Source organism: Pleurodeles waltl, chromosome 6, assembly GCF_031143425.1.
Source record: "Pleurodeles waltl isolate 20211129_DDA chromosome 6, aPleWal1.hap1.20221129, whole genome shotgun sequence".
Taxonomy (NCBI): Eukaryota; Metazoa; Chordata; class Amphibia; order Caudata; family Salamandridae; genus Pleurodeles; species Pleurodeles waltl.
Genome location: NC_090445.1, coordinates 599,148,812 through 599,214,554, shown reverse-complemented (window position 1 = coordinate 599,214,554; position 65,743 = coordinate 599,148,812). Strand labels below are relative to the sequence as shown.

General features: G+C 45.5%; 1 protein-coding gene across 1 annotated transcript; it reads right to left on the bottom strand.

Annotated features, from left to right (window-relative positions):
- Positions 1-29,228: 29,228 nt before the first annotated feature.
- On the bottom strand, positions 29,229-41,042 carry LOC138301996 (promotilin-like). Its single transcript, XM_069242423.1, has 4 exons — positions 40,825-41,042; positions 37,837-37,941; positions 33,254-33,362; positions 29,229-29,383 (listed from the first exon to the last, which is right to left on the bottom strand). The coding sequence occupies exons 1-4, from the start codon at positions 40,939-40,941 to the stop codon at positions 29,376-29,378; spliced, it is 339 nt and encodes a 112-aa protein (XP_069098524.1). The 5' UTR covers positions 40,942-41,042; the 3' UTR covers positions 29,229-29,375.
- Between the last annotated feature and the right edge of the window lie 24,701 nt (positions 41,043-65,743).

Here is a 65,743-nt window from a genome sequence, read left to right as displayed (position 1 = left end):
CAAAAATAAGAAAAATCCTCCTGGTCGACCAATTGCGAGTATGAACTCCTCCCTCCTAGAGAACACCTCGCGTTATTTGGATATCTTTTTGTATCCTTACGTAACTGAACTGCCCTCTTACTTGCGGGATACAAATGACTTTTTATCCAAAATACACAATATTCCCTGGCAATCCAGTTTTTTATTGGTTACCATGGATGTAACTTCTCTCTATACCTCCATCATGCATGAGTGTGGCATTCAAGCCTGTAGACATTTCTTAGGTGCCCGTAAGATTGAATTTTTTCAACATACTAATATGCTTCTGACCATGTTGAGATTCTGCCTCACCCACAACGTCTTCCTGTTTGATAATGAATATTATCTTCAGAAACAGGGGACAGCTATGGGAGCATCTTTTGATCCCACGTATGCTAACTTGTACATGGCTTGGTCAGATTCTAATAAGGATCAATTGGAACGAGTTGTTCTGTGGGTCAGATACATTGATGACCTCTTTCTCATTTGGGATGGTGATGAATATTCCTTGACACAATATGTTAATATACTTAACAATAATGAGTTCAATATTCAGTTGGATTTAAAATACAGTACCCATACCATTGAATTCTTGGATGTTCAGGTAACTGTCCACAATGAGATTTTTGCAGACAACTATATTTCGTAAACCAACTGCATGCAATTCTATTCTGCATGGAAATAGTGGTCATCCCAAAGCTCTGAAATGGAGCATTCCCTATAGTCAATTCTTACGGGTTCGTAGAATTTTTTCTGATAATGAATGCTTCAACACTGAAATTGCCATCATGATCCAACATTTTTTAAATAGAGGATACCCTTTGAAGATTCTAAATGATGCCCATCTCAGAGTAATGAACATGTCTAGAGAAAAATTACTCTTTAAATCGGGAGATACAGAGGGAGTTTCCCAAGGAAATAGATCTCCTCCGAGGCTGTTTTTTTAATTTAATCTACAACATTCTGAACTGAATAACACTATACGTAAAAACTGGCATGTTTTGCGACGTGATCCATGTGTCAAAGAGATTGTGGGTGCACATCCTCAGATGACATATCGCAAAACCCGGTCATTAGGAGATATACTTACTAGGAGTCTATTCTGCATTAAGGTTAATCGATCATGGCTATCCAAGAAACGTTTGGGTTTTTGGAAATGTGGTTGCTGCAAATCTTGCAAATATGCTCATAATAAACATTCAGATGTTACATTTGAAGGCAGGGTTTGCGAAATAACAGACTGCATAACCTGTGATACTGAGTATGTTGTATATGTCATAGAATGTGGCTGCCACAAAAAATATGTGGGCAGCACCATTCACAAATTGAAAGTGAGGTTTTTACAACATCTCAGAGCAATCAAGAATCAGGATAGATAGTATCCGTTAGCCAAACATTTCTGGGAAGTCCATGATGGAGACTGTAGCTCTGTGATTTTTTATGGGATAAAAACCATTGCTGTCAATACCAGAGGTGGGAATAGAACAGCAGAGTTAAGACAAATGGAATCTAAGATGATTTTATTATTGGGCTCTGGAAATCCGTGAGGACACAATTTAGATGCTGAACTTTATGTTCATTTGTGAGATTTTCAATTAAATTTGTCTTGGATTTATGTGTAATGGATTCTCTTTCGAGATTGTTTGGCATAGACACTGCACATGAAATTCTAGATATAGACCGGGAGCACTAGAACCTGTTTTTTGCACATAGTTTGTTTTTTAATTGTTTTTTAATTGCTTCTTTGCACATTTATATTAGCACTTTGTACTTCATTAGCATCGTACTTTAATCAGCACTTTATGGCGATTGGCGGTCAGTTTGTGTTTGCTTACAGATTTTCATAAAATTAGTTTTTATTCCATATACAGGAACCTCTTGATGGATCAACATGATTAATACCAGCATCTGATGTTCTTTATTGTTATAAGATGATCATTTAGTATGGATACAGTTTTATCTGGAAATAACTGACTCTTAATGATTATATATTTATATATGAATTGGAGATTATTGTGGAGATGAATTTCTGAGAATTGGTACATTTTATTCATGTATTATTTATGAGGATATTAATATTTATTAATCTTTATATAAATATTCCATATGAATGTGTTGAAAATATTTATAGTATTTATTTGAGAATATATTTTTCCTATTTATGAGAAGCATTTATGTTGAAATCGATGATCTCTATAGTAGGGGGGATATACTGTACCATGGTAGACATATATGATCACTTAAATATGATCCTGACTTGGTTACATGGATGTTATTTAGCATTTGGGACCGATGACAATAATGTTACAATATGGCCGCCATGTTTTCCAACAGTGTATTGATGTTGATGAAATCAAAGAAGGACTATATGATTCAAATAGCCTTGTGCAAAAATGTCAGCCAATGTCCAGTTGAAGGCGTTTGCCGAAACGCGTTGACATTTGGCCGAGACAGCGTGTTCTGGAACTACTACTATTACTATTTTTGATTTTTGATCTTTGTATACTCACATATGTTTTTCTAATATATTTTTCAATAAAAGAGTCGACGAATTTCATATAGATCATTTTGGATTTTTTTTACGTTATCTACTACATACAATCTCTGGGATATTGTGCAGCCATTTGGTGATGGAAAAACGTCTCAATATATGTAAGTTGTTTAAAAACCAAAAAGAAAACCTTACCTTAAAATTAGTTGTTCAGGCAATTGTTATTCAGGCACAATTGTAGTTTAGACAGTAGTTCTTCAGTACTTAGTTGTAGAGACTTTTTAGTTGTTTAGCAGTAGTGGTTTAGGCTATAGTTATTTAGGACCTATTTGTTCTGTCACATATTCGTATTTAAGGCATACTGCAGGCTCTTCTTCAGGGCTCAATTCATTTATGACCAGAAATCAAACAAAACCGTGCAGTAGAAATTCACCTAATCCTGACTCAATTAGTTAGTTGTAAAAGTAACATAATTCTTTCAGGGCCTTTGAGGGGTGCACAATTACAGAATCTGAAACCAGATAACCTGGATTCAGTACTGCTGTTTCTGCTTGTCTAAATTGTGTGATCATAGGCAAACATTTTACTACACACAGCCTCCTTTTTCTTTATTATCACGTAGGTGCGCACTTACAAATACTTGAGTTCAGGATATGCATTGTAAAAGCAACTCTGACGTTTGATTGAATGGATAAAATGAGCTGTATCTATAGTAAAAGTCTAGGCCACATTTAGCATTTACATGACTAATGACTTGCCTCTCAGTTCGCTAATGGCATTGTTGCTGGGGGACATGTCATTAATATTTCTAAGTTCATGTTTAAAAACTATCACTTTTCATTCACTTCTGTCTATGCAGTGATATTATCTGAGGCTAATCATAGTATTGGAGCACTCGTAGACGTATTGTAGCATATAGTGTTTTGGCTAATGTATTATCTTTGCCAGTAGTCAAATTCAATAGTCCATATTTTCTCCTCTTCAAATAAGTAATCAGGAACACAAAAGAAGTGGTGAAGTTCCTTTTATTGTTTTCACGCAGTCATATAAAATACTGATGGTTCAGCCAGCACATGTTTCATCTGCCAATGGACTTTGTCTGATTGCCCTGTTAATTTGCTGGTATATCCACCTTTATTTGTGATTTGGGTTGAGTACACAGGGCCATCATTCACTTGATAAAATGATTTGTAAAAGGTGAGGACTGGAAACATGAAGTCATGCGTACCAGCACTGATTTGACAATCCTACCATCAAGTCTTCTTTTAGCAGAGATGAAGAAAATTGAGTGCAGTGAAAACACATTTAAAGTAAGTAATATGAGGACAGGGGCTCCAGGGCGTTGTGTTGTACATGACCGTAGTTGAGTTTCCAGGGAGAACTACCAGGCCCAGGTGGGCCTGGGTGAATCGTACCTTCAAGAGGGCATGTTTGGGATGTAAAATCCCAAAATACATTCTTGCTTTGGTAGATGGCTCCCCTGAATCAGGTCTGCTACCTCTGTGTCAATTTTTCTCATTGTTCACAATTCATTAAGAGCTTTTAACATTCATTTGTTTGGAGCGGAAACTTTAGAATTTATTAGTGACTGGATTGCCAACAAAGTAGTAAATCGGCAATCATAGAAGTACTTCTTGAAACTGTGCAAATTTACTACTTCTTGGAATTCACAAACATTGCAGTAGTATGCTTGGAAAGCTGCACCAGTCCAGGGTTTCAAGGGATGCTGTTGGCAATCACTCAAACGGTGTTGGAATGTATTCTTGCAAAAAGTCTAACCAGTGACAATCACTCGGGCAGCATTCTAACTCATCATTTTTTGCCCACTGTGTCACTATAGAGAGAGGCCAACCTATTGCAGATCAGTACTGATAGTGGTCTTCATGAAAACAGCCCATCCTGAACCTTGGCCATCTCAATTCTCCACCCTGCAGCCCACTGCGTTTTTAGTTAGGATAGTTGATATTCATCCTCTACCCCTGAATTTCACTGAGTAAGCTGTGTTCCTGAATTTTTTAAAGAGAAATGCTGTCTGTGGAAAAATAGTGCACATAGCAGCTAAAAACGAAACCGCCATGCTCTGAAGAATTCCCATGGATTATCAAACAACAGATAGTACATGTTAGGTATTAGAAATGGGGTCTTTGGTTGACAGTCAGGTTACCCCCTGTTCAAGCAAGGACCCTCACTCTAGTCAGGGTAAAGAGAATCACCCTCAGCTAACCCCTGCTCACCCCCTTGGTAGCTTGGCAGAGCAGTAGGCTTAACTTCAGAGTGCTAGGTGTAAAGTAGTTGTACCAACACATACAGTAACTTAATGAAAACACTGCAAAATGACACAACACAGGTTTAGAAAAATAGGAAATATTTATCTAAAGAAAACAAGACCAAAACGACAAAAATCCACAATGCACAAATCAAATTATCAATAAAAATGCAAAAGAGTCTTTAAGTAGTTTCAAACACACACTAACGCTGTTAGTGTGAAAAAGTACCTTGGGTGTGTCAAAAATAACCCCGCACGGGCGAGTGCGCATCAAAAAGGGCTTGCGATGCGTTGATTCCACTCACGAGTGGGACCTTGCGTCGTTTCTCCTTTCACCGGGTCGGGCGCGTCGTTTCTTCTCTCCGCAGGAGAGCGATGCGTCGAACCGGTCAGCACTCTCGGGTCCAGGCAGGCCTTGCGTTGTTTTTCCATGCCCAGCAGTACTTGAGTTGGAAAACCAGCCACACAATGATCCGAAAACCCCGCAGCGCGGGTTGTGATCTCCCAGCCTCCGTCAGCAATGCTGCGCGTCGTTTCTCCTGCTCCGTGAGTGGATTTTTTGGTCGCATTTCCTGTGAGCGTCGATTCTCAGCTGCGGAGCCGGCGGCACGTCGCTTCTTCCGTCGCAGATTGGAGTTGTGTGCGTGGATTTCCTTGTCTTTAGGCTGCCAGATTCTCCTATCAGGGTCCCAGGAACTGGATGGGCACCACAGGGCAGAGTAGGTGTCTCTCCAGAGACTCCAGGTGCTGGCAGAGAGAAGTCTTTGCTGTCCCTGTGACTTCAAACAACAGGAGGCAATCTCTAAATCAAGCCCTTGGAGATTTCTTCTCAAGATGGAAGGCACACAAAGTCCAGTCTTTGCCCTCTTACTCTGGAAGAAGCAGCAACTGCAGGATAGCTCCACAAAGCACAGTCACAGGCAGGGCAGCTCTTCTTCCTCAGCTCTTCAGCTCTTCTCCAGGCAGAGGTTACTCTTGTTTCCAGAAGGGTTTCTAAAGTCTGTGGTTTTGGGTGCCCTTGTTATACCCAATTTCTCCTTTGAAGTAGGCCTACTTCAAAGTAAAGTCTCTTTTGAATGTGAAATCCTGCCTTGCCCAGGCCAGGCCCCAGACACTCACCAGGGGGTTGGAGACTGCATTGTGTGAGGGCAGGCACAGCCCTTTCAGGTGTGAGTGACCACCCCTACCCTCCCTCCCTGCACAGATGGCTCATCAGGAAATGCAGACTACACCCCAGCTCCCTTTGTCTCACTGTCTAGTGTGAGGTGCAACCAGCCCAACTGTCAAACTGACACAGACAGGGAATCCACAAACAGGCAGAGTCACAGAAATGGTATAAGCAAGAAAATGCTCACTTTCTAAAAGGGGCATTTTCAAACACATAGGTGGTCATTACAACCCTGGCGGACGGTGTTAAAGCGACGGTAAAAAAATTTGAATTACGACCGTGGTGGAAACCGCCAACAAAGACAGCCACTTTAACACTCCGACCACCACGGCGGTACAGACAAACAGCTTAGCGGTCACCGCCAACAGACAGGCGGAAGTCAGCGTACCGCCCACAGTATCACAACCTACCAATGCGCCACCTTTTCCGGGGCGGATTCAACTTGAACAAAAACACGGCGGAAACAGGACTTCGAAGGAAAAACGCTCACCTCTACACACCACATGAGGAATCAGGACGCCATGGAACCAGAGCTGCACATTTTTCCAGCCCTCATCTTCTTGCTCCTCTACCAGGAGCACGAACGCCGGCGGCGAAGACAACGGTGAGTAGTGCACCTACGACACAGGGGAGGGGGGAGGCAAAAAACAGGGACACACACAAGCAACACCCCCACCCTCACCCACTACAACGCACATATATTTATACATTATAGTTACACCCCCAAGCCCACCCGGAAGAATGCAAAGACAAAAGGAAATGAGTGTAACCATTGTAATATATTAAAATCAAGTATGCAAAAATATATATATACACCATAAACAAAATATACACCAAGCTTAGTAGTCCAGGTAGTGCTCCAATGAAGTCCGTGGAACACTGGGCCCACACGGTTTGGGCGAGGCCCACACAAGATCCCCGACCATGACGGAGAGAACACTGCAGGGGCATCAGAGAGCAAGAAAACAGGCACCTCAGGGGGAGGGAAAGGGGGGGCACCTCAGCCAGTTGAGTGCACAATGCCAAATCCACGAGAGGGCCACATGCCCACTGTTCAATCCTGGGGAGTGCAAAGCCACAGTCTCTCAAGTCTCTACAGTGGGTGGCTTGCCCACTGCTGCATCCTGGGGAGTGCAAGCCACAGTCTCTCAAGTCTCTACAGTGGGTGGGTTGCACACTGTTCCATCCTGGGGAGTGCAAAGCCACAGTCTCTCAAGTCTCTTCAGTGGGTGGGTTGCCCACTGTTCCATCCTGGGGAGTGCAAAGCCACAGTCTCTCAAGTCTCTACAGTGGGTGGGTTGCCCACTGTTCCATCCTGGGGAGTGCAAAGCCACAGTCTCTCAAGTCTCTACAGTGGGTGGGTTGCCCACTGTTCCATCCTGGGGAGTGCAAAGCCACAGTCTCTCAAGTCTCTTCAGTGGGTGGGTTGCCCACTGTTCCATCCTGGGGAGTGCAAAGCCATAGTCTCTCAAGTCTCTACAGTGGGTGGGTTGCCCACTGCTGCATCCTGGGGAGTGCAAAGCCACAGTCTCTCAAGTGGATAACAGTCTCCACTGGTTCTGGAGGGGGACTGGTGCCCAGAGTGCTTCATCCTGCTAAGGATAGAGGTAGTGGATGTGATACCCCACTGGTTCTGGAGGGGGCCTGGTGCCCAGAGTGCTTCATCCTGCTAAGGATAGAGGTAGTGGATGTGATACCCCACTGGTTCTGGATGGGGCCTGGTGCCCAGAGTGCTTCATCCTGGTAAGGACAGAGGTAGTGGATGTGATACTCCACTGGTTCTGGAGGGGGCCTGGTGCCCAGAGTGCTTGAGGTAGTGGATGTGATACTCCACTGGTTCTGGAGGGGGCCTGGTGCCCAGAGTGCTTCATCCTGCTTGTGACTGACTCAGTAGCGTCAGTGCCCTTGGCGCTCATGGGCCAGCGGTGCTTGTGGTGGCGGTGCCCTGTTCAGCGGTGCTTGAGGCAGCGGTGCCCTGTTCAGCGGTGCTTGGAGCGGCGGTGCACTGTTCAGCGGTGCTTGAGGCGGCAGTGCCCTGTTCAGCGGTACTTGAGGCGGCGACGCCCTGTTCAGCGGTGCTTGGAGCGGCGGTGCCCTGTTCAGCGGTGCTTGAGGCGGCGGTGCTCTGTTCAGCGGTGATTGAGGCAGCGGTGCCCTGTTCAGCGGTATTTGGAGCGGCGGTGCCCTGTTCAGCGGTGCTGGGAGCGGCGATACCCTGTTCAGCGGTTCTTGGAGCGGCGGTGCCCTGTTCAGCGGTGCTTGAGCCGGCGGTGCCCTGTCCAGCGGTGCTTGGAGCGGCGATGCCCTGTTCAGCGGTGCTTGAGGCGGCGGGCTCCTTTGCAGCTACTCAGCTGCTGGCGGTCCTCTCTGTCCCAGCGGGGCTTGTGCTGGTGGTCCTCTCTGTCCCAGCGGGGCTTGTGCTGGCGGTCCTCTCTGTCCCAGCAGGGCTTGTGCTGGCGGTCCTCTCTGTCCCAGCAGGGCTTGTGCTGGTGGTCCTCTCTAGCCCAGCAGGGCTTGTACTGGTGGTCCTCTCTGGCCCAGCGGGGCTTGTGCTGGCAGTCCTCTCTAGCCCAGCGGGGCTTGTGCTGGCGGTCCTCTCTGGCCCAGCGGGGATGATGGCGGTGGCCTCCTGGGCAGTGGGGATGATGGTGGTGACCTCCTGGGCAGCAGGGATGATGGCGGTGACCTCCTGGGCAGCGGGGATGATGGCGGTCTCCTCCGCCGCGCTGCTCTTCCCAGACTTGCTGGGTTTCTTGTGGCCCTTCCCCACCTTTGAAGGTGTCGCAGCTGACTCCACACTCCCACCGGGACCCCTGGGAGAGGCTTTGGTGGCTGGAGTCTTCCCCCTCTCCCGCCGGGCACTGGCCAACTTCTGATGCTTGACAGGTGGGGGACTGTCCGTGCTGTGGCTCCATGCCACACTTGCTGCCCTGGTGGCGGTGCACTCCAGATTCCGGTGACTACAGGCACCACTGGTCCCGGAGATGTTGTGGCTGAGGTGCTAGGTTGGGACCTGGAGAGTCGGGACCTAGGAGACGGACGTGGTGGGGGAGGTGTGAGAAAGAGGTCAAGGTTGGACAGGAAAAGTTTTTGGGAGACACTGGGACGGGTAGCTGGAGGGGATTTGGGAGTGGAGGAAGAGGTTGTGGTTGTAGGAGGTGTTTGTTTGGTGACTTTGGGTGAAGGTGCATGTGCTGGAGGCTGTTGTGAGGTGGATGGCTGTTGGGTGGGTGTGTGCCTGCATTTGTATATTTTGGGAGGTGGCTTCACAGACACACTGGGAGCGGACACAGGGGACGTGTGGATGGTAGTGGGGGTGGTGACTGCACGTGAGAGGGGTGTGGTGGTGTGTGTGCTAGTGATGGCAGTAGTGGCTGTAGATGTAGTGCATGCAGGTGTGAGTGTAGACAAGACTGGGAGGGAGGAGGGAGATGAGGAGGAGGGGGACACAGTGGAGGCAGTGGATGTTGGTGTGTCTGCATGTGTGTGATGCTTGCGTGAGTGCCTGTGGGATGTGTGGTGCTTATGTCTGCCTGAGCTTCCCTTGGGTGTTGAGGTGTGTGCATGCTGGTCTGAAGGTGTGCTTGGGATAGGCTGGGGTACAGGGGATTGGGTCTGGGTGGAGGAAGTTGGAGGGGGGAGGCTAGAGACGGGGACAATGGCTGCCATCAGTGCTGAGGCCAGAGTCTGAAAAGCTCGCTGAAGGGCCGCCTGACCAGAATGAATGCCCTCCAGGAATGCATTTGTTTGTTGCAACTGCCTTTCTACACCCTGGATGGCATTCAAAATGGTAGACTGCCCAACAGTGAGGGACCTGAGGAGGTCAATGGCCTCCTCACTGAGGGCAGCAGGGTTGACTGGGGCAGGGCCTGAGGTGCCTGGGGGGAAGGTGATGCCCACCCTCCTGGGTGAGCGGGCACGGGGCAAAGGCTGAGGGGCGGCTGGGAGGGCAGTGCTGGTAGGGGGGGGTGGCGGCTGTACCTGTAGATGCAGGGGGCACAGATGTTGCCGCCACCACAAGGGAGCTCCCATCAGAGGACGAGACTGTGTCGCTGGTGTAAGCTCCTGTCCCTGCCGTGGAGCTCCCCTCACCCTCTGTCCCACTGGTGAACTCCGAATCCGTAGTTTCGCCTTCCATGGACATGTGGGATGCAGCTCCCTCGTGCTCCGGTGCCACTACTCCTCCGCCTAATGATGCTAATGCACACAAGAACAGGGAGATCACAAAAGGAGAACGAAAGAAGAAAGACATGTTGAGTGCATGCATTACCGCTACCGTTTGCGGACACAACAGACACTGAAGCCCCCTGCACTACGCCACGCTCTCGGCTCCACTGTGCAATCCCTGGGACATGGCCTAATAGGCTATGTACGACATCTGCACACATGGATGACACAGGGGCATGACTAGGTTTACTTGGTACTCTACAGAGGTGGGGTGGGGTGCCACATGGCCTGCCTTAAGGAGGGACCTTGCCTACTAAACTCGCCCTGGCCTAGGGAAACCCACAGCCCACCTCCCCCACCCAGACACCTCCACTGCACGCTAAATCAGCAGGATGAGAGTGTAGTCACCCCCTTGTGGCTGCTGTGATGCCCTCAAGCGCCCTTCCAACTCCGGGTACGCCACCGCCAGGATCCGGAACATCAGAGGGGTCATGGTGCGATGGGCACCCCTCCCACGTTGGGAGGCCATCCCCAGCTGAGCCTCCGCCGCGTTCTTGCTCCAGCGGCGAATGTCCTCCCATCTTTTCCGGCAGCGGGTGCTCTGTCTGTGGTAGACCCCCAGGGTCCGGACGTCCTTGGCGATGGCAAGCCAAATATCTTTTTTCTGGTGAGCGCTGACCTACATGATTTGTACAGGGGGAAGAGAAACTTATTACCAACTTCACAGTCATTGGCCCCCATCCCTACCCTTGGCATGTGGCACAGGCACTCACCGTCATTTCATGCACGCCGCACTCTCTCCACTTCCTTCTTACATCCACCCCTCTCCACACAGGCATAGCCCATAGAGCATGCTCCCAGTGTACTTACCTGTTTGTCTGGAGGACCGTAGAGTAGTGTGTATGGGGGGAGGACCCCATCCACGAGTTTCTCCAACTCCTCTGATGTGAAGGCAGGGGCCCTTTCCCCAGACATTCGAGCCATTGTCTCTTCCAGACCGAGGTCACAGCAGCACTTGCAGTGTAGGTCCTCTCCTGTCGAAGATCAGGTATTGAGTGATTGAACAGATAGAAAATGGCGGTCACGTCCGCGGCGGTGCGTACCGTCACCGCCGGCGTACATCGTCATTGGCTCCTCGGACCCATAGGGTCCAATGTTAACCAATGCAGCATTGCGCCGCTGTCTTCGACCGCCTACCGCAACGGTGTACAATGCCAGCGCAGTTACCTCACATCCCATTGTCCCTCTTTAGAGGTCAGGCAGCCGCCATTTCAGGGGCCCACATGGCTTTATTTGTAACTGCGTCACACATACCTAGGCCTAGACTCTACACACATACAGGCAGCTTTTCGGATTATGATTCATGTTCTGTGTAAGCTGTGGGTACGTACCTCTGAGGTGGTTGACTCTGTGCTCGCTGTTGTCCTTCATAGGCACCGTCCGCTGGGACATGTGAGGAGATGGCGGCATCCTCCAGTGTACAGACCGCTGGTGGACCTATCGACAATGGAGGAAAGACATGTGATCATCACATACAGGCTTGACCGTGCCACAATCCATGAACTGTGTACCCAGCTGGAGCCAGACCTGATGTCAGCTATCCGCCATCCCACAGAAATCCCCTTTCAAGTGCAGGTGCTGTCAGTGCTCCATTTCCTTGCAAGTGGGTCATTTCAAACAACAGTGGCCATAGCATCAGGGATGTCCCAGCTTATGTTTTCCAACGTGTTGTCCAGAGTGTTGTCTGCCCTGCTGAAACACATGCGGAGCTACATCGTTTTCCCTCAGGTGGAGGATTTGCCTACAGTGAAAGGTGATTTCTATGCCCTGGGACATATCCCCAACATCATAGGTGCCATTGATGGGATACATGTGGCTTTGGTCCCCCCGCAGGAGTAAACAGGTGTACAGAAACCGGGAGAGTTATCATTCCATAAATGTGCAGATGGTATGTTTGGCTGAACAGTACATCTCCCATGTTAATGCCAAGTTCCCTGGCTCAGTGCATGACGCCTACATCCTGCGGAATAGCAGCATCGCTTATGTGATGGGTCAACTCTAGAGGCACCGTGTGTGGCTATTAGGTGAGCACCTGGAAGCAAGTCAGTGGGAATGGTTGTCTGGGTCTGGGGATATCCCTACAGGTTAGTGTGTGTCTAACAGTTGTCCCTCGCCTTTTGCAGGTGACTCTGGTTACCCCAACCTGTCATGGCTACTGACCCCAGTGAGGAATCCCAGGACATGGGCAGAGGAACGCTACAATGAGGCCCATGGGCGAACACAGCGGATAATCGAGCGGACCTTCGGCCTCCTGAAGGCCAGGTTCCGGTGCCTCCATATGACAGGTGGATCCCTATTCTATTCACCAAAGAAGGTGTGCCAGATCATCGTGGCCTGGTGTATGCTTGACAACTTAGCTTTGCGACGACAGGCGCCTTTTCTGCAGGGGGATGGTCCAGATGGCGGTGTTGTTGCAGCTGTGGAGCCTGTGGACAGTGAAGACGAGGAAGCAGAAGAAGAGGACATCGACAACAGGGACTCGGTGATCCTGCAATTTTTCCAGTGAGACACAGGTAAGAATACAAACCTGCCTACTACATGTACTTTAACATTACTACCTCTCTACTGTCTGTCGTTTTCACCCAGTGTATGGTCACTGAGTTGTCACTTTCCCTTACGATTTCACAGATGTGGGTCCCACTGTGTGAAATTTGCTTTGATTCCTCATGGACTAGAGCTGTGCGACATAGGTATGTTCACATTACAAATGTAAGAGCTTTTTGCCACAGTAATTGATAATACACTAATTCGAAATCACAGACTGACTCCAGATTGTTTTGTGCTTTAAGGGTGTTTATTTAAGTGCTCAATATTGGAGGGGGTTGCAAAATGGGGAGGGGTGATGGTGGAGGTATGTCCATGGCAGAGTCCAGTCTATTGGTCTCTCAGGTGCATTGCCCAAATGGGCATAGGAAGTGGAGCTGGGGCAGTTTGAATATGGACAAGGTGACAAAGTGGGACAAAAAGATGACATTCAGGGTGGTCTCATTTATTGGCGGGGGTCTTGGCATTGTTCTCTGTCTTTGTCCTGGATCTCAGGGACCGTTTGCGGGGTGGTTCTCTCTCTGCAGGGGGTGGGGTGCTGGTCTGGTGGTCCTGTCCGGTGCCTCCTGTCCACTAGTGCCGGCGGAGGTGGTGGGCAGTTCATCATCCAGGCTAGTGTCAGGGGCCCCTTGTTGTCCCACAGTGTCCCTCCTGGTGTTGAGTACTTCCTTCAGCACCCCTACGATGGTGCCAAGGGTGGAATTGATGGCTCTGAGTTCCTCCCTGAAGCCCTGATACTGTTCTTCCTGCAGCCGCTGGGTCTCCTGAAACTTGGCCAGTACCGTTGCCATCGTCTCCTGGGAGTGGTAGTAGGCTCCCATGATGTTGGAGAGGGCCTTGTGGAGAGTGGGTTTCCTTGGCCTGTCCTCCCCCTGTCGCACAGCAGCCCTCCCAGTTCCCCTGTGTTCCTGTGCCTCTGTCCCCTGAACGGTGTGCCCACTGCCCCTGCCCCCAGGTCCCTGTTGTTGTTGGGGTGGTGGGTTAGCCTGGGTTCCCTGTAGTGGTGGACACACTGCTGATTGACGTGTCCTGGGGACGGAGGTATGGGCCCGCTGGGTGGGTGCTGTTCTGGTGTTTCCAGAGGGGGGAAGCTCTGTGGTGGCCTGTGACTGTGTGATGGGAACCGACTGTCCCGAGGTCCCCAATGGGCCAGGCTGGTCATCTAGATCCAGGTGGACAGAGCTGCTGTCATCACTGTGGGCCTCTTCTGTTGTTGGTGTGGACATGTCTGGACCCTCCTGTGCGGTGATGTTGGGTAGGGGTCCTGCAGGGGTGTAAAAGCATGATTATTGCATCTGTGTGTGCCATGGTGTGCAATGGGTGGTTGACCGTGTACCCCAGTGCTTGCATTCCTGTGTGGGACGTTGTGTGAGGATGGTTTAGGGGGGTGTATGGGTTTGTGCAGTGGGCATGCTTTGGTGTTGGTTGTCCATGCTTTGTTGTTGCATGCAGGGCTTGGTGTTGGGATGTGTGGTTTGTGATATTGGGACATTTGTGAGGAGTTGGAGTGATGGGGGTGAGGGTGAGGGTGGGTGTATGTGATGGCATGCAGGTTGGGTGGGGGATGAAATAGTGAGAGATTTGACTTAGCAGAGTCCATACCTCCTGCTACTCCTGCGAGGCCCTCAGGATGCAGAATCACCAAGACCTGCTCCTCCCATGTTGTTAGTTTTGGGGGAGAAGGTGGGGGTCCCTCGCCAGTCCGCTGAACCGCAAGGTGGTGTCTTGAGACCAAGGAACGCACCTTCCCCCGTAGGTCGTTCCACCTCTTCCTGATGTCATCCCTATTTCTTGGGTGCTATCCCACTGCGTTGATTCTGTCCACTATTCTTTGGCATAGCTCCATCTTCCTAGCAATGGAGGTGTGCTACACCTGTGATCCGCATAGCTGTGGCTCTACCCGGACGATTTCCTCCACCATGACCCTGAGCTCATCCTCCGAGAACCTGCGGTGTCTTTGCCGTGCCATGGGGTGGTGTGGGTGATGTGTGGGGTGGTGTGTGTGGTGATAAGTGTGCTGATATGTAGTGGCATGTATTGTGAGGTGCGTGGAAGTTATGTGGGTGATGGTGTTGTGTGCCTGTGGATGCAAGTTTGTTGATGGTGGTGTCTCTCTCTGGCCTTCTCTCAGTGATTCTGGTCGTAGGGGTTTGTGGGTGATGTGGGTGTGTGTTTTATATAGTATTGGGTGTGTGGGAGTGGTGTGTGTATGTGATCAGGTGTGTGTATTTCGATTTGTCCAATGTGGTTGTGTTTTGTAAATGTGTGTGTATTTTGAGCGTGGCGGTGTGTACCGCCAATGGAATACGCGGTTGAAAGACCACCGCGTGGATTCGTGGGTCGTGATGGTGTGGGCGTATTTCTGTTGGCGTGACGATGGAGGTTTTGTTTTCGCCAGTTTATCACTGACCTTTGGTGTGGCGGACTTGTGTGGGTGTCTGAATTTTGGCGGATTCCGTGCTGTGGGTCATAATAGCTGTGGTGGATTTCCACGGGTGCGGCGGTGTGTTGGCGGTGTTCTGCACGGCGGTAAGCCGCTTTTACCGCCAATGTTGTAATGACCGCCATAATCTCAAAATCAACTTTACTAAAAGATGTATTTTTAAATTGTGAGCTCAGAGGCCCCAAACTCCACATGTCCATCTGCTCCTAAAGAGAATCTACACTTTAATCAGATTTAAAGGTAGCCCCCATGTTAACCTATGAGAGGGACAGGCCTTGCAACAGTGAAAAAACTAATTTAGCAATATTTCACTGTCAGGACATATAAAACACATTACTATATGTCCTACCTTAACCATACACTGCACCGTGCCCTTGGGGCTACCTAGGGCCTACCTTAGGGGTGTCTGACAAGTAAGAAAAGGGAAGATTTAGGCCTGGCAAGTGGGTACATTTGCCAAGTCGAATTTATATATAAAACTGCACACACAGACACTGCAGTGGCAGGTCTGAGACATGATTACAGAGCTACTTATGTGGGTGGCACAACCAGTGCTGCAGGCCCACTAGTAGCATTTGATTTACAGGCCCTGGTCACCTCTATTGTACTGTACTAGGGACTTACTAATAAATCAAATATGCCAATCATGGATAAGCGAATTACATAAATTTTTTGTAAAGGAACACTTGCACTTTAGCACTGGTTAGCAGTGGTAAAGTGCTCAGAGTAACAAAAACAGCAAAAACAGAGTCCAGCACACATCAACAGCCTGGGGAACAGAGGCAAAAAGTTAAGGGAGACCACACCAAGGATGAAAAGTCGAACATTAGTAAAGCTGAAACACAATCCTACAGAGCAAACAAAACATGAATAATGAAGGGTTCTGTTAAACTCAAGTCATATGTCTGGAAAGTCAGGTTTGACACCTGCTAACATCGGAAATGGTGAAGCAGCATAATGGTCAAAACAACTGTTAAAAAACCTATGTAATGAATATGGTACTAGGAGGGTTTTCATCTATGCAAATCTACAAATTAATTTCTCTTCTGAGTGCACTGCCACTTGATAGGGAGCAGTTTAGTCCCTGCCAGACTTTGGTGCTCCCCGCTGAACCCGTCTCTCCTTTTAAGCTAGGTAGGGAATGTACACCAGGCTAGAATAAGGCATTCCTGGTAAACAACGACAGACCAGGATCTCTGTGTTAAGATTTACTCTGTTAATTTAGGTACAGAAATAAATAAACTGGGCCATCGAGGTTAGGTCAATAAGCATTCAATCTAATAGAAATACAGCAAAACTCAGTAGAGTTCTGGTCAACACCCAGCATAGATTCAACTTCAAAGGATGAGGAAGGGTCTCCTTCTAGCATGATAGAATGACACTCTTTTATAGGGCTTTGGGCAAATGCTTCATACATGTATTACATTAATACATGGTTCACATGCTAATAGCCAATAGAAACTAGGCAAAAGAGCAACAGTCTGCAATGAAATACATTCAAAGAATTTCTCACTTTTCCAAATCATAGAGTTTGAGTGTTCACTACATCTGTTCTCAGTACATGAAATGCTTCATAGTATGTTATTCAGTAAGTGACAGTTGCTCTGTCCTTGGGAAAGTGCAATCTGCCCCAGTGCTTCATTTGTAAAGAACGAAGTGCCAGGGCCCAAATTATTTCTTGGAAGTCCACTGCAGCTGACACCGCCTGAGCTCCCACCACTGTTGCCAAATGCCAATGATAGCAGTAACTATCTGCTTGTTTTAAAAAAAAGATTAAATTACCAATGAGGAATTGTGCTAAAAATAGGCACACAGCACCACCAAGTGGTGAATTAATCTATGCATGTGTTTAGAAAAAGGTGTTAGTGCCGAGCACCAGCAAACACCGAAAGATATTAAGCACTGCTCTTCTGAGGTGGCTATGTGGAATCATTTTTTCAGGTGATGTAGTCAACTGATCTTTATTAAAATGCAGAATAAACAGCAGTTTCAGGTCATATGTTAGACAGCAATGTCATGAAAAAGGGACAACAAGTTCCTAAGTTCTCGTGAGTTAGAGAAAACAGGAATTCTTAACCTCTAAGCATTAAAACATGCATAATGTAAGCAACCCATGTTCACAAGGTCAATAATAGCACACGCATAACAACCCAGACAGATGCATGTGGATTATTCCTTTGTTCAGGAGAGCATTCTATGTGTGAGGGCAAACTTGCTCTTCTTTAAACTTCTATTGTAAGGAGTTGAATGTATTTTATGATAAGTGCATTGTTTGTGGGATGACATCTGTTCTAAACGACCTTTTGCTGCAGAAGAGTATGTATTTTGTTCTGGAAACTACTGTTGGTCGAGAAGATTTATCTATTTGGAATGATCCTTTTGTATGAGGGGTTTTTGTACAATAATTCCACCATTTGAGTAAATCATGTTTTACTTCGAACTATATTATTCATGAAATATGTATTATTCGTTCAAAATAACTCAGTTGACTTGTGGAGAAGCAGAATATCTTATACAAAATGCCGGTTCTGTGTAAGACACACTTTATTTAATAGAGAACACAAAATCACAAAATAAGCAGGTTCTCTGTTACAATGCACTCGGAGAAAGCTGAAATATGCTCAGGAACAATACACAGCATTGATCAGTGATCCTAGAAGTTGACAATGACAGTTGAAATAAAAAGCTTTCGGAACATGAACCTTATCATTATCTTTGGAAATATTCACAATACACCTTCAAATAATGTTTTATGACACTTCTGAAATGTTTATTATTGGTGCATCTGTCTCATTTTTATATTACTGTAGTGTTGATGACTAATGTCTTAGACTCGTTTTGTTGTACAGTATTTTTGCCTTGCTGTAGTAAAATCATTTGACAAACCCGTCATATGAATGATTTCAGTTGTCTTTAGCAGTGCTGCACAGCTTCACTTCCACCTACTTTATGAGTAAGAATAAATCGTCCCTGATTTCTAAAGCTCACCAACACCACTGCCATAAACATTGATACTAGCTTTAAAGTTCTCCTATCGAAAGTTAACACATTTTTCATGTTTTTTCTTCTGTAAAACCTCTAGCAGCAGTGAAGTAATGAAAATGCCATAAACTTTAAAAGCTATGCAATTCAAACAGCTTTCTTGGTACACAAATATACACAATGCAAGTTTTAGATCAGAATCTGGAATATAGTTATTCTTACTCCTCTTTTACCATTCTTTTAATGTATTGTTTGCAAAGAAATATTTAATACAAAGTTATGCCTTGCATACACTTTGGATCACTGGTTCGAAAAAGAGATGTTGTATAATTTAAATCATATTTCTCTTGGAAGCATGTCAACAATTGCATTTTGTTTTGGTAAGACACTTAGGGCCTGAATTATATATTGACAGAGAGGGTTCTCCATCATAATGGCGATAGAATTCTCCAATATAGTGGTCTGCTTGCCAAATTTAATTTTGAGTGAACCTTAAGTCTGGCCATGCAGAAACTACCCTGTCTCCTCTGTGTCCAAACTTCTCTGATGGCCCTGGAGAGTGAGGGCCATTGGAGAAATGGCTACATGTCACCCACCCTGTTTCTAGCCGCCAGGTTGAACCTGGCGGTAAGGAACAGTAAGATCTTTATAATGCTCCCCCTGCCATGTGAGAAGACTCCTGTGGCGAGTGGGGCATTATATTTTTTCTTTTTCTTTTCAGGAAGGAAATATGAAATGCTCTGCTACAGGGCTGTGTCCTGTTGATGCAACTCCATAGCAGAGAGTAACATGCATTGGCAGCAACCACTGTCATAGTGGTTCCTGGTAATGCTTTTATAAATGACTGCCATCCTTGCAGTCATTTATAAATCTAGCAGATGGCTCTTCCACCAGGGCAATGGAGTAATTTACCCCATTGCCCTGGTGGACCCACCGGCCGTCCTTCAGGATTTAAATCAGGCCTTTAACGACTTGTCTGGTCTGTAGTTCTGTGACTCTCCAGTTGTATAAGAGATGGACACATGGTTCAGAGCTCCGCTGAATTATCAACCGATCTTTCAAGACCTCCACCTTCCCATCAGACTGGAAACATGCTGAGATCAACCCGCTGCTTAAGAAACTCACCGCCAACCCAAGCAAGCTGAAAAACTACAGACCCATCTCTCTTCTCCCTTTCCCAGCCAAAGTAACAAAAAAGGCAGTCAACCAACAACTCACCAAGGGCCATATGTATGAACACATTTTCCCATAGACACAGAATGGGTAAAACCCTTTGGTACATCCAGCCCCTAATTCCTTGAGACACACCAAATCCTAGCCCCACCCCAATCCGGATTCAGAAGCAACCACAGCACTGAAACAGCCCTTCTAGCAGCCACTGACGACATCCGCGCCATACTAGACCGTGGAGGCACGGCCACACTCATCCTCCTCAACATCTCTGCTACATTTGACACCGTCTCCCACTCCACCCTCTGCGCCAAACTATACGACTCCGGCATCTGAGATAAAGCACTAGAATGGATCAGGTCCTTCCTCAGTGGAAAAACACAGAGTGTCAGACTACCGCCGTTCACGTCAGAACCCAAAGAAACATTCTGCGGAGTGCCCCAAGTATCATGACTCAGCCCAACGCTTTTCAACATCTACGTGGCCCACTAGTAAAGATCATCAAACAACATGGACAAAACAATATTCCTACACCGACTATACCCAACTGATCCTCTCCCTGTCTGATGATCCTGTGAAGGCCAAGAGAAATTTCAACAACAGGGATGAGAGCAGTCGCCGTCTGGATGGAAGCCAACTACCTAAAACTCAACTTGGACAAGACGGAGATCCTCATTTTTGGCTCCCCCCCTTCTGCCTGGAATGACTCCTGGTGGCCACTGCTCTGGAAAACGCCTCCGCTCCCACAGACCACGCACGTAATCTGGGCATCATCCTGGACTCCTCACTATTCATGACCCACCAAGTCAACGCCGTCTCGTCGGCATGCTTCCACACCCTCTGACTCCTTTGAAAGATTTTCAATTGGATCCCCTCCGACACGAGAAAGACAGTCACCCATGCACTCGTCACTAACACACTGGACTATGGCAGAGTTTCCATATCCTTTTCAAAGTGCTTCAGTTTTTTTTTTACTTACCATGCTCAATTGATGTTCATTGCAGTTACTGGCTTAGCTCTTAACTTAGACCTATTTCGGCCTGTATTTTTTCTCTTTTCTATGATGCATTTCTTGTGGTTAAACAATTTGATTTGGATCTGCTTATTTTGAATTGTGTTCCTAATGTGATATTAGTGATAGACATGGATTGAGTAGAGATCGCCAATATTGTGTCCTGTTTTAATTATCAGCCATATGGAATGACTGACTTGCTTAACAACCTCTGTGCATGCAATACTGTTTTGGTATACTTTGAGCTCATTGCTCTCTCTCTAGTAGCCTGGTTACACTGAGAGGACACTTTGAACCTTCAGCACGTACTTGAACTTGGCTGCCCCTCTGTTTGTCCTGGAATGGACAAGATATGTCTTGATCCTTTGTTGATGGCTGATTAAAGATTGTAACTACTCTAACATGGTTTAACTGCAAAACACCGCCCATCTGGATGACGTGAATTTGGCTCTTGTGTTCTTTGAATTTCAGTTTTATGGCTCCTATTATGCCTTCTTAACTTGCTTTATTTTGAATAGTAGCAGCCAAGAGGGAAAAAGAACTACAAGTCCCAGTAGGCCAAGAGACTATGGCCAATGAGAATAGAACAGTAATTTTACATAACCACCAATCAGGATATACCATAATGTAAAACACTTATCCTGATTGTGAACAGTCCTATTTTCTTTTTTCTTGCAGTCAAGATAAGTAACTATATATTGGGGGTGATTCTCACCTCCGCCGCCCGCCAGAGTTCCCCCCTCCAGAATACCGCACCGCGGTCATTAGACCGCTGCGGGTATTCTGGGTTTTACACCGGGCTGGCGCCAGCCCAGTGTAAAACAACCTTCCCACGAGGACGCCGGCTCCGAATGGAGCCGGCGGAGTGGGAAGGTGCGACGGGTGCAGTGGCACCCGTCGCGAATTTCACTGTCTGCAATGCAGACAGTGAAATTCATTGTGGGGCCCTCTTACGGGGGCCCCTGCAGTGCCCATGCCATTGGCATGGGCACTGCAGGGGCCCCCAGGGGCCCCACGACACCCCATACCGCCATCCTGTTCCTGGCGGGCGAACCGCCAGGAACAGGATGGCGGTATGGGGTGTCTGAATCCCCATGGCGGCGCAGCGAGCTGCGCCGCCATAGAGGATTCAGAAGGGCAGCGGAAAACCGGCGGGAGACCGCCGGTTTTCCACTTCTGACCGCGGCGGTTCAGAATGCCCTGTGGGGCACCGCCAGCCTGTTGGCGGTGCCCCCGTCATTTTAGCCCTGGCGGTCGACGACCGCCAGGGTTAGAATGACCCCCATTGTCTTTTATATATATTTCTTAGCGTGCTTTCTATTGTAATGGTATTGTTGCCTTTCAAAGGCAGCTTCGCTTGCATGTTTAATATCCTTTGACTGGCTGTAGCGAGTTTCATATTCGCGACGTTGGACTCATCTACGCACAAGGTTGGTGTAGTCCAATGATTGCGTTCCTTGAAGTGCATCCTTCTCACTGTTTCCTCACAGTTAGTGTTGAAATTATTATCTTTCCACTGATTTTTGCCCGCAGAGCTTCTCCGTTTAGGCCTACTCATCTCAGAGCATATCAGGATTTCTCTGCTCGTTCCTCAGCTCTCTCGAGTGCCGCCCATGAGGCACGGTCTATCACCTCAGATATTCCTTCCTTAATTCTCCTCAAGTTAGGCCCCTCCTAAGTTGGAAGCATTTACCTGCTTTCATTTTAAAGCAAATTTAATAATTTTCTTGCCAATTATTTTTCCTCATACTTCATAAAGTCATTTTTCCTTACAAATGGAGCAAGAGGAATCAGTTTTTTATTAAGATGAGGGTGATGCATTGCTTTTTCGCAATAATTTGGATGACTTTGTTCAGTCATCAGTACAGCAGGCAGTGGATTTTTAAATTTCAAAAATAAGAAAAAATATTGGAAGCACAGTTATTAATTTAATGTCAAAAAATTTTATGGCCCATTCTGCGGGGGAAAGCAGGAAATGTAAAATTGTTACTACATTAGTGTCTATTGTGCCCAAAGATTCCCTTACCAAAAGGAAAACAAGGTCCAGCATTAAACTCTGTAGCGCCTATGGTTGGTGAGACTTCCTCACATATGATCAAGGACAAAGTTCCGCCAAGGCTTCCGTCTCCAGAGGGTATAAATGATTCCATCCTAGTCAATACCACGACAAAAACTGTAATTTCCAGTATTTAAGAATCAAATGATGATTCCTATTATCTCAATACAGACAATGATAATGACAATGATGAATCAGAGTTTTGACTTGGCCCAAATCTAAGAAAAAGAAGATTTCATCCTCAAAATCTGATCCTCTTGCTTCCACCTACAATTTAGGTTCTCAGGGAAATCCCATGTTCGATCCCACGTTCATACTTCATCCAAACTCCATTAAGTGGTACCCAGCAGAGCATGTGGGGGAATGGATTTCTAGCAGATTGTACCTAATCAAACCAGAGCAAAACTAAATCAGAATTCCCCAGAAATTTTTTACCATTTAACATTACTACTACCTCAGTCATATATCGCAATATGTTAACATTCTTTTCTAAATTTGGATAGAACCCCATGACGAGGGTCGACAAGGCTTGGTCTATATGCCAAGATAAATTACTGGATCTAGTCGATCCGTTATCCCGTATTTTTGATTTAACGGATTCAGCTCAGTTGGACAATTCCTCTAACGATGCCAAAGAGCTGTGCATGTGGATCCAAAGAATGTTCTGTTTCTAAGCAACACAAATTCCTTAATTTATCACACATGAGAGGAGGAAGGGTCTCCTTCTAAAATTGGACCCCAAGTCAGCTAACCTGGCTACATTGTATTCTGGAGTCAAGGCTGATGGTCTCTTGTTTGGGGATTCTTTAAAAAAAGATTTAAGTATATATGTAACCACCTTGGCCGCCATTGATAAAGCCTAACAATCTTTTGCCTATCAGGTTTTTGCCAGGGCCAGCAGAGGAAGGAGCCGCTTTGCTGGCCATGACTCCAGAGGTTAATACTTCAGAGGCTTCTATACCTACAATGTCAAAGACTTCAGACCCCAATTCTATCCCTATCAATCAATCAATCAATCAAAAAATGTGTAGAGCGCGCTACTCACCCGTGAGGGTCTCAAGGTGCTGGGGGGGGGAATAGAAGACAGGGGAGGGCAGGGAGGGACACTGATCGAACAACCATGTCTTGAGGTTCTTTCTGTAGACCAGGAGGTCTTTGGTTTTGCGAAGGTTGGTGGGGAGGAAGTTCCAGGTTTTGGGGGCGAGGTAGAAGAAAGACCTTCCTCCTGTGGTGGTGCGTTGGATGTGGGGGACTGTGGCTAGGGCGAGATCGGCTGATCAGAGGTTGCGTGTGGGAGTGTGGAAGTTGACTCTTTCGTTGAGGTAGGTTGGGCCGGTGTTGTGGAGGGATTTGTGTGCGTGGATGAGGATCTTGAATGTGATTCTCTTGTCTATGGGGAGCCAGTGAAGGGTTTTGAGGTGTGGTGAGATTCGTTCATGGCGGGGGAGGCCGAGGCGTGCGGCTGTGTTCTGGATTCTCTGGAGTTTGCATTTGAGTTTGAGTGTGGTGCCGGCATAGAGGGCATTGCCGAAGTCCAGTCTGCTGCTGATGAGTGCGTGGGTGACTGTCTTTCTGGTTTCTGGGGGAATCCATTTGAAGGATTGTTTTAGAGTGCGGAGTGTGTGGAAGCAGGAGGAGGTTAGAGCATTGACTTGCTGTGTCATGGAGAGGGAGGGGTCAAGGATGATGCTGAGGTTGCGTGCGTGGTTTGCGGGTGTGGGTGCGGGGCCTAGGGTGGTGGGCCACCAGGAGTCATCCCATGTGGTTTTGTTGGGGCCGAAGATGATGATCTCGGTTTTGTTTGAGTTGAGCTTGAGGTGGTTAGTGGTCATCCAGTTTGCGGTGTCGAGGAGAGCAGCGTGTAGGTTGGTTTTGGCAGTGGTAGGGTTGTGGGTGAGGGAGAGGATGAGTGGGTGTCATCTGCATAGGAGAGGATAGTGATTCCGTGTTCTCGGAGGATGTTGGCTAGGGGGATCATGTAGATGTTGAAGAGTGTGGGGCTGAGAGAGGACCCTTGGAGAACTCCGCAGGTGATCTTAGTAGTGTTGGAGTGGAAGGGGGGAAAGCGGACTCTCTGGGTCCGGTCGGTGAGGAAGGAGGTGAGCCAGTCTAAGGCTTTGTGGGGAATTCCTATGTTGTGGAGGCGTGTGCGGAGTGTGTGGTGGCAGACGGTGTCAAAGGGTGTGGAGAGGTCTAGGAGGATGAGTGCGACTGTCTCGCCTTCGTCGACTTTGGTCCTGATGTCGTCAGTGCATGCGATGAGGGCAGTTTCCGTGCTGTGGTTTTTGCGAAACCTGGATTGTGAAGGGTCAAGAGTGTTGTTTGCTTCGAAGAAGAGGGATAGGCGGGCGTTGACTAATTTCTCTGCAACCTTAGCGGGGAAAGAGAGGAGGGAGATGGGCGGTAGTTGGAGAGGATCTCCGGGTCAGCTTGTTTTTTTTTTAGGAGAGCGGTGATTTCTGCGTGCTTCCAGGGATCTGGATAGGTGGCGGAGTTGAAAGAGGAGTTGATTATGTTGTAGAGTATGGGGGCGATGGTTGGGCTAGCTTTGTTGTAGATGCAGTGTGGGCAGAGGGGGATCCCTAGAGGAGTAGGGGTCTCTGAAGCAGAGGCCAAAGGAGCATCCATGCAGCTAATCCTTCAGTTAAGTCCTCCTTCCATGCCTCTTTTAATGGGGGTTGTCTAAAATTATTTTTCCACAGTTGGCAATTCATCACTGCAGATCCCCGGGTGATGAATTCAGTTCAAGGTTCCCCATGCCTTTTCAATCTCAAATCCCGGAACCCCTGCATTTTTCTCAACACATGATAATGTCAGTAACTCAAGAAGTAATTTCCCTCCCTCAGAAGAAGGCTATTCAGGAATCCTGCCTCAATCCACAGGGATTTCTGAGTTCTCTCTTTTTAGTTCAGGAAAAGAACAAAAAGATGAGGCCAGTCATCAACTTCAAGCAATTCAATCAATTTGTAGTCTATCGTTATTTCAAGATGGAGACCATCATCTATCTAAGGGATTCTTTGTTAGAAAGTGATTGGATGGTTCATCTAGATTCACAGGATGCATACCTAACTGTTGGCCAGATGATCTGCCCCTTTCACTAAAAATGCTCTCTGCCAAATTAACTATGTTGTTATGTCTTATTTCCATCAAGCGTATTTCTGATGCCAAGGCTCTAGATATTTCCTCTCGCCACTTTACTCCTACAGGAGTCCTTTTCAATATTCGAAAACGCGCAAAAAGCAGTTTAACTTTTGTGTTTTTATTATGTTTTTCCTGATCATCCCTAATTATGTGTAGGCAATTGTTTGAAAGTGTATGAACAATGAACCAGTAATCTCAGATCATCCTCTGATTCTCAATCCTCAATTCCTTCAAAAAGCCACACTAACCATTCTCTTTTCCTTCCCTGGCTGTGTGGGTTAAATGAGTCATGTCCTTGGCCTCATTAAAAGGCTTTTGGGTGGGTTCTCATCTGGAGGACATTCTGGGGTCTGTTGATTGGTCGAACGATTATACTGTTCAAACCTTTTATTCCAAACCTGTACATACTGCTTCTTCGGTGGTAATAAATGTGCTTTGAACAAGCAAAATAGGAGCCTCCGTGACTTGCCATAAAATCTAGATTTTCCTAGTGTTATGAAGGAAAGTCTTAATTTTATTAAAAACACGAAGATGAATATTATCTCACCACAACATTTTATTGATAATGTTTTTCCCACCCTACACTTACCGGTGCATCAACATCTACAGTCACATGATTTGCCTGCTACATCTTCTGTTTCAATGATTACAGTTGACTCCGCTCTACGTCTTTCCTGGCACCAACTTATCTCTTCAGAGACTCCACCTACTGGACCCCAGTTATTGGATCTTACCCAAGAGATGTTTACCCTGTTGTTGGCTGTCTTATTTATTTTTCTAATTTTACTGTTATTTTATTCCTCCACATGACCCCTCGCATAAGAGGACTGTTCACAGTCAGGATAAGTGTTATAGGTTACCGTGTGTCCTGATTTGTGGTTATGTTAAACTACTGTTCTGTTCCCATTGCCCATTGACTTTTGGCCTACTAGGACTTGTAGTTCTTTCTTCCTCTTGACTGCTGCTACTTAAAATAAAGCAAGTTAAGAAGGCATAATACTCGCCTCCTTGGCTTTAATAAAATAAGGCTTTCCTTCGTAACACTAGGAAAATATGGATTGTATTTTACTATAGATTTTGTCATTTATATGACTTGAAACTAACATCCAGCACTGTTTTTATTGAGATTTGCAGGGTAACATCTTGGACTTTAGCATTCAAAGGTGGCCACTTCTCGAGCTGGTATGGACTGAAAAGAGATTTACCTTAGTCCTTTTTGGATTTTTGGTTTCTGTTTTCACTATCTAGACTGTTTTAAAATAGGGCTGCTTTGGAACGCCAGTACACAAACTTGTGCGAGGTGAGGCAGTTATGCTGCAAATGTTGTCGGAGTATTCTCTGGTGAGTTATTTTGTTTTGGATTCCATGTATTCTTCTTATATTTAGTGGGCAAGCTAGCCTGGATTACCTGACAACAGTTACGGTGGGCCTACATAATAACTTTTAGCAATTTGTTTAGAACTTATTTTGTATTTTATATAAATTATCGACGATGGCAGAAAATGTACCTTAATTTTATGTGAATGATAAATTTGATAGCCCTAATGTGGCACTGAAAGTACCTCTTTATCATAAAACATGTGCATGTACATCTCTGGTCATTTTCGATAGTTGGAAATACTTATTCTGTGCCCATAACATGATAAATCACTGAATGATGACTTATGTCCAAGCTGGTGAATGTGCTTTGGTTTGGCGTTGGTCATGGTTTTCACATTGTGCTCAGCATACAGACATAAAGTATGCTTTGGGTTAATGGTCTTCATGGGCACTCATTTTAATTTTGGTACATGCATAAGTCTCATACAATTATATGTTAGTGAGTGATCCAAGAATAATGGGCATCCCTTTGCTTTACAGCCAACGAGGAGACCAACTTGTTGACTATGATGACTGATTCACGGTACCTTCCAAAACACAATGGTGCTAGCATATACTGAGACAAATTGTGCACTCTTAGAATTTTGGGTTCCTCAGCAATTGTAAATTCCCCCGCTTCTTTCCATGCAGTTTTTCTTGTTTGTTTGTACTGCAATGGATTGCAAATCTGGCAATGGGTTATAATTTACTGACAGCAGAAAGAATGCTTCATCAATAATTATTATATTTAGATTTTATGTATTTACTCTAGCCCTGATGAAGTTGTGAAAACTTGAAATATGACGAAACACATGCTGGCTAGAACTTAAGAAACAGGGATTGACTGGAGTGTGAATAAAGCTCATGAGAAGATGCAATACATTTCCTCTACTCTACGTTGGATTGCTCGGGGATCTCTTGGGAATCTTGGACTTTCTCTAAATGCAAGGTGTTTGTGTGGCTAACGCTCTCTCCTAAAGCACGTGCTGTAATGCTGGGACTTTATGAGATATGTTTTGACTAGACAGTTTTTACTGTGTTTTTTGTGTGTCATCTATCACCCAGCCACCACATATCTCTGCATCATTGCTTACCATTGGTTGGCTTTCCTGTCAAACTGATTGGCCTGCTACATATTCACGGCTCATCTAGTCAATCTTGTGTTTGCCCCTCTCGTGGAGCAAAGCCTCTTTACCATTAGTTTTGATCGGCTGGTTTCCTTGCTTCCACTGTATGCTATTCAAACACCACTTTTTTTCTTTTTGGTTCAGCACTTCACAAGAGTGCATGTGTTTCCAACATGTCTCCCTCATGTGCTTCTCTCCCCCTGCCCTCTGTATTGCTCTCTATCACCTGTGTGCTTCTCCACACATCCCCCATTCTGCACGCACTCTTGTATTCTTTGCCCATTGCTTTCTTGTATATGTGCTTCTTCCCTGTCTGCTCTCCATTGCCCTTACACCCATTGATTTGTCTTCCCACTCCGACCTCTATGTTGCTTCCATACCCCACTGTCCAGATGGCTTCCCCCACCTGCTCCCTCAATCCCTATCACCCATTTCTTCTCCTACCCAGCCCACCCTCCGTGCTACATCTGTCCTGACCACCCTCCGAACTACTTCCCTGGCCAACTTATTCTCTGTTGCCTGTTGCTTCTCTTCCCTAATGCATTGCTCCCTCCAACTGTGTCCTCCATCTGCACACCTCAAATAAATTATTTTTGAAAAAACTGGCTGTGCCAATTTTATTTAGCAATGCTGCACAGCTTCTGGGATATTGTACAGCATGGCTAAAAACATTGACAAAGCCGAAAGGTCTCAATGGTGGTTCCAATTGACTTTGTCAATGCTTGTTTAATAGAGAAAGTACATTTAGCATTATGGTAAGCTGTCAAACCCTTCTGCTTTTTTCCCATTCAAGCACAAGTCAAATTCAATATTTTAAGCCTCTTACACAGGTGCTTGTTCTTAATTGTGGAATGAATGAAGAGTTGCACCACAAACTAACCTGCAGACCTGCCTTCCTAGATGTCAAAGCCCGCGTTTTCAGTGACTGCGCACTGGAATGCCCACGTGCCATTGATCCGACTTTGTAAATATTATTTCAATTTAAGAGACTGTTAAAATTATTTATGTTCTCAAGGCCACCTAATGTTTAAGAATTTGATCTGATTCAAAGTAGAGAGCAAATACATGTAACTTTTGAAAACCCCAAAACAATGAATGAATACATAAGCAATATCTAAAATGTGCAGCAGTAGTTCACGTAGACCTCATTTGACTCATCGTTTCCCTTGCACTAGAGTGAAGAGCACAACTGTAAATCAAGATTACCCTCCACTCTTTTCTGAATTACTTTATTAGATCACATAATATCAACATGTTGCATCAGAAAATGTATTTCCCGGTTTTCTACAGTGTCCTCAAGTTTAGTTATACATCAGGATTGGAAAAGAAGGGGGGAAGCTGCCGGGATGTCTTCTTCTTGGTGTTTGAGCATCAGTCCACTGAAATAAAGAGAAAACAGATGCACATCAATGCTGCTAACTTAACACTTTCACCAGAGCCCTCGGTTGTTTTTCAGGGATCGGAGGAATATTTCATGGGAACTTTTAACCAGAAAGGATCTTGGTTCCCCAAAAGGTTTTGTTCATTTCGTGTCTGTTGACAATCCTCATTTAACAACCTGCTTCAGATTCTTCAATTTGCAGTGTTTGATTACAGCACTGTTGCTTGTTGAAGTTTTCCCTCTCATTTCCTCTCATTCTATACAGGTAAAGCCAAGTGTTTGTAATAGCAGACACGCCCTAACATACCATCCTCTGTATCCACTATTGATCCCTACTGCACTCCAAGATGCAATTCTAAATATTCTACGTTCAGTTTGACCGGTGGAATTGGCAGCCATGTCTGCCCCTGTCCATTTATAGCTCCTATTGAGGGCAGGAAGATAGAACGTCTGACAGATATGGCTGGGCAAGTCTCATCCTGAACTCTATATTATGCATGAAAATCATAGTGATCAATGCCGAATCTAGCCCATGAAACCTAAGCTACCCAAACAAAGAAGTCTACCATTTCACACATTCACAAAAGTTATTTTTGACTTACAATTTTACAGTTTTGACAGTGCCTTGAGATTTCAGTGAAATAGTGGTTTAAAAGAAGAAAAGTAGAAGTCAAATTCTTATTAACAATAATAATATTAAATTGTATTGATACTGTTATTATTATTTCTGATATTGTTATTATTTTTCTTAAGATTATAATGCTATCTCGCAAGACTTTAGCTGCTTACCTATTGTCAGTCAGTTCCATTCTTCCGACTATTTGCTGCTTACCTCTGAATGCTTTTGGCAGTAGTCTCTTTAAACATTTTAATGTAAGATTTTTATATGGCCCAACCAGCCATCATAATATTATTTATATGATCTGGCAAGAAGCCTTTGCTCTATAAGCCTCCATGCATTTTATCAGCTGTTTCACTTCCCCCTGCGGCCCCTAATGCTACCCAGCCCTCTGACTACCACTATTTTTTTCTTGATTGATTACACATTCCCCCCGCTCCACCTATAGCACTAGACATCTGTCTATCACTATATACCTTTCTCCAATGCTAGGGCATGCCAACCCCATGCAGCCTCTACATACCACAGGTCCATGCTCAACCCCTAAAACATCCGTCCTTGCAGAATCTCTAACACTATTCAGTCTTTCACTTGTCACCAGTGCCTTAAAAGCCTACACAGACCCAATATTGCAGGGTCCCCAAAAATACACACCCTCCACCGACATGTATTCACTTCTCAATTTACCACTTCTGCATCCTGCAGTACTCCTAAACTACAAGTGCCTCCACCTATCACCAGTCTATTGTCAAATCGCTACCACTTCCACACTTGCATCACCTGTGAAATTACATTCCACTTACTACTGTTACCTTCTTGGGCTTGCAGCACTACCAGCCTGAATCTCCACTTACACCACTTAATGATGTCCCAACAATCCTTCATCAACCCCCAGGACTTACCCACTGTGTAACACCACAGCACTAAAAACAACTACACCTACAAATGCTTGCCTGACCACTACCAATTCATTTTCACCACTTGTACATATAGATATACCGTTCAATTCTGCAAACACGTTTTAAATGTTGATAAAAATAATGCAATAATGTGCAGAATTAACACTTACGTTTTTTAAAAAAATTGTCCTTTTAAATGCAAAACTTGTAGAAGGCAACCATATTTACACATATTATGCTTGAGCAGCTGAAGCAGCAATTACTGACAAGCTGACCTGGCTTAAGAATGTGAAATGTTATTTTTCCTGACCTTCCCATAGACATATTTTTTATAATGAATAATAGTTGCATAAAATAAAATGTTCTTGTTGAACTCTGTAAATGTTTCTACGTACTCAAAGAACATCATTAACTAATAAATAAGAAACGTGTCTTTTAGTGAGATAAAATAGAAGCTTAATCATGAAGATGCAGTTTTCTAAAGGCAAATGAGTGGTGTGAAAGCTTTTGAGAATAAACTATGTATTTGATACAAATGTTTCAATCAACATTGCGGTGTGTGGACTGTTGTATTCCTGGTGAGAAGACGGAGTGATCCTATTCTCATGAGGGCATCGGAAAGCTGATTGGCTGACTGAAGAAAGAAGAAGCAACATGTTACAATAGCTTAGATTATTATGTTTATAATAGTGAGTGCTTCTAGAGTAGGTTACCTCATTCCATTTACCACTTGCCATATGACCACAGCCATTTCCTTAATCTATGCTGCTCATGCTGAGACACTAATGATTTTCTTGAACCTCTCTTTATGGGAGGTTCTGCTTTGATTACTTATTGAATTTCAGCTGATTTTTAATGCTAAGCTTTATGCTTTTTCATGTCTGTCTAAACAGAACTCCTTATGGGCAACTGAGACTGACACCATTTAACTATCATCATTCTTCTTAGAATAGGGATTCTTTCTTTTATGGAATGTGCTTTATGCAATATATTGATTGCTTGGTTTTGATCACTGACCTAACACTAATGATTGATATTGACGAAATAATAAATGTTTAACCTTACAGCAGCTATCATTATTGACTGAAAATACAACTGACATTGTGATAACAATTTAACTTGATGTGCAGCTACGGTATAATCTCAACTAATGACAAAGATCCATTGGCCCAGAGTAATACAGCGGCAAATTCTCTCCAGATGAATGGTAAAATCCTACTTGTAAACCGATAACTTTATGGAGATCCCCGCTCTAGCAATTCCTACCATTCTATTGTCATTTTAAGTGCTGTGTCACACCCTAACTTAAAGTGTATGTGGCCATATCAGAATAAATCTATTGTACTGTTTTGGATTGTACCGCAGAATTTACAGAAAGCTTCCCACCACTAACTAGTCTTTGAATAGCTCCTATTGTTATTGTGACCACTGAAGGACCCTGATTTACTGTTTCGTAAATAACACAAAATGTAAAAGAGTTTATTAGTAATTGAATTGACCAAGTAGTGAAAGGTGTATAAAAGCAGAAAGAGGGAAGAGTGAAATAAATCAAGAGTGATTCAGATATCGTCATCTACTGCTTGCTTTCATGTGTTTTGTGCCGATTTTGAAAACTGACCACATAAAATCTAGATGTACCATAGAAAACATGTGGTGAAGAAACTGCATTTAGCAAGAGAAAAGTGGTATCTCGAGGCACAAGATAAAAAGTGTGAATAGAACTAAACTGCTTATAGTAAAAAAACACAGAAGGTTTTAAGTGACGATAGATTGCGTGTGAAGTTATATATCGTAGGAAAACAGATAGATGGGGAACCTCCAGTAGCCCGCATCTCTCCCTCCCTCCACATGCCCATCTAGACATGTGAACGAGTTGCCAGAATTATGCAAGGGCAGAAGCATATTGTAGGATATGAGGCTGAAGGCACTGATTTTAATGTGAGCCCTGTCCATCTATCTGCTCCATCTGGTCCGCAGGAGCAACTGTCTGAAATAGATAGTTAGTACCCTCCCCTCCCCCAAATACATTAGGTTTGTGGTTTGACTGAACACTGTGTCCCCAATGAACAAACCATAAACACCTTCATCAACAGTGTGCGACGTAAAACCCATCCTTTTTCTCCAATTTATTAGCAGTATGCCAGCAAGCACCTATCTTTCGTCTCCTGTTGTCAATACGATGCCGCCAAACGAAAAACACACCCCTCAGCACCTTGCCAGCAAATCTATGCCACCAAGAACACATGCCATGACTTTATGTCAAGCTGCAAATGACAAGGAAAGTAGCACTTCTCACTCCTGGTAATGAGTCTGCTGTTGGAAACCCCTGGTCACAAAGTCACATCCGTACCGTTTCGGGGTTCCGGCAGCAGGCCCTGCAGCAGACCTTCCAGAGCCACCCGGTATTTCTCCATCTGCCTGGCACTGAGCCTCATCCCAAATTCCACTGGAGCCTTCAGCTGTGGGAGGTGCAGAAAAAGTAAACAGGGTTCAAGCGGCAGCCTTCAAATAAGAAGGGACTGCATGAAGGACATTGGTAAAGCTTGGGGTGCAGCACAGAAAAACAGAATTACAATATTCACACATAATGGTGCAATCTACCGTTCCTCCGTACATACAGTAGGAAGGTGGCATGAAGGGCACCTTTTATCATTTGGTTGAATCATTATTACTTTGTTCCAATTGATTCATTTTCTTAATTTAGTGTTTTGTTCAGTAATTTCTATGAACAGGTGTCACCGCCAGGGTCTTTCTCTGACTCTATATGTAAGGTTGTAAAAGGAACACAACAGTACTAGAGAAAATGAATTAAAGTGAAAAGCATGGACGATTGCTCCTTGCAAACCCTGGCACTGCCGTTGAGTCCCCTCACTCACATCGGAGGTAGCAAAATAGGTGGGACGGTGACATAACCCTTCAATTCCGTAAATTAAATGAATTCCGCAGTGTAAAATGCACTATTCTGATTAAATAAAATAATGAAATAAAAACTGAAAATTTTAAACAAGGTGTTACCAGTGTTGCTTATTGTGAAAACATGAATAATGACACCTTTGAATGAAATCTTTGCCTCTGTGCTTCGCAGAAGTGATAATGCCTTCTAAATGCACATACATCTAAGGCCCTGATTACAAATTCTGTCGAGGTAAAATGAAATTTATTGCGATTGATAAAATATAACTCCCTTGGGTTGGGACATTTTGGGGTGAAATAAATTGCATCTATTTGATGATTTCGGGTAGTAAAATGAGGATTTTGATTCTTACTGCACAAAAACTTGCACTTTATGGTCAATACTGTACTAATCCCTCCCCTGCTAAATGCCAGCAGATTTGACCTGCTGACATTTGAAGAGATTATTGCACCCAGTAATTAGCACAATTCAGAATTCTGATCCTTGTGCAAACGTGTCTTCACAGGGGTACCTGATCCACTTATAATCCACTTATAATCAGAGCCAAAATGTATTAACAATAAGAAATTATTTAAGCCAGTGCCATTTTCATATTCAGGATATGGTTCATAACAATTACTATAGGTGGAGTTGATTACTATTGCTTTTTAAATCCCTATATTTCTGATGCTCTTTCAAACTCTCATTTCCCATATCTCTAGGATTTATCAATACATTTAATGTTGATGTATGAAATAAGGGAACCACTGTAATTAATTTAGGTTCCCAGTGCTGCTGTGTACTTTGTAGATCTATATCCTCAGCTCAAACAGACTCCTAATTATTTATGTAATACAAAGAGAAATAAATGATGTACCCCTGGTAAATCATGTGACCACCCACATCAATCAAAAAGAGATGGTATATCAAACAAACATTTTTCTGGGTTGTGTTATTATGTTATCATGCAGTTATTGTGGGACTTCACCATTGCAATGTCATCATGGTTTAGGCCATGTGACATAACTCCCTGCAAATGTTCTCAGTCAAAGGTAATTTGATGTAACTTCCTGTGGTGCCATGGAGGTCAAAGGATGTATGATTTTACTTCTCCTACCCCTGACATTTTAATGAATGTACACCCATGTTGAAATGTAAAATCAAGGGGTTCCACTCTCCACAAGGGAGTGTGAAGACTTACCATCTGACAGTAAGAAGACTTTAAATTCCTAACATGGGAATCTGACTGCACAAATAACATTTCTCATCTTCTTATGAATTTCTGCTCTGATTTTAGGTATCTTTAGAAAATACACACAGGGCCCAAACGTATGGCTTTGAAGAACAGTAGTGTGATCTCAAATCAGCTTCCAGTGGTGGATACTCAAATGATAAAGTATTCTGGTCCTAGGTATTGATTGTTCTCATAGGATCCTTAAGTGCTTCATCATGCCGGTCATGAACAAGACAACCAAATCTTGGCCAACATACACGAGTCCTCCTCAAGTTCAACATCAACAGATAACACAGGAAATAATAAGGGTTGAAAATACGAACGTGTACAGGGTCTCCAGCCAGAATCATTAACCTTCCACTTCACCCTCACTGTGCTACACACAAAGCATAGTGCCTGTTCTAAATGTCTGAGGACATTTGACAGACAGTATATTGAACTCATGGAATGCAGCTAGTCTTCTGATTTGTTGAGCAAGTGACAATTTGCTTTCCACAGCGAGATACCAAAGTAATCACAGGTGTATTTGCCATAAAGAATGGCTATATATTTGGATACTGGACAGAAACCTTGTTTGCCAGGGAGTGTCAAAAGCATAGAATGGCCCCATGCTTCCTATCAAGACACTGTATCCCAGCCATGCTCTGACAAGTCTCTGCATTAACAGTGCAGGTTTGGGATTTCTCCAGTTGCACAGCTAGTTTAACCTCTTACCTGGTGAAGTACTAGTCCCTACTTGACATCTTCAGGATCTTGTGTGCACCATTTGCCCTGCCAACTCTCCTCATACTGCACACATTTGCTTGTGAGTTTACTGGGGTCACATTTTTTCCAGTCACAAACATTGGAAATGGAGTATATTGTTGAGTGTGCTAAGCTAAGATTGTGAAATGTATAATATACCAGAGCCCTGATTTTTAAGAAACCCATGTAAATGCCAGTAAGTCACCCTCTGAGGGATCTCAGTGCAACATCTGTGGAAAACAGGCAACATCTGTGGCAAACTGCCATGATGGTCCACACTTTTAACACAGATGCTACTCTTGCACATTTAGAGACACTTTTGGCTATGGAATGAAATGCATAATACTTTGGTGCTGCGCTGTTCTACTGCTGCTGATGATGTGTTGAAGGGAGAAAGAAGTGAGACATGGACCACCGTCATGTTGGTGCAATAGTGAGATCTGAGACCGAGCCTATTATTGTTATTACTGAAGATCGACAACATTTTCTCTTTATAGGAGAAACCCAGGCTGTCAATGCCTTGTCTTGACGCCAGCAGGTTCTTCTAGGAGATGATACATGCTCCACCTGAAGGCTGAGTGGCTACTCTCTGGGTGACTCAATTGCCCATTGACTAATGTATGCACCAAGCAAATATTTCTAGCTATAACATGTGCAGTGACATCTGCATGGAACTAGTCTGATTCTGTTGGTTCCTTTACCCATCATCTCTTCTCACAAATTAGATGCGAGTAAAATTCCACTTTTGAGGTTTTTCTGGAGTTCATATGTTTATACAGTATGTGCAAGAGGCTGACATGAGGCATTTTTCAAAAGAGAATTCACCAACACTGGTGTGTAGCAAGAAGTTCTTTGATGGGGTGTGTTTATACACAGGTGTCTGTGGTACGGTATTAAGCATGGACACTTCTTTCCAATGAGCCCATCTCCCTGTACCCCAGGAAGTTGTCCCTGCAGCAACCTTAAAAACGACTTCACTTCCTTTTGACCTCAGAATAGTTATTCTGTCCAGATGAGGATTGCACAACCATTATTGAGGCTCAACTACATCTATCAGTTTCAGTAGGTGTTTTATTGCAGATGGTATAATTTTCCCATGCTTCTATATAGTTCAACGTCCTAAAAGAAATATAAACCATTTTTAGCTGACTAACGAGAATTTCCAAAAGCCGTAGCACTCCCATGGTGTACAGCCTCCTAGGCATTTGGTGGTGCAGAACAGATGTCCAGCAGCGTTCACAAATATTTTAATTGTATGTGAGTAGCTACATGAGTCTGCTCATTGAAGATCCCAAATGCACCTGTGCTGCTGAAGAAGGATGTCACCCCCAAACACATTAAATGGTTGCACGGTTCAAATTCATATTCAAGTAATGTTTAACACATGTGATAAATTGAACCAATAAGAAGGCAGAGGCTGGGGTAGCTTGAGATCTTGGTGAAATCAGAACTGCTCCCTAAAGTGAGACACAGGAACTGGCACATTGGCTCTGATGTGGCAGTTTCCTGGCGTAGCCCTGTGCCCCCTAACGACACCTTGGTAGCACTGTATTTATAATACAGTGCACCGTGGCACTCGTTAGCCCAACTGTGTCAAAATGTTTGATGCTGTTGTCGCACTTTGCTGGACTAGCGTCAAAAAATTTGAAGCTAGACCAGCAGAGCTCGGGTGGCCCACTGAAAAGAGCCTAGTGTCAGTTCAAAAAATGACGCTAGAATGGCGCAATGAAATCTTTTTGATTTCACTGCACCATTTTTTTCGGCCTCCCAGGGGAGTGATGCCTCCCTTGCATATATTATACCTGGTGCAGGTGTAATGTGGCACAAGGGTTTACAAACTGGTGTAATGGTGACATTGGGCCAGTTTCTAAATACAGCGCGGGGTAGGGGACTCTTTTGGGCTGTTAAAAAAATGACTCTACAGTGCAGCAAGGGGCTTGTAAATGAGCCCCTAAGTGTTATAAACTGACACATGCAGCAATTCATATCATGGTACATGGGGAAGCCTTGGGTTTGGCATGTTTAGAGTGAGTTGGAAGGGTGGCCGGTAGATCTCATTTACCTTGATAATTTCATCTTCCTCCAAATTGTCATAGCTGCTGATATCTGCAAGTTCCCCATCTTCAGATCGCAGTGACTTCTTCATAGCCCTGTTTTTTTCCTTTGCCTGTAAAGATTCATTGTGCAGAGACAGACACAGCTTTGTCAGGACCATCATATGTAAACAAAGAGAATATGCTTAATATGATCATAATACTCAGATGAATATAGTGCCCCTTACTTACACGTTAGACATTCACTTGATCAAAAAAGTTCCCTTTGCTGGTCACATGGGTCCTGATAGAACTGGTATCAGAATCCAACAGACATGACTGCAATACTCCCATACTGGACAAACTCAGTTGGCTTCCAGTCAAAACCAGAAACTTCTTCAAGCTAGGCTCCACAAAGCCATTCAGCATGGAACCCAAATTTACCTGTACCACAAAACCAGGCGAATCATGTCTACTCATAAGCACCAACTCTTTAGGTCTGGAAACCCCTTTATTCAGAAAACCCTGCACAAGATGCCAAACCTTCCCAGGAAGTGCCCCTAAGATATGGAACTCCACCCCACTTGCCATAAGAACAAACTACTCCCACCGCAAACGATTTTCAAGAAAGAAGTCTGCCTTCACCTCGCCAAGCAGTTTATGCTACCTTGATTGAAGAAATCTTTACCTCTTTTCAAGACTATAACCATACTCCGAAAAATCGTCAGGAACACTCAATAGCCCAAACTTTGCCAAATGCCCACTGACAACCAACCAACACCTCAATTGCATTCCCTTGCATGCAACACCTTACTATTGTAAAGCGCTTTAGTGCCCATCCGGGTCTGATTTGTGCTATATGAAACTGAAAATTACCAAATATATAATAATAAGTAAACATGAGCTACGACCATCCCACAGAAAGATAAATTTCCTTTTTGGGGACAAGAGATGTAACTGTCCATAGGGGAAAAGAGAGTGGTCCTTACAGGGCACATACACAACTGATAAGGACCAAACCTTGAGGTAAGTAGCTAGCATTCCTTACTGGGAAGAGGATGGATGAACATTACAATCAGGAGAAGACGGCCTTCCTTGTTCAGCCTGAGAAGTGAAAGTGGGCATCACATCTGAAGAAAAAGAGCCTTTCTTGCTAAGCACATAGGGCAAGTTCACAAAGCTATTTGCACGCCTAGTTCAGTTTGTTATGCAAAAGGCTTGATTTACCTGATTAAATGCACATTTAGTGTTCTCAAAATGTGGATTTGCGCATAAAAAGAGATATAGAGACCCTACTTCATAGGTGAGTAAATGTTCTCAAGAGATGTGGAGAGGACTTTCCAAGGAAGGAAAGCCTTGGAAAGTGAGTACATAAGCAAACAAGATAGCTTGTTGCATGCTTTTCCATAACCCATTCTCACCTAGAATATGGTCACTCCTGTCATGGGCAGGAGTAAATTAAAGTTGAGGATGGGAAGAGAACACCCTCAGAATAGGTGAGGAAATAGGAAAGGTCTTTCTCCATGGAGAAAAGCTGCTTCTGTGGAAAATTCAGAACTATGATTTAAAAGGCAATGGCACTGCTGCTCTGCTGTTATGTGTGCTAAATGTTCAAAATAAATATTTTTACGTGCAAAAATGTTTCGGAATGATTGTACATGGAATTCGCAAAAGAATTGACTGTCACTGGCCTAATCCTGAACTCTTTTGTGAATTACAGACTAATCAGAAATATAGGTCATTAGTTTACAAGCAGGCGGAAAGACAGCATTGCTTGCTAGGTGCAGGAACTAAGATCTTCACAGGCATTTGTTAGCTCTTGTACTGAGTGTGGGGTTGAGAGCATCACACCCAGAGGAGTAGAGAACTCCCTGCTAATCGAGGTATACAAACAGTTGTCGGCCCCAGTGGGTTAATTCTTCTACTGGAGATAGAAGACATGAAGATCCTTTGGAGAACACATTTTATGCTTCTTTTTGGCTGTTGTACACTACGGTGCAAACAGACACCACCTTGAGAAGATGCAGCCCCCTCACAGATGGATGAACAGAAATTTAGAGCCCATGCAGTCTGTCAGCGCCTTGTCTTTAGGGACACCTTAGCTCGAACTTACAAGCCTGATATCACTCATCTTATCCTGCCCCAGTCGTTGTTGAGTTCTGCTACTGACTGCCCTACTACTGGTCCTAATGAAAAGTGGCTGCCATTAATTTACCACCCTGTCTTTGAAGAGAAAAACCCGGATTATTCGCCTTGTCTGATTACCTTCTATGCGAGGTTCACACCGCGGGGTTTGCATGCTGCCCACTTCCACTCCATTTATATTCTGGGGAGGGGGGCTTTAATGGCCCTTCACTGCACCTCCAGATCGCACAGAGTGAAATGTGCGCCCTCTTCGTCATAAGAGGCCAAGTTCACCCCGACACTCTCTCCATTACCTTACCGTGAGTATATGTCAGCTGTTTCGAATAGGATCGTCTCCAGGCCTCATGTGGTACCAGCCGGATCATGGCTCAGAGAGTGGAACTATGATCTGCAGATCACGAGTAGGAATCTAGATAGGCTGATTCGCTCATCCATCCTTCTGAGGCCACTAAACTGACTGCCATAACATTGAGTAATTATAACATCTGTTAACTTATGGCGCCCATAGCTCTAAATAAGTAATTGTTTTATAATAAAATGTAAACCCATTATCGGAACTCTAGCAGAGGCCTCACAGGTACCCTTGCAGAGGCAACTCACCTCCCCTCCTCATTATATTTTCCCCAACCACTCAAACACTCCCTCTATCTCTCTTTATAATGCCGCCCATAGGAGAGTAACTCGTCAACAAGTGGTGTACAATATACAAGATAACTAACAACGCGATACTTGCTACATAAACTCCCGCCCCCCGCTGTTAACACACTCTCTGTGCACAGACCCTAAACCCATTGTTTGCAGACCTGTCCTAGGCGGGTAGCAGGCCGCCCGCTTTTCCTGGTCAGCGCTGGGTCTGGAAGCGCTGTGCTCACCTGCATTCTCCTAGCATCGCTGGGGCTGAAGATTGGGAGGAAGCCCTGGGCCTGCTCGGCCAGCATGACGACCACGTAGGCTGCTAACAGGGCAGCCATCACTTTCTGGGAGACCATGACGACTCTGGAGTGCCGGACAGTAGGACGCTGAGTGTCTGCCCTTCTCTCTTCCCTTCTCCTCTCTCGCTCTGTCTCTATGCCCGTTCTCTGCCAGTGGGTCTCCTCAGCCTTGCTGTGCCTTGCTTCTCTCTCTAGCCCTTTTATACCCGAGGTTCGGTGGGTGATTTATTGCCCCTGTCCTTTGCTAGCTAAGGCCCTCTTCTGCTCCCTCCCTCATAGGTGGCCTGGATACCTGGGGCTCGAGGTAGCTGGGACAGCAGCCCTCGCTTTATTGCATCTAGAGCTCAATCACCACAGAATGTTAAGGGTTATTGGATTCTTCAAAATGGAAATCGTTCATTTAGCAGCATTCAGTGCAGGTGCACGTGCACGCGCTGTTCTTCTCAGTGTGTGCCTGCTATATGCACACACGTAGGCCAGAGGTCGGTCTGTTATGTGCAATGCGAATGCACATGGATTGTACTGTAATATTTATGTAGCGCTTACTGCCCCATGTAATGCGCTGAAGTGCTTGCCTGCATGGGTAGCATGATACATACACCGTGTAGGGTGTTTGGTTGAATGTTTATGGTCTTGGTTTACTCCCACGTAGAACATATTTACATGACGTGTGTGTGAGGACCACCGAGGAGCAGTTATTGGAAACAGTGTTTAGCAGTATTATGGATGAAGTGGTGTGAGAGAGAGGTGCAGTTTTGCAATGTATGTACCTGTGTAATACCCGTGTACATAATTCGTGTCAATATATGTATGTACATGTGCGATCTGCGAATGCTTGCTGTGTGGGAGCAAAAACCCCAGCCCGAAATGTATGCATTTCAAATTTCTTTACTTTCTGCAGTTCTCCTGCACGTCAAGGCAACTCCTCAACATCATTCAGCAAAGTAAACAATCTAAAATGACTCAACAATTGAGATTTTTAGATCAATGGAAAGTTAAAAATAAGTGGTTCATAGTCAATGCTTTGAAAGCTCTCAGATACTGAGTGACGCAGATTATGAAATATCAAAAAATATATTAAGCCTCAAATGAGCAGCAAAGTCAGGCAGCATTGCTAGTAGCATCAATGAAAGCTCAACAGTCTCTGGTTCACTCCCAAAATCAGGGGCTCTCATACATAAATCCTGTAAAGAAAATTAGAGAAACCAGAAAATCATCATGGTGTGAGCAAAGGTATTTTCCTCAGCAAATCAGAACATGACTAAAATACAAGTCATTACCTTAACAGTGAAGCACTATCCCAATTCTGCATGTTATTATTGAATACCCTCTATGCTAATCTCAACTCGAGACGGGCTAACAAATATGAAACATTTGACATGACTTTCAATTGCTGATTGAACCCTTGAGACCACAGCAGAAGGGCTTTGAAAATGTTAAATGTCCTGAAAGCAATGCAATTATAAAGGTAGAAATAAACCATTCCATGTCAGCTTGACTGTGGTCTGCGAAGCCTTTGTGGAGAGGATACGTGCAAGGGTGAACCAGAAGTGAGTGACAGAGGTGGCATCCATCTTGTTTAAGATGCTGTTTCACATTGAAATGTGGCAGAACTAAAACACACTAATAAATCCATTTCTACATTTCGTAGCAAATTTGTTTCAATTGCGAACATATTCATTCAACCAATATATGCAAATTCATAAGTAACAAAACCCAGTAAGTATCATGGTTAATAAACAAAATAGAAAACTCCAAAAACAATCTAACATCTGCAGGCTACAGGCATGGCTCGCAAGTCATGATTTCAAATGTCAACAGGACAAACTAAGCTCCAAGTAAAAATCAGTTCTATATTTAGGTATTTATGCTTAGATATACACAAATATATTACATGTGCAATATTCATGTCTACTTATCAACTTGTAAATTCAAAACCTCTAGGGGCTCTTAAGCACTTATTGTTAATCCTTTATATTTCATGTATTTTGTTGAGATTACTCCAATACTTAAAGTTGTTCTATGTGTGTAGGAGCCCCACTGGTCCTTGGATTCCTTTATTTAATTACTCAAGCACTATCCTAGTACTGGTAAGTGTCTCCCTCTGGATGCACTACTGAAAGTGTACCATTCAGGCGTATTCCATTTCCCACTTGTTCCACACTGTACATTTGATTCCTTCTATAATGTAATGGTGGTTATTCCTGATGTTCATTATTAGTATAATCAAAAAATCTTTATGTGTTCATTGTTTCAAAATGAAGGCTATTGACTTTTAGCATCTTACACAATTCTCCCACTGTATTCTAAAGGGGAAACATCCTGAACAACGAGGTCTAAACGACTACTTGCCTGAACCACTACTGCTAAACAACTAAAAAGTCTCTACAACTATTTACTGAACAACTACTGTCTAAACAACAATTGTGCTTGAATAACAATTACCTGAACAACTAATTTTAAGGTAAGTTTTTCTTTTTCTTTTTTTATGGTTTATTAGTTGCTTAGAATTTTTATATATATATATATACATGTATATATATATATAAATTTAAATATATATACTTTGTTTAGCATATCGCCAACTATCCAACAGGGAGCACAATGAGAAATTACGTGCTAATCCCACTATTGAATATCAGGCCATCTATTGGGATTTGTTGGATACATGGCGTACCAATTGCCTCATTGATCAAGACAAGTATCTTTATTTAAAAGTTGAGTTTCCGAAAATCCCCTGCATTTAGTTTTTACCTAAAATTCACAAAAATAAGAAAAATCCTCCTGGTCGACCAATTGCGAGTATGAACTCCTCCCTCCTTGAGAACACCTCGCGTTATTTGGATATCTTTTTGTATCCTTACGTAACTGAACTGCCCTCTTACTTGCGGGATACAAATGACTTTTTATCCAAAATACACAATATTCCCTGGCAATCCAGTTTTTTATTGGTTACCATGGATGTAACTTCTCTCTATACCTCCATCATGCATGAGTGTGGCATTCAAGCCTGTAGACATTTCTTAGGTGCCCGTAAGATTGAATTTTTTCAACATACTAATATGCTTCTGACCATGTTGAGATTCTGCCTCACCCACAACGTCTTCCTGTTTGATAATGAATATTATCTTCAGAAACAGGGGACAGCTATGGGAGCATCTTTTGATCCCACGTATGCTAACTTGTACATGGCTTGGTCAGATTCTAATAAGGATCAATTGGAACGAGTTGTTCTGTGGGTCAGATACATTGATGACCTCTTTCTCATTTGGGATGGTGATGAATATTCCTTGACACAATATGTTAATATACTTAACAATAATGAGTTCAATATTCAGTTGGATTTAAAATACAGTACCCATACCATTGAATTCTTGGATGTTCAGGTAACTGTCCACAATGAGATTTTTGCAGACAACTATATTTCGTAAACCAACTGCATGCAATTCTATTCTGCATGGAAATAGTGGTCATCCCAAAGCTCTGAAATGGAGCATTCCCTATAGTCAATTCTTACGGGTTCGTAGAATTTTTTCTGATAATGAATGCTTCAACACTGAAATTGCCATCCTGATCCAACATTTTTTAAATAGAGGATACCCTTTGAAGATTCTAAATGATGCCCATCTCAGAGTAATGAACATGTCTAGAGAAAAATTACTCTTTAAATCGGGAGATACAGAGGGAGTTTCCCAAGGAAATAGATCTCCTCCGAGGCTGTTTTTTAAATTTAATCTACAACATTCTGAACTGAATAACACTATACGTAAAAACTGGCATGTTTTGCGACGTGATCCATGTGTCAAAGAGATTGTGGGTGCACATCCTCAGATGACATATCGCAAAACCTGGTCATTAGGAGATATACTTACTAGGAGTCTATTCTGCATTAAGGTTAATCGATCATGGCTATCCAAGAAACGTGTGGGTTTTTGGAAATGTGGTTGCTGCAAATCTTGCAAATATGCTCATAATAAACATTCAGATGTTACATTTGAAGGCAGGGTTTGCGAAATAACAGACTGCATAACCTGTGATACTGAGTATGTTGTATATGTCATAGAATGTGGCTGCCACAAAAAATATGTGGGCAGCACCATTCACAAATTGAAAGTGAGGTTTTTACAACATCTCAGAGCAATCAAGAATCAGGATAGATAGTATCCGTTAGCCAAACATTTCTGGGAAGTCCATGATGGAGACTGTAGCTCTGTGATTTTTTATGGGATAAAAACCATTGCTGTCAATACCAGAGGTGGGAATAGAACAGCAGAGTTAAGACAAATGGAATCTAAGATGATTTTATTATTGGGCTCTGGAAATCCGTGAGGACACAATTTAGATGCTGAACTTTATGTTCATTTGTGAGATTTTCAATTAAATTTGTCTTGGATTTATGTGTAATGGATTCTCTTTCGAGATTGTTTGGCATAGACACTGCACATGAAATTCTAGATATAGACCGGGAGCACTAGAACCTGTTTTTTGCACATAGTTTGTTTTTTAATTGTTTTTTAATTGCTTCTTTGCACATTTATATTAGCACTTTGTACTTCATTAGCATCGTACTTTAATCAGCACTTTATGGCGATTGGCGGTCAGTTTGTGTTTGCTTACAGATTTTCATAAAATTAGTTTTTATTCCATATACAATAACCTCTTGATGGATCAACATGATTAATACCAGCATCTGATGTTCTTTATTGTTATAAGATGATCATTTAGTATGGATACAGTTTTATCTGGAAATAACTGACTCTTAATGATTATATATTTATATATGAATTGGAGATTATTGTGGAGATGAATTTCTGAGAATTGGTACATTTTATTCATGTATTATTTATGAGGATATTAATATTTATTAATCTTTATATAAATATTCCATATGAATGTGTTGAAAATATTTATAGTATTTATTTGAGAATATATTTTTCCTATTTATGAGAAGCATTTATGTTGAAATCGATGATCTCTATAGTAGGGGGGATATACTGTACCATGGTAGACATATATGATCACTTAAATATGATCCTGACTTGGTTACATGGATGTTATTTAGCATTTGGGACCGATGACAATAATGTTACAATATGGCCGCCATGTTTTCCAACAGTGTATTGATGTTGATGAAATCAAAGAAGGACTATATGATTCAAATAGCCTTGTGCAAAAATGTCAGCCAATGTCCAGTTGAAGGCGTTTGCCGAAACGCGTTGACATTTGGCCGAGACAGCGTGTTCTGGAACTACTACTATTACTATTTTTGATTTTTGATCTTTGTATACTCACACATGTTTTTCTAATATATTTTTCAATAAAAGAGTCGACGAATTTCATATAGATCATTTTGGATTTTTTTTACGTTATCTACTACATACAATCTCTGGGATATTGTGCAGCCATTTGGTGATGGAAAAACGTCTCAATATATGTAAGTTGTTTAAAAACCAAAAAGAAAACCTTACCTTAAAATTAGTTGTTCAGGCAATTGTTATTCAGGCACAATTGTAGTTTAGACAGTAGTTCTTCAGTACTTAGTTGTAGAGACTTTTTAGTTGTTTAGCAGTAGTGGTTTAGGCTATAGTTATTTAGGACCTATTTGTTCTGTCACATATTCGTATTTAAGGCATACTGCAGGCTCTTCTTCAGGGCTCAATTCATTTATGACCAGAAATCAAACAAAACCGTGCAGTAGAAATTCACCTAATCCTGACTCAATTAGTTAGTTGTAAAAGTAACATAATTCTTTCAGGGCCTTTGAGGGGTGCACAATTACAAAATCTGAAACCAGATAACCTGGATTCAGTACTGCTGTTTCTGCTTGTCTAAATTGTGTGATTATAGGCAAACATTTTACTACACACAGCCTCCTTTTTCTTTATTATCACGTAGGTGCGCACTTACAAATACTTGAGTTCAGGATATGCGTTGTAAAAGCAACTCTGACGTTTGATTGAATGGATAAAATGAGCTGTATCTATAGTAAAAGTCTAGGCCACATTTAGCATTTACATGACTAATGACTTGCCTCTCAGTTCGCTAATGGCATTGTTGCTGGGGGACATGTCATTAATATTTCTAAGTTCATGTTTAAAAACTATCACTTTTAATACACTTCTGTCTATGCAGTGATATTATCTGAGGCTAATCATAGTATTGGAGCACTCGTAGACGTATTGTAGCATATAGTGTTTTGGCTAATGTATTATCTTTGCCAGTAGTCAAATTCAATAGTCCATATTTTCTCCTCTTCAAATAAGTAATCAGGAACACAAAAGAAGTGGTGAAGTTCCTTTTATTGTTTTCACGCAGTCATATAAAATACTGATGGTTCAGCCAGCACATGTTTCATCTGCCAATGGACTTTGTCTGATTGCCCTGTTAATTTGCTGGTATATCCACCTTTATTTGTGATTTGGGTTGAGTACACAGGGCCATCATTCACTTGATAAAATGATTTGTAAAAGGTGAGGACTGGAAACATGAAGTCATGCGTACCAGCACTGATTTGACAATCCTACCATCAAGTCTTCTTTTAGCAGAGATGAAGAAAATTGAGTGTAGTGAAAACACATTTAAAGTAAGTAATATGAGGACAGGGGCTCCAGGGCGTTGTGTTGTACATGACCGTAGTTGAGTTTCCAGGGAGAACTACCAGGCCCAGGTGGGCCTGGGTGAATCGTACCTTCAAGAGGGCATGTTTGGGATGTAAAATCCCAAAATACATTCTTGCTTTGGTAGATGGCTCCCCTGAATCAGGTCTGCTACCTCTGTGTCAATTTTTCTCATTGTTCACAATTCATTAAGAGCTTTTAACATTCATTTGTTTGGAGCGGAAACTTTAGAATTTATTAGTGACTGGATTGCCAACAAAGTAGTAAATCGGCAATCATAGAAGTACTTCTTGAATCTGTGCAAATTTACTACTTCTTGGAATTCACAAACATTGCAGTAGTATGCTTGGAAAGCTGCACCAGTCCAGGGTTTCAAGGGATGCTGTTGGCAATCACTCAAACGGTGTTGGAATGTATTCTTGCAAAAAGTCTAACCAGTGACAATCACTCGGGGCAGCATTCTAACTCATCATTTTTTGCCCACTGTGTCACTATAGAGAGAGGCCAACCTATTGCAGATCAGTACTGATAGTGGTCTTCATGAAAACAGCCCATCCTGAACCTTGGCCATCTCAATTCTCCACCCTGCAGCCCACTGCGTTTTTAGTTAGGATAGTTGATATTCATCCTCTACCCCTGAATTTCACTGAGTAAGCTGTGTTCCTGAATTTTTTAAAGAGAAATGCTGTCTGTGGAAAAATAGTGCACATAGCAGCTAAAAACGAAACCGCCATGCTCTGAAGAATTCCCATGGATTATCAAACAACAGATAGTACATGTTAGGTATTAGAAATGGGGTCTTTGGTTGACAGTCAGGTTACCCCCTGTTCAAGCAAGGACCCTCACTCTAGTCAGGGTAAAGAGAATCACCCTCAGCTAACCCCTGCTCACCCCCTTGGTAGCTTGGCAGAGCAGTAGGCTTAACTTCAGAGTGCTAGGTGTAAAGTAGTTGTACCAACACATACAGTAACTTAATGAAAACACTGCAAAATTACACAACACAGGTTTAGAAAAATAGGAAATATTTATCTAAAGAAAACAAGACCAAAACGACAAAAATCCACAATGCACAAATCAAATTATCAATAAAAATGCAAAAGAGTCTTTAAGTAGTTTCAAACACACACTAACGCTGTTAGTGTGAAAAAGTACCTTGGGTGTGTCAAAAATAACCCCGCACGGGCGAGTGCGCATCAAAAAGGGCTTGCGATGCGTTGATTCCACTCACGAGTGGGACCTTGCATCGTTTCTCCTTTCACCGGGTCGGGCGCGTCGTTTCTTCTCTCCGCAGGAGAGCGATGCGTCGAACCGGTCAGCACTCTCGGGTCCAGGCAGGCCTTGCGTTGTTTTTCCATGCCCAGCAGTACTTGAGTTGGAAAACCAGCCACACAATGATCCGAAAACCCCGCAGCGCGGGTTGTGATCTCCCAGCCTCCGTCAGCAATGCTGCGCGTCGTTTCTCCTGCTCCGTGAGTGGATTTTTTGGTCGCATTTCCTGTGAGCGTCGATTCTCAGCTGCGGAGCCGGCGGCACGTCGCTTCTTCCGCCGCAGATTGGAGTTGTGTGCGTGGATTTCCTTGTCTTTAGGCTGCCAGATTCTCCTATCAGGGTCCCAGGAACTGGATGGGCACCACAGGGCAGAGTAGGTGTCTCTCCAGAGACTCCAGGTGCTGGCAGAGAGAAGTCTTTGCTGTCCCTGTGACTTCAAACAACAGGAGGCAATCTCTAAATCAAGCCCTTGGAGATTTCTTCTCAAGATGGAAGGCACACAAAGTCCAGTCTTTGCCCTCTTACTCTGGAAGAAGCAGCAACTGCAGGATAGCTCCACAAAGCACAGTCACAGGCAGGGCAGCTCTTCTTCCTCAGCTCTTCAGCTCTTCTCCAGGCAGAGGTTACTCTTGTTTCCAGAAGGGTTTCTAAAGTCTGTGGTTTTGGGTGCCCTTGTTATACCCAATTTCTCCTTTGAAGTAGGCCTACTTCAAAGTAAAGTCTCTTTTGAATGTGAAATCCTGCCTTGCCCAGGCCAGGCCCCAGACACTCACCAGGGGGTTGGAGACTGCATTGTGTGAGGGCAGGCACAGCCCTTTCAGGTGTGAGTGACCACCCCTACCCTCCCTCCCTGCACAGATGGCTCATCAGGAAATGCAGACTACACCCCAGCTCCCTTTGTCTCACTGTCTAGTGTGAGGTGCAACCAGCCCAACTGTCAAACTGACACAGACAGGGAATCCACAAACAGGCAGAGTCACAGAAATGGTATAAGCAAGAAAATGCTCACTTTCTAAAAGGGGCATTTTCAAACACATAGGTGGTCATTACAACCCTGGCGGACGGTGTTAAAGCGAAGGTAAAAAAATTTGAATTACGACCGTGGCGGAAACCGCCAACAAAGACAGCCACTTTAACACTCCGACCACCACGGCGGTACAGACAAACAGCTTAGCGGTCACCGCCAACAGACAGGCGGAAGTCAGCGTACCGCCCACAGTATCACAACCTACCAATGCGCCACCTTTTCCGGGGCGGATTCAACTTGAACAAAAACACGGCGGAAACAGGACTTCGAAGGAAAAACGCTCACCTCTACACACCACATGAGGAATCAGGACGCCATGGAACCAGAGCTGCACATTTTTCCAGCCCTCATCTTCTTGCTCCTCTACCAGGAGCACGAACGCCGGCGGCGAAGACAACGGTGAGTAGTGCACCTACGACACAGGGGAGGGGGGAGGCAAAAAACAGGGACACACACAAGCAACACCCCCACCCTCACCCACTACAACGCACATATATTTATACATTATAGTTACACCCCCAAGCCCACCCGGAAGAATGCAAAGACAAAAGGAAATGAGTGTAACCATTGTAATATATTAAAATCAAGTATGCAAAAATATATATATACACCATAAACAAAATATACACCAAGCTTAGTAGTCCAGGTAGTGCTCCAATGAAGTCCGTGGAACACAGGGCCCACACGGTTTGGGCGAGGCCCACACAAGATCCCCGACCATGACGGAGAGAACACTGCAGGGGCATCAGAGAGCAAGAAAACAGGCACCTCAGGGGGAGGGAAAGGGGGGGCACCTCAGCCAGTTGAGTGCACAATGCCAAATCCACGAGGGGGCCACATGCCCACTGTTCAATCCTGGGGAGTGCAAAGCCACAGTCTCTCAAGTCTCTACAGTGGGTGGCTTGCCCACTGCTGCATCCTGGGGAGTGCAAGCCACAGTCTCTCAAGTCTCTACAGTGGGTGGGTTGCACACTGTTCCATCCTGGGGAGTGCAAAGCCACAGTCTCTCAAGTCTCTTCAGTGGGTGGGTTGCCCACTGTTCCATCCTGGGGAGTGCAAAGCCACAGTCTCTCAAGTCTCTACAGTGGGTGGGTTGCCCACTGTTCCATCCTGGGGAGTGCAAAGCCACAGTCTCTCAAGTCTCTACAGTGGGTGGGTTGCCCACTGTTCCATCCTGGGGAGTGCAAAGCCACAGTCTCTCAAGTCTCTTCAGTGGGTGGGTTGCCCACTGTTCCATCCTGGGGAGTGCAAAGCCATAGTCTCTCAAGTCTCTACAGTGGGTGGGTTGCCCACTGCTGCATCCTGGGGAGTGCAAAGCCACAGTCTCTCAAGTGGATAACAGTCTCCACTGGTTCTGGAGGGGGACTGGTGCCCAGAGTGCTTCATCCTGCTAAGGATAGAGGTAGTGGATGTGATACCCCACTGGTTCTGGAGGGGGCCTGGTGCCCAGAGTGCTTCATCCTGCTAAGGATAGAGGTAGTGGATGTGATACCCCACTGGTTCTGGAGGGGGCCTGGTGCCCAGAGTGCTTCATCCTGGTAAGGACAGAGGTAGTGGATGTGATACTCCACTGGTTCTGGAGGGGGCCTGGTGCCCAGAGTGCTTGAGGTAGTGGATGTGATACTCCACTGGTTCTGGAGGGGGCCTGGTGCCCAGAGTGCTTCATCCTGCTTGTGACTGACTCAGTAGCGTCAGTGCCCTTGGCGCTCATGGGCCAGCGGTGCTTGTGGTGGCGGTGCCCTGTTCAGCGGTGCTTGAGGCAGCGGTGCCCTGTTCAGCGGTGCTTGGAGCGGCGGTGCCCTGTTCAGCGGTGCTTGAGGCGGCAGTGCCCTGTTCAGCGGTACTTGAGGCGGCGACGCCCTGTTCAGCGGTGCTTGGAGCGGCGGTGCCCTGTTCAGCGGTGCTTGAGGCGGCGGTGCTCTGTTCAGCGGTGATTGAGGCAGCGGTGCCCTGTTCAGCGGTGTTTGGAGCGGCGGTGCCCTGTTCAGCGGTGCTTGAGGCGGCAGTGCCCTGTTCAGCGGTGCTGGGAGCGGCGATACCCTGTTCAGCGGTTCTTGGAGTGGCGGTGCCCTGTTCAGCGGTGCTTGAGCCGGCGGTGCCCTGTCCAGCGGTGCTTGGAGCGGCGATGCCCTGTTCAGCGGTGCTTGAGGCGGCGGGCTCCTTTGCAGCTACTCAGCTGCTGGCGGTCCTCTCTGTCCCAGCGGGGCTTGTGCTGGTGGTCCTCTCTGTCCCAGCGGGGCTTGTGCTGGCGGTCCTCTCTGTCCCAGCAGGGCTTGTGCTGGCGGTCCTCTCTGTCCCAGCAGGGCTTGTGCTGGCGGTCCTCTCTAGCCCAGCAGGGCTTGTACTGGTGGTCCTCTCTGGCCCAGCGGGGCTTGTGCTGGCAGTCCTCTCTAGCCCAGCGGGGCTTGTGCTGGCGGTCCTCTCTGGCCCAGCGGGGATGATGGCGGTGGCCTCCTGGGCAGTGGGGATGATGGTGGTGACCTCCTGGGCAGCAGGGATGATGGCGGTGACCTCCTGGGCAGCGGGGATGATGGCGGTCTCCTCCGCCGCGCTGCTCTTCCCAGACTTGCTGGGTTTCTTGTGGCCCTTCCCCACCTTTGAAGGTGTCGCAGCTGACTCCACACTCCCACCGGGACCCCTGGGAGAGGCTTTGGTGGCTGGAGTCTTCCCCCTCTCCCGCCGGGCACTGGCCAACTTCTGATGCTTGACAGGTGGGGGACTGTCCGTGCTGTGGCTCCATGCCACACTTGCTGCCCTGGTGGCGGTGCACTCCAGATTCCGGTGACTACAGGCACCACTGGTCCCGGAGATGTTGTGGCTGAGGTGCTAGGTTGGGACCTGGAGAGTCGGGACCTAGGAGACGGACGTGGTGGGGGAGGTGTGAGAAAGAGGTCAAGGTTGGACAGGAAAAGTTTTTGGGAGACACTGGGACGGGTAGCTGGAGGGGATTTGGGAGTGGAGGAAGAGGTTGTGGTTGTAGGAGGTGTTCGTTTGGTGACTTTGGGTGAAGGTGCATGTGCTGGAGGCTGTTGTGAGGTGGATGGCTGTTGGGTGGGTGTGTGCCTGCATTTGTATATTTTGGGAGGTGGCTTCACAGACACACTGGGAGCGGACACAGGGGACGTGTGGATGGTAGTGGGGGTGGTGACTGCACGTGAGAGGGGTGTGGTGGTGTGTGTGCTAGTGATGGCAGTAGTGGCTGTAGATGTAGTGCATGCAGGTGTGAGTGTAGACAAGACTGGGAGGGAGGAGGGAGATGAGGAGGAGGGGACACAGTGGAGGCAGTGGATGTTGGTGTGTCTGCATGTGTGTGATGCTTGCGTGAGTGCCTGTGGGATGTGTGGTGCTTATGTCTGCCTGAGCTTCCCTTGGGTGTTGAGGTGTGTGCATGCTGGTCTGAAGGTGTGCTTGGGATAGGCTGGGGTACAGGGGATTGGGTCTGGGTGGAGGAAGTTGGAGGGGGGAGGCTAGAGACGGGGACAATGGCTGCCATCAGTGCTGAGGCCAGAGTCTGAAAAGCTCGCTGAAGGGCCGCCTGACCAGAATGAATGCCCTCCAGGAATGCATTTGTTTGTTGCAACTGCCTTTCTACACCCTGGATGGCATTCAAAATGGTAGACTGCCCAACAGTGAGGGACCTGAGGAGGTCAATGGCCTCCTCACTGAGGGCAGCAGGGTTGACTGGGGCAGGGCCTGAGGTGCCTGGGGGGAAGGTGATGCCCACCCTCCTGGGTGAGCGGGCACGGGGCAAAGGCTGAGGGGCGGCTGGGAGGGCAGTGCTGGTAGGGGGGGTGGCGTCTGTACCTGTAGATGCAGGGGGCACAGATGTTGCCGCCACCACAAGGGAGCTCCCATCAGAGGACGAGACTGTGTCGCTGGTGTAAGCTCCTGTCCCCGCCGTGGAGCTCCCCTCACCCTCTGTCCCACTGGTGAACTCCGAATCCGTAGTTTCGCCTTCCATGGACATGTGGGATGCAGCTCCCTCGTGCTCCCGTGCCACTACTCCTCCGCCTAATGATGCTAATGCACACAAGAACAGGGAGATCACAAAAGGAGAACGAAAGAAGAAAGACATGTTGAGTGCATGCATTACCGCTACCGTTTGCGGACACGACAGACACAGAAGCCCCCTGCACTACGCCACGCTCTCGGCTCCACTGTGCAATCCCTGGGACATGGCCTAATAGGCTATGTACGACATCTGCACACATGGATGACACAGGGGCATGACTAGGTTTACTTGGTACTCTACAGAGGTGGGGTGGGGTGCCACATGGCCTGCCTTAAGGAGGGACCTTGCCTACTAAACTCGCCCTGGCCTAGGGAAACCCACAGCCCACCTCCCCCACCCAGACACCTCCACTGCACGCTAAATCAGCAGGATGAGAGTGTAGTCACCCCCTTGTGGCTGCTGTGATGCCCTCAAGCGCCCTTCCAACTCCGGGTACGCCACCGCCAGGATCCGGAACATCAGGGGGGTCATGGTGCGATGGGCACCCCTCCCACGTTGGGAGGCCATCCCCAGCTGAGCCTCCGCCGCCTTCTTGCTCCAGCGGCGAATGTCCTCCCATCTTTTCCGGCAGTGGGTGCTCTGTCTGTGGTAGACCCCCAGGGTCCGGACGTCCTTGGCGATGGCAAGCCAAATATCTTTTTTCTGGTGAGCGCTGACCTACATGATTTGTACAGGGGGAAGAGAAACTTATTACCAACTTCACAGTCATTGGCCCCCATCCCTACCCTTGGCATGTGGCACAGGCACTCACCGTCATTTCATGCACGCCGCACTCTCTCCACTTCCTTCTTACATCCACCCCTCTCCACACAGGCATAGCCCATAGAGCATGCTCCCAGTGTACTTACCTGTTTGTCTGGAGGACCGTAGAGTAGTGTGTATGGGGGGAGGACCCCATCCACGAGTTTCTCCAACTCCTCTGATGTGAAGGCAGGGGCCCTTTCCCCAGACATTCGAGCCATTGTCTCTTCCAGACCGAGGTCACAGCAGCACTTGCAGTGTAGGTCCTCTCCTGTCGAAGATCAGGTATTGAGTGATTGAACAGATAGAAAATGGCGGTCACGTCCGCGGCGGTGCGTACCGTCACCGCCGGCGTACATCGTCATTGGCTCCTCGGACCCATAGGGTCCAATGTTAACCAATGCAGCATTGCGCCGCTGTCTTCGACCGCCTACCGCAACGGTGTACAATGCCAGCGCAGTTACCTCACATCCCATTGTCCCTCTTTAGAGGTCAGGCAGCCGCCATTTCAGGGGCCCACATGGCTTTATTTGTAACTGCGTCACACATACCTAGGCCTAGACTCTACACACATACAGGCAGCTTTTCGGATTATGATTCATGTTCTGTGTAAGCTGTGGGTACGTACCTCTGAGGTGGTTGACTCTGTGCTCGCTGTTGTCCTTCATAGGCACCGTCCGCTGGGACATGTGAGGAGATGGCGGCATCCTCCAGCGTACAGACCGCTGGTGGACCTATCGACAATGGAGGAAAGACATGTGATCATCACATACAGGCTTGACCGTGCCACAATCCATGAACTGTGTACCCAGCTGGAGCCAGACCTGATGTCAGCTATCCGCCATCCCACAGAAATCCCCTTTCAAGTGCAGGTGCTGTCAGTGCTCCATTTCCTTGCAAGTGGGTCATTTCAAACAACAGTGGCCATAGCATCAGGGATGTCCCAGCTTATGTTTTCCAACGTGTTGTCCAGAGTGTTGTCTGCCCTGCTGAAACACATGCGGAGCTACATCGTTTTCCCTTAGGTGGAGGATTTGCCTACAGTGAAAGGTGATTTCTATGCCCTGGGACATATCCCCAACATCATAGGTGCCATTGATGGGATACATGTGGCTTTGGTCCCCCCGCAGGAGTAAACAGGTGTACAGAAACCGGGAGAGTTATCATTCCATAAATGTGCAGATGGTATGTTTGGCTGAACAGTACATCTCCCATGTTAATGCCAAGTTCCCTGGCTCAGTGCATGACGCCTACATCCTGCGGAATAGCAGCATCGCTTATGTGATGGGTCAACTCTAGAGGCACCGTGTGTGGCTATTAGGTGAGCACCTGGAAGCAAGTCAGTGGGAATGGTTGTCTGGGTCTGGGGATATCCCTACAGGTTAGTGTGTGTCTAACAGTTGTCCCTCGCCTTTTGCAGGTGACTCTGGTTACCCCAACCTGTCATGGCTACTGACCCCAGTGAGGAATCCCAGGACATGGGCAAAGGAACGCTACAATGAGGCCCATGGGCGAACACAGCGGATAATCGAGCGGACCTTCGGCCTCCTGAAGGCCAGGTTCTGGTGCCTCCATATGACAGGTGGATCCCTATTCTATTCACCAAAGAAGGTGTGCCAGATCATCGTGGCCTGGTGTATGCTTGACAACTTAGCTTTGCGACGACAGGCGCCTTTTCTGCAGGGGGATGGTCCAGATGGCGGTGTTGTTGCAGCTGTGGAGCCTGTGGACAGTGAAGACGAGGAAGCAGAAGAAGAGGACATCGACAACAGGGACTCGGTGATCCTGCAATTTTTCCAGTGAGACACAGGTAAGAATACAAACCTGCCTACTACATGTACTTTAACATTACTACCTCTCTACTGTCTGTCGTTTTCACCCAGTGTATGGTCACTGAGTTGTCACTTTCCCTTACGATTTCACAGATGTGGGTCCCACTGTGTGAAATTTGCTTTGATTCCTCATGGACTAGAGCTGTGCGACATAGGTATGTTCACATTACAAATGTAAGAGCTTTTTGCCACAGTAATTGATAATACACTAATTCGAAATCACAGACTGACTCCAGATTGTTTTGTGCTTTAAGGGTGTTTATTTAAGTGCTCAATATTGGAGGGGGTTGCAAAATGGGGAGGGGTGATGGTGGAGGTATGTCCATGGCAGAGTCCAGTCTATTGGTCTCTCAGGTGCATTGCCCAAATGGGCATAGGAAGTGGAGCTGGGGCAGTTTGAATATGGACAAGGTGACAAAGTAGGACAAAAAGATGACATTCAGGGTGGTCTCATTTATTGGCGGGGGTCTTGGCATTGTTCTCTGTCTTTGTCCTGGATCTCAGGGACCGTTTGCGGGGTGGTTCTCTCTCTGCAGGGAGTAGGGTGCTGGTCTGGTGGTCCTGTCCGGTGCCTCCTGTCCACTAGTGCCGGCGGAGGTGGTGGGCAGTTCATCATCCAGGCTAGTGTCAGGGGCCCCTTGTTGTCCCACAGTGTCCCTCCTGGTGTTGAGTACTTCCTTCAGCACCCCTACGATGGTGCCAAGGGTGGAATTGATGGCTCTGAGTTCCTCCCTGAAGCCCTGATACTGTTCCTCCTGCAGCCGCTGGGTCTCCTGAAACTTGGCCAGTACCGTTGCCATCGTCTCCTGGGAGTGGTAGTAGGCTCCCATGATGTTGGAGAGGGCCTTGTGGAGAGTGGGTTTCCTTGGCCTGTCCTCCCCCTGTCGCACAGCAGCCCTCCCAGTTCCCCTGTGTTCCTGTGCCTCTGTCCCCTGAACGGTGTGCCCACTGCCCCTGCCCCCAGGTCCCTGTTGTTGTTGGGGTGGTGGGTTAGCCTGGGTTCCCTGTAGTGGTGGACACACTGCTGATTGACGTGTCCTGGGGACGGAGGTATGGGCCCGCTGGGTGGGTGCTGTTCTGGTGTTTCCAGAGGGGGGAAGCTCTGTGGTGGCCTGTGACTGTGTGATGGGAACCGACTGTCCCGAGGTCCCCAATGGGCCAGGCTGGTCATCTAGATCCAGGTGGACAGAGCTGCTGTCATCACTGTGGGCCTCTTCTGTTGTTGGTGTGGACATGTCTGGACCCTCCTGTGCGGTGATGTTGGGTAGGGGTCCTGCAGGGGTGTAAAAGCATGATTATTGCATCTGTGTGTGCCATGGTGTGCAATGGGTGGTTGACCGTGTACCCCAGTGCTTGCATTCCTGTGTGGGACGTTGTGTGAGGATGGTTTAGGGGGGTGTATGGGTTTGTGCAGTGGGCATGCTTTGGTGTTGGTTGTCCATGCTTTGTTGTTGCATGCAGGGCTTGGTGTTGGGATGTGTGGTTTGTGATATTGGGACATTTGTGAGGAGTTGGAGTGATGGGGGTGAGGGTGAGGGTGGGTGTATGTGATGGCATGCAGGTTGGGTGGGGGATGAAATAGTGAGAGATTTGACTTAGCAGAGTCCATACCTCCTGCTACTCCTGCGAGGCCCTCAGGATGCAGAATCACCAAGACCTGCTCCTCCCATGTTGTTAGTTGTGGGGGAGAAGGTGGGGGTCCCTCGCCAGTCCGCTGAACCGCAAGGTGGTGTCTTGAGACCACGGAACGCACCTTCCCCCGTAGGTCGTTCCACCTCTTCCTGATGTCATCCCTATTTCTTGGGTGCTATCCCACTGCGTTGATTCTGTCCACTATTCTTTGGCATAGCTCCATCTTCCTAGCAATGGAGGTGTGCTACACCTGTGATCCGCATAGCTGTGGCTCTACCCGGACGATTTCCTCCACCATGACCCTGAGCTCATCCTCCGAGAACCTGCGGTGTCTTTGCCGTGCCATGGGGTGGTGTGGGTGATGTGTGGGGTGGTGTGTGTGGTGATAAGTGTGCTGATATGTAGTGGCATGTATTGTGAGGTGCGTGGAAGTTATGTGGGTGATGGTGTTGTGTGCCTGTGGATGCTAGTTTGTTGATGGTGGTGTCTCTCTCTGGCCTTCTCTCAGTGATTCTGGTCGTAGGGGTTTGTGGGTGATGTGGGTGTGTGTTTTATATAGTATTGGGTGTGTGGGAGTGGTGTGTGTATGTGATCAGGTGTGTGTATTTCGATTTGTCCAATGTGGTTGTGTTTTGTAAATGTGTGTGTATTTTGAGCGTGGCGGTGTGTACCGCCAATGGAATACGCGGTTGAAAGACCACCGCGTGGATTCGTGGGTCGTGATGGTGTGGGCGTATTTCTGTTGGCGTGACGATGGAGGTTTTGTTTTCGCCAGTTTATCACTGACCTTTGGTGTGGCGGACTTGTGTGGGTGTCTGAATTTTGGCAGATTCCGTGCTGTGGGTCATAATAGCTGTGGTGGATTTCCACGGGTGCGGCGGTGTGTTGGCGGTGTTCTGCACGGCGGTAAGCCGCTTTTACCGCCAATGTTGTAATGACCGCCATAATCTCAAAATCAACTTTACTAAAAGATGTATTTTTAAATTGTGAGCTCAGAGGCCCCAAACTCCACATGTCCATCTGCTCCTAAAGAGAATCTACACTTTAATCAGATTTAAAGGTAGCCCCCATGTTAACCTATGAGAGGGACAGGCCTTGCAACAGTGAAAAAACTAATTTAGCAATATTTCACTGTCAGGACATATAAAACACATTACTATATGTCCTACCTTAACCATACACTGCACCGTGCCCTTGGGGCTACCTAGGGCCTACCTTAGGGGTGTCTGACAAGTAAGAAAAGGGAAGATTTAGGCCTGGCAAGTGGGTACATTTGCCAAGTCGAATTTATATATAAAACTGCACACACAGACACTGCAGTGGCAGGTCTGAGACATGATTACAGAGCTACTTACGTGGGTGGCACAACCAGTGCTGCAGGCCCACTAGTAGCATTTGATTTACAGGCCCTGGTCACCTCTATTGTACTGTACTAGGGACTTACTAATAAATCAAATATGCCAATCATGGATAAGCGAATTACATACATTTTTTGTAAAGGAACACTTGCACTTTAGCACTGGTTAGCAGTGGTAAAGTGCTCAGAGTAACAAAAACAGCAAAAACAGAGTCCAGCACACATCAACAGCCTGGGGAACAGAGGCAAAAAGTTAAGGGAGACCACACCAAGGATGAAAAGTCGAACATTAGTAAAGCTGAAACACAATCCTACAGAGCAAACAAAACATGAATAATGAAGGGTTCTGTTAAACTCAAGTCATATGTCTGGAAAGTCAGGTTTGACACCTGCTAACATCGGAAATGGTGAAGCAGCATAATGGTCAAAACAACTGTTAAAAAACCTATGTAATGAATATGGTACTAGGAGGGTTTTCATCTATGCAAATCTACAAATTAATTTCTCTTCTGAGTGCACTGCCACTTGATAGGGAGCAGTGTAGTCCCTGCCAGACTTTGGTGCTCCCCGCTGAACCCGTCTCTACTTTTAAGCTAGGTAGGGAATGTACACCAGGCTAGAATAAGGCATTCCTGGTAAACAACGACAGACCAGGATCTCTGTGTTAAGATTTACTCTGTTAATTTAGGTACAGAAATAAATAAACTGGGCCATCGAGGTTAGGTCAATAAGCATTCAATCTAATAGAAATACAGCAAAACTCAGTAGAGTTCTGGTCAACACCCAGCATAGATTCAACTTCAAAGGATGAGGAAGGGTCTCCTTCTAGCATGATAGAATGACACTCTTTTATAGGGCTTTGGGCAAATGCTTCATACATGTATTACATTAATACATGGTTCACATGCTAATAGCCAATAGAAACTAGGCAAAAGAGCAACAGTCTGCAATGAAATACATTCAAAGAATTTCTCACTTTTCCAAATCATAGAGTTTGAGTGTTCACTACATCTGTTCTCAGTACATGAAATGCTTCATAGTATGTTATTCAGTAAGTGACAGTTGCTCTGTCCTTGGGAAAGTGCAATCTGCCCCAGTGCTTCATTTGTAAAGAACGAAGTGCCAGGGCCCAAATTATTTCTTGGAAGTCCACTGCAGCTGACACCGCCTGAGCTCCCACCACTGTTGCCAAATGCCAATGATAGCAGTAACTATCTGCTTGTTTTAAAAAAAAAGATTAAATTACCAATGAGGAATTGTGCTAAAAATAGGCACACAGCACCACCAAGTGGTGAATTAATCTATGCATGTGTTTAGAAAAAGGTGTTAGTGCCGAGCACCAGCAAACACCGAAAGATATTAAGCACTGCTCTTCTGAGGTGGCTATGTGGAATCATTTTTTCAGGTGATGTAGTCAACTGATCTTTATTAAAATGCAGAATAAACAGCAGTTTCAGGTCATATGTTAGACAGCAATGTCATGAAAAAGGGACAACAAGTTCCTAAGTTCTCGTGAGTTAGAGAAAACAGGAATTCTTAACCTCTAAGCATTAAAACATGCATAATGTAAGCAACCCATGTTCACAAGGTCAATAATAGCACACGCATAACAACCCAGACAGATGCATGTGGATTATTCCTTTGTTCAGGAGAGCATTCTATGTGTGAGGGCAAACTTGCTCTTCTTTAAACTTCTATTGTAAGGAGTTGAATGTATTTTATGATAAGTGCATTGTTTGTGGGATGACATCTGTTCTAAACGACCTTTTGCTGCAGAAGAGTATGTATTTTGTTCTGGAAACTACTGTTGGTCGAGAAGATTTATCTATTTGGAATGATCCTTTTGTATGAGGGGTTTTTGTACAATAATTCCACCATTTGAGTAAATCATGTTTTACTTCGAACTATATTATTCATGAAATATGTATTATTCGTTCAAAATAACTCAGTTGACTTGTGGAGAAGCAGAATATCTTATACAAAATGCCGGTTCTGTGTAAGACACACTTTATTTAATAGAGAACACAAAATCACAAAATAAGCAGGTTCTCTGTTACAATGCACTCGGAGAAAGCTGAAATATGCTCAGGAACAATACACAGCATTGATCAGTGATCCTAGAAGTTGACAATGACAGTTGAAATAAAAAGCTTTCGGAACATGAACCTTATCATTATCTTTGGAAATATTCACAATACACCTTCAAATAATGTTTTATGACACTTCTGAAATGTTTATTATTGGTGCATCTGTCTCATTTTTATATTACTGTAGTGTTGATGACTAATGTCTTAGACTCGTTTTGTTGTACAGTATTTTTGCCTTGCTGTAGTAAAATCATTTGACAAACCCGTCATATGAATGATTTCAGTTGTCTTTAGCAGTGCTGCACAGCTTCACTTCCACCTACTTTATGAGTAAGAATAAATCGTCCCTGATTTCTAAAGCTCACCAACACCACTGCCATAAACATTGATACTAGCTTTGAAGTTCTCCTATCGAAAGTTAACACATTTTTCATGTTTTTTCTTCTGTAAAACCTCTAGCAGCAGTGAAGTAATGAAAATGCCATAAACTTTAAAAGCTATGCAATTCAAGCAGCTTTCTTGGTACACAAATATACACAATGCAAGTTTTAGATCAGAATCTGGAATATAGTTATTCTTACTCCTCTTTTACCATTCTTTTAATGTATTGTTTGCAAAGAAATATTTAATACAAAGTTATGCCTTGCATACACTTTGGATCACTGGTTCGAAAAAGAGATGTTGTATAATTTAAATCATATTTCTCTTGGAAGCATGTCAACAATTGCATTTTGTTTTGGTAAGACACTTAGGGCCTGAATTATATATTGACAGAGAGGGTTCTCCATCATAATGGCGATAGAATTCTCCAATATAGTGGTCTGCTTGCCAAATTTAATTTTGAGTGAACCTTAAGTCTGGCCATGCAGAAACTACCCTGTCTCCTCTGTGTCCAAACTTCTCTGATGGCCCTGGAGAGTGAGGGCCATTGGAGAAATGGCTACATGTCACCCACCCTGTTTCTAGCCGCCAGGTTGAACCTGGCGGTAAGGAACAGTAAGATCTTTATAATGCTCCCCCTGCCATGTGAGAAGACTCCTGTGGCGAGTGGGGCATTATATTTTTTCTTTTTCTTTTCAGGAAGGAAATATGAAATGCTCTGCTACAGGGCTGTGTCCTGTTGATGCAACTCCATAGCAGAGAGTAACATGCATTGGCAGCAACCACTGTCATAGTGGTTCCTGGTATTGCTTTTATAAATGACTGCCATCCTTGCAGTCATTTATAAATCTAGCAGATGGCTCTTCCACCAGGGCAATGGAGTAATTTACCCCATTGCCCTGGTGGACCCACCGGCCGTCCTTCAGGATTTAAATCAGGCCTTTAACGACTTGTCTGGTCTGTAGTTCTGTGACTCTCCAGTTGTATAAGAGATGGACACATGGTTCAGAGCTCCGCTGAATTATCAACCGATCTTTCAAGACCTCCACCTTCCCATCAGACTGGAAACATGCTGAGATCAACCCGCTGCTTAAGAAACTCACCGCCAACCCAAGCAAGCTGAAAAACTACAGACCCATCTCTCTTCTCCCTTTCCCAGCCAAAGTAACAAAAAAGGCAGTCAACCAACAACTCACCAAGGGCCATATGTATGAACACATTTTCCCATAGACACAGAATGGGTAAAACCCTTTGGTACATCCAGCCCCTAATTCCTTGAGACACACCAAATCCTAGCCCCACCCCAATCCGGATTCAGAAGCAACCACAGCACTGAAACAGCCCTTCTAGCAGCCACTGACGACATCCGCGCCATACTAGACCGTGGAGGCACGGCCACACTCATCCTCCTCAACATCTCTGCTACATTTGACACCGTCTCCCACTCCACCCTCTGCGCCAAACTATACGACTCCGGCATCTGAGATAAAGCACTAGAATGGATCAGGTCCTTCCTCAGTGGAAAAACACAGAGTGTCAGACTACCGCCGTTCACGTCACAACCCAAAGAAACATTCTGCGGAGTGCCCCAAGTATCATGACTCAGCCCAACGCTTTTCAACATCTACGTGGCCCACTAGTAAAGATCATCAAACAACATGGACAAAACAATATTCCTACACCGACTATACCCAACTGATCCTCTCCCTGTCTGATGATCCTGTGAAGGCCAAGAGAAATTTCAACAACAGGGATGAGAGCAGTCGCCGTCTGGATGGAAGTCAACTACCTAAAACTCAACTTGGACAAGACGGAGATCCTCATTTTTGGCTCCCCCCCTTCTGCCTGGAATGACTCCTGGTGGCCACTGCTCTGGAAAACGCCTCCGCTCCCACAGACCACGCACGTAATCTGGGCATCATCCTGGACTCCTCACTATTCATGACCCACCAAGTCAACGCCGTCTCGTCGGCATGCTTCCACACCCTCTGACTCCTTTGAAAGATTTTCAATTGGATCCCCTCCGACACGAGAAAGACAGTCACCCATGCACTCGTCACTAACACACTGGACTATGGCAGAGTTTCCATATCCTTTTCAAAGTGCTTCAGTTTTTTTTTTACTTACCATGCTCAATTGATGTTCATTGCAGTTACTGGCTTAGCTCTTAACTTAGACCTATTTCGGCCTGTATTTTTTCTCTTTTCTATGATGCATTTCTTGTGGTTAAACAATTTGATTTGGATCTGCTTATTTTGAATTGTGTTCCTAATGTGATATTAGTGATAGACATGGATTGAGTAGAGATCACCAATATTGTGTCCTGTTTTAATTATCAGCCATATGGAATGACTGACTTGCTTAACAACCTCTGTGCATGCAATACTGTTTTGGTATACTTTGAGCTCATTGCTCTCTCTCTAGTAGCCTGGTTACACTGAGAGGACACTTTGAACCTTCAGCACGTACTTGAACTTGGCTGCCCCTCTGTTTGTCCTGGAATGGACAAGATATGTCTTGATCCTTTGTTGATGGCTGATTAAAGATTGTAACTACTCTAACATGGTTTAACTGCAAAACACCGCCCATCTGGATGACGTGAATTTGGCTCTTGTGTTCTTTGAATTTCAGTTTTATGGCTCCTATTATGCCTTCTTAACTTGCTTTATTTTGAATAGTAGCAGCCAAGAGGGAAAAAGAACTACAAGTCCCAGTAGGCCAAGAGACTATGGCCAATGAGAATAGAACAGTAATTTAACATAACCACCAATCAGGATATACCATAATGTAAAACACTTATCCTGATTGTGAACGGTCCTATTTTCTTTTTTCTTGCAGTCAAGATAAGTAACTATATATTGGGGGTGATTCTCACCTCCGCCGCCCGCCAGAGTTCCCCCCTCCAGAATACCGCACCGCGGTCATTAGACCGCTGCGGGTATTCTGGGTTTTACACCGGGCTGGCGCCAGCCCAGTGTAAAACAACCTTCCCACGAGGACGCCGGCTCCGAATGGAGCCGGCGGAGTGGGAAGGTGCGATGGGTGCAGTGGCACCCGTCGCGAATTTCACTGTCTGCAATGCAGACAGTGAAATTCATTGTGGGGCCCTCTTACGGGGGCCCCTGCAGTGCCCATGCCATTGGCATGGGCACTGCAGGGGCCCCCAGGGGCCCCACGACACCCCATACCGCCATCCTGTTCCTGGCGGGCGAACCGCCAGGAACAGGATGGCGGTATGGGGTGTCTGAATCCCCATGGCGGCGCAGCGAGCTGCGCCGCCATAGAGGATTCAGAAGGGCAGCGGAAAACCGGCGGGAGACCGCCGGTTTTCCACTTCTGACCGCGGCGGTTCAGAATGCCCTGCGGGGCACCGCCAGCCTGTTGGCGGTGCCCCTGTCATTTTAGCCCTGGCGGTCGACGACCGCCAGGGTTAGAATGACCCCCATTGTCTTTTATATATATTTCTTAGCGTGCTTTCTATTGTAATGGTATTGTTGCCTTTCAAAGGCAGCTTCGCTTGCATGTTTAATATCCTTTGACTGGCTGTGGCGAGTTTCATATTCGCGACGTTGGACTCATCTACGCACAAGGTTGGTGTAGTCCAATGATTGCGTTCCTTGAAGTGCATCCTTCTCACTGTTTCCTCACAGTTAGTGTTGAAATTATTATCTTTCCACTGATTTTTGCCCGCAGAGCTTCTCCGTTTAGGCCTACTCATCTCAGAGCATATCAGGATTTCTCTGCTCGTTCCTCAGCTCTCTCGAGTGCCGCCCATGAGGCACGGTCTATCACCTCAGATATTCCTTCCTTAATTCTCCTCAAGTTAGGCCCCTCCTAAGTTGGAAGCATTTACCTGCTTTCATTTTAAAGCAAATTTAATAATTTTCTTGCCAATTATTTTTCC

What these genes read in the sequence shown, in the direction of transcription:
- LOC138301996 (XM_069242423.1), bottom strand. Translation starts at nt 40,941, where the DNA reads ATGGTCTCCCAGAAAGTGATGGCTGCCCTGTTAGCAGCCTACGTGGTC. An exon ending in GCGATGCTAGGAGAATGCAG is followed by an intron (nt 37,942 to 40,824) that starts GTGAGCACAGCG and finishes GAATCTTTACAG; the next exon opens with GCAAAGGAAAAAAACAGGGC. An exon ending in AGGAAGATGAAATTATCAAG is followed by an intron (nt 33,363 to 37,836) that starts GTAAATGAGATC and finishes CACCTCCCACAG; the next exon opens with CTGAAGGCTCCAGTGGAATT.